General features: G+C 42.1%; 2 protein-coding genes across 2 annotated transcripts; one reads left to right on the top strand and one right to left on the bottom strand.

Annotated features, from left to right (window-relative positions):
• The first annotated feature begins 11980 nt into the window (after positions 1-11980).
• ERMN (ermin) lies at positions 11981-23685 on the top strand. Its single transcript, XM_074967371.1, has 3 exons — positions 11981-12605; positions 12995-13087; positions 21772-23685. Exons 1-3 carry the CDS (start codon positions 12359-12361, stop codon positions 22263-22265), a joined length of 834 nt encoding a protein of 277 aa, XP_074823472.1. The 5' UTR covers positions 11981-12358; the 3' UTR covers positions 22266-23685.
• A 2848-nt stretch (positions 23686-26533) lies between these two features.
• GALNT5 (polypeptide N-acetylgalactosaminyltransferase 5) lies at positions 26534-64831 on the bottom strand. The gene is made up of 10 exons (XM_074967370.1): positions 62963-64831; positions 50705-50871; positions 47728-47847; positions 46181-46316; positions 45673-45792; positions 43920-44037; positions 42356-42679; positions 38184-38264; positions 36888-37049; positions 26534-31981 (listed from the first exon to the last, which is right to left on the bottom strand). Exons 1-10 carry the CDS (start codon positions 64471-64473, stop codon positions 31841-31843), a joined length of 2880 nt encoding a protein of 959 aa, XP_074823471.1. The 5' UTR covers positions 64474-64831; the 3' UTR covers positions 26534-31840.
• Between the last annotated feature and the right edge of the window lie 7258 nt (positions 64832-72089).

Below are 72089 nucleotides of genomic sequence, written 5' to 3'. Positions count from 1 at the left end.
GGAGTGTCATTTACGAGACAAAAGGGGGTAGATAAAATTGTCCCCCAAGACTTGGGTTTGGTTGCTGGAGTAAAAAGTTTAAACAAGCACAGGTAAATGTCTTGTCCTACTGTTCAGCTGTAGTGGCCCTGATCTTACCAGATCTCACTGAGCCTACTTGTTGTCCATATTGCCACCTTTCTTAAATAGCACTAATGACCCCCAGAAGGCTTTGCTCAGAGCCAGCCCTAGACCAAAGGGGGGCCACAGGCAAGGAGTATCTTTGGTGCCCCCCCCATTTGTTAAGATTTTGACTACCTTCTTTTTTATTGCATTTGAAGCCTATTTTATGACTTTGATGTGCGATTTGCATGCACGATTTATCACTGTCATATAAGATGATAAATTTGAATGCTAGGATCTGAAAATCTGTATTTATTCATGTCATATAAAAGCGAACAAAAAATTCATTTCCTTAAGCTTATAGAAACTTTTTAGACTAACTGAAATGAACTAACATCAAACAATTGAACTGTTCACCAACATTGGGTGGACCCAGTATTAAATAGTATTACAGTACGTGACAACCTTAGAATGTTAACCCTGTCCTTTAGTTCCAAGTCTTTAGTCCTTTAGTTTAGTGCCTTTTCTTGCCTTTGCCCTCGCAAACTGAAACAGTGTCAGAGAAATCCAAAGACTGGCCAATGGCATTTTCAAGCGATAAAAAAGCAAGCGATATCACTCTCTAATCAGCCATTGTTCACTGAAATTATGTAATGGATCTGAGCTTTGAAAAGCTGCGCTCACCAGTTGCAACTCCTGAGCAGCAGCATGAGCAGAATCCTTAAAGCTATCCACGTATTAGGAAAAGTGTCCTTCAGCTCTGCATCATAAATCATCAATGGCTATTCACCAGGATGGGCAGGGATGGGGTCCCCACCCTCTGTTTGCTAGAAGCTGGGAATGGGCAACAGGGGATGGATCACTTGGTGAGTACCTGTTCTGTTCATTCCCTCTGGGGCAGCTGGCATTGGCCACTGTCGGAAGACAGGATACTGGGCCAGATGGACCTTTGGTCTGACCCAGAATGGCCATTCTTATGGCAATAAATGTCTCATTGATTGCTATTAATGCATAATAATTATGTTTCAGAGCAATCAGTTATGCCTCAAATGGAGGCTTATGAAGCCCTTTAAGTGGGTACCAGGAACAGCTAATCAGCATGCTCCTAAGTCACTGTGTGCCATTATGGTGGGGAAAGCCAGCCTAACCAGCATCCTAAGAATTACACCAATGTGGAAGAATCCCTGGGTGACACAGGGCTGATGCAGTGGCAATGTGCCACCCTTTCTCTTGACCTTTGGCCTAATGGGCAAAGCTAGAGAAAAGGGCAGGGCATCAGTGCACTATGGCAATCTCTACCTAATGGAGTTGTCCCTTGGGTCCATCAGAAAACCAAAATCCTCCTATCCTGCAAATAGGTTCTGAAGTGTAAAAGAGAAGTAATGGGGGAGAGAATGGAAAAAATATGTGATGCAGCAAAATGATCTGTGCTGAGACCGTTTCATGAGGAAAACCACACTTTAAAGCATGTTGAACAGATGAAAAAGTAGTGTGGTGAACAGGCGGCACTGGAGAAGGAAAGCTTTAAAGTCTGAAACAAAGAAAGAAGGAAAAGGAATAACCAAAATGGAGCAAACAGAGTGAAGAGGGAGTGGAAGATTTTCAAAACTGAGGGGGGATGGAAAGATTGAGGAGAGGATGTTAAACGCAGGCCAGATATCCCCTGAATGGCCATGGCCTCCTGCAGAAACTGAGAGAGACGATGGAATTTCCAGCCCATCATTCCGAAGAAGGCACCCTGAGGTAAGGGAAAGCCTGGGCCTATTGTGACCCAGTGGAGAGACTTAGCCCAGTCTTCATCGCCTGGGACTCTTTGAGCATAAGGGAGCAGGGCTGGTTAAGTTCTCTCTGCCCTGCTGATGCTAGAGCAGGGACATGCTACTTGATATCAGTGAAACTCAGCAGTGGAACTTTGCTTTGAGTTTCTGAGTTCACCCAAACTGAACCTCACAGTAAACCTTCATGGGTGCATACCTGTGTGAACCCCAAATCACCCTTACTTTTGCAATAGATGGCTGCAGAAATGCACTAATATTTCATTTCAAAAGCCTACTGTATATCTGTAGGAATTGTAAAAAAGTTAATAGGAAGAGGCTGGGATAACTTCCTTTGAGTAAATTAAGATGCAGGAACTTTTTCCATTTTAGAGGAAATAATCAGCTTTTCACAGCCGAATTTATTAACTGCTCAGTGCCATGGTGACAGCACATTAGTGACACAGAGTGAGATGTCCCACTTAGAGGAGTTGCAATGAAATATTGATTCTCCTCTACTTTTATTATTGTGATACTCTCCAGAACACACAGTCTGGAGTAATTAAATAAAGCAGCTGAATCCACAGACCTCAAAGGCAATCTGTGATTTCATGTAGAGACAGGCTGGATGAAGGTGAATGTGGACCAGCAATCTAAATGTAATCTTTTCTGCTCTAATATGGCTGGAGATTTATTATGACCATTGAGTTTGAGTGAATTTTCCTCCCTTACACTTCGATGAATTGCATCTTAGTTAAATTATTAAAGATAGGCTAAAAGAAGCTACATCTGTTTCCCACTGTACAAAAGCCAGGGGTCACCCAATGAAATTAATAGACACCAGGTTTAATACAAAAAAGAGGAAGACTTTTTTCACATAACGCTCAGTAACCTGTGGAACTCATTGCCAGGTGATGTTGTGATGGCCAAAAGTATAACTACATTCAAAAAAGAATTTGAGAAGTTCATGGAGGATAGGTCCATCAGTGACTATTAGCCAAGAGGGTCAGGGATGCAACCTCTGACTGTCAGAAGCTAGGATGGGAAGAGGGGGTGGATCACTTCTACTGCCTTATTCTGTACACTCATCTCCCTGAAACTCTGTTACTACCCGCTGTTGGAGACAGGCTACTGGGCTAGATGGACCATTGGCCTGACCCAGTATGGCAGTTCTTATATTTTTACATCGACATCACAGTCTCTCAGAGGGGAAGACTCCAAGCACAGGGTTTCCATAGACAAATATCTTTACACTTGGAAAACTGAGTAGTTTGCAGGGACGTGATATTCAGAAAGTTGCTGTTTTCCGAATGTATGGCCTGATCCAACCCCCATTAAAATTAACAGAAAACTTTCCATTGAACCTATGAGTTGGGTCATTAGGAGACAGGTCTTCTGGGAGCACCAATCTAGATACTGGGGTAAAGGCAGGTATGGTGAGTTTTAGCAACTGAGAGATGGGGTAGGATTCTTGTCTGGTGTTAGTGTCATTGCAGCAATCCCTGTCTCCCCGCTGTAGAAATTCTTCCCAATTCTCTGGCCATTCACTCCCACTGCCAGTTCCCAGCCACACCCTCAGCTTGTGACCAGAAGTTGCAGTCCACTGTCATGGTGGGAAGTGGGGGAAGGAAGGTCAGGGATGGAGCTGGTGAGGCTGTAGATTGGGCACTTCTGATGGGAGGTGGGCAGATACAAGTAGATCTCTTTTGGATTAGTGAGTGAATTGGCAAGGGATGGGCCGTAGGGCAGTTTGGGGGGTTGAGAGAAAATAAGGATTAAACTGGGAGACTGGTGGGTCTCTTGTTGAGGGATGGATGAAGAGCTAAGGATGACTATCTGATGTACACTGTGCATTGTTATTTCTTAATATTTGGGCTTTGTGGAGCCAAGATCAGGGATCACTGAACCAAGACAGGAAAATCCCCTGAACACAAACTGAACCTATGGACGTACAGATAGGGATGATACAACAGATGTCCCTGATTCACTTAAAAAATGGTGCTATTTCTCTTCTCCTCATTTTCCCAGGGTATATTCAGCAAACACAGATGAGGCATGTGTGGTAACATGCAAGATCTTTAAAACCTAGGAAGATTCACTGAAGAGCTGCTTTTAAGAACCTATCACAAAAAACAGAAATTGGGCTGGGGGCGGGGGGAATTAATTGTAATCAGGTATCAAAGAATTAGCCAAAATATCCTTCTGATTAGTTTTAATATCCCTGAAAGGAGTTTGGATTAATACCACTCTAAGGATTGGCTTTATGTTAGTACCTGAAAGAGTATCACTTTCAGATTCCCATAGTGTCCTAGTACCTGACATAGTGTGGGGACTATTTCTGAAGTAAACAAATAGATTCAAAATACACCTATGGTAAAAACTCCCAGTAGAAAATGATGGGTGTAAACAGATTTAAATGTAAACAAAGATCATTCAAACAGGGTTTTCATACAATATTCTAATTTGGGGAAATGTGAATAAGGCAGAATTAATGTTGCCACCAACAGGTGGCACTAGTAAATAGCTAAATGTGCTACAATAGCCTTTTGCAAGAAACACAAAATGGCATCCCTATTGCATGGGACCTTTAAATCCAGGCTGAACTAAATACTAGGGAATGTACTGTAGGGAACGATCCTGCATAAGCTGGAGATGGGAAAGTCTTTTCTATTTCAAATGTCATTGACTGGAAAAGAAATATTTATGAGCAAAGAAAGCAGATTGGTTTAAAGGTGGAGAATGGCTTTCCCATTAAGTCAAATTTCCAGTTTAAGTACTGAGGCAAGCTTACCACAGATCCTGCTAGGTCAGCCAGAGGCCAGCTTCTTTAGGCTCACCTCGATAGATGAAAGGAAAATGAAGAGAGACAAGGTAGGTAAGGTGAGGTAATATTTTTATTGGACTGACTTCTGTTGGTGGATGTACAAGCTTTTGAGCTACACAGAGCTCTTTCAAGAGTTTTGAAAGCTTGTACTGTCCACCAACAGAAGTTGGTTCAATAAAAGATATTCCCTCATCCACCGTGTGTGTCTCATATCCTGGTATCAACATGGCTACAACAACACTGCAAAGGAAAGTGAAGAGCTCTTAGCTTACCGTGGTGTTCACCTTGTACACATACCTTTTTTACCAGTATAACTATGTCGGTTTGAGGTGTGATTTCTTACCAAACTAGTGATACTAGCACTACCCTTAGTGGCTACGGGTTATACCAGTATAAAGGTGCCTTATGCCAGTGTGACTTATTCCCTTTTCCATACAAGCATAAACAATACCAGTATAAGGCACCTTTGCACCAGTATGACTGGTTATCCTCGTGTGTGTGTGTGAGAGAGAGAGAGAGAGAGAGAAGGGGGGCATTGTGCGGCTTTAAGTATCCTGGAAAACTTTGGGATGTAGACAAGCTCTTGGGAACTATCCCTTTAAAGTTCTGAGAGCTTCCTGAATTGTGCTGTGTTCCCTCAGTCTTGGCTGACGTCCATAGGAGCAGAGAGGGATGAGCACCTTGTCAGAATGGGCCCTTAATGCTGAATGTTTTAATTCCAGCTGGAATCGGAGTTTCTCTTTTCAATTAAATGGCCCACCTTGATTATCACTACAAAAGGTTCCTTCCCTTTCCCTCCCCCCGGCCCCGCTCTCCTGCTGGTAATAGCTCACCTTACCTGATCACTCTCCTTACAGTGTGTATGGTAACACCATTGTTTTATATTCTCTGTGTATATAAAATCTCCCCACTGTATTTTCCACTACATGCATCTGATGAAGTGAGCTGTAGCTCATGAAAACTTATGCTCAAATAAATTTGTTAGTCTCTAAGGTGCCACAAGACCTCCTTTTCTCTTTTCAATGGTTCACAAAGAACGACAGTGCAATGCTGAATAGATTTAAGAGGTGCTGCAATAAATGCTTTAGCTGGGAAGGTTAAAATATGATCTTGTCATTGCTTTGTCTGGGAGGACATGAAAGAGGAAGTTGAAGAATTTGTTCTTTGAATGAGAACAGTGTCTTCCTGACACAAATCCAGGATAATAGTGTGGGATAGTATCCTTTTGCTATTAGTCAGAAGGGTGGCAAGTAGCGATGGATGAACTTTCAAATGGTTTTGGAAATTTAGCTAGACAAGCCCCACCAAACTTTGGGTTCTTTCTTTCTTTCTTTCTTTCTTTCTTTCTTTCTTTCTTTCTTTCTTTCTTTCTTTCTTTCTTTCTTTCAACTTGTTTTATAATTAAGGAAATGCATACACTGTATGAATTGTCCATAGTGAACACTCAGATACTCACTTTTTCATTGAACACATAGCAAGGATACAGTTATAAAGCGACTCTGTGATGATGTAGTATTGCATACTGTAAACGTGGCTCTGGACCAAAGACAGAATTATTAATTTCCTCCTGGGTTTTGTATGGCACTTATCACTGTAGAATGTGAGTGCTTCACAAACATCAAAGCATATATCTTCGTCACAACTCTGTGCAGTAAAATGGTGATATTATCCTTATTTTAGAGATGAGGAACAGAGAGATTAAGGAGAAAATTGCCATAAGTAATCCATAATCTTTGGTGCCCAACTGAAGACACCTAAGGCCTAATTTTTCAAAGTACCATGCATTTTTATAGGCACTTTATGTTTAAAGTACACACCTTTGACTTCATTTGCAGTAGTAGTCATTCCTCAGCACTTCTGAAAATCGGGCCCCAAGTGTCTCAAGTTGGGCACTGCTATTTCTTTGCTCTCGATGCATCATTAAGAATATGAAGAAAGTAAAGTTGCATTCCAAATAACCATGCTTACTAACTATATCCAACATTCAAGGCCTAGCTATGGTCACGGTATCCTCTGTTAGGATCTGATGGCTTCTGCAGTGAAAGACAGGGAGGCCCACTAGAGGGCTCCCAAACTATTTGCAGGGATATTATCCAATTCCTATACACTACAGGCACCCAGAGAATGAGGAACACAGTTGTTGGCCACTTGTGAAAATTTTGGTGTAAGGTAATTTCCAAGCATCACATAGGAACTCTGTGGTAGAGGCAGGGACAGAATCCAATTCTCCAGAGTGGCATTCAAATGTCTTAACCACAAGATCATCCTTTCTCTGTCTCATTCCCTGCACACCTTCCAATTTCTGCAACAAACGAGGCAGGGGTCCTACAGACGCCACCCTATTTCACTACACAACCCTGCGTCATTTCGTGAGCTCCACCCATGAGGCAGTGTGCACTGATTGAGGCAGGCGTCCAGAGGAAACAACAATATGTGATCATGTAATTAAACACTGTATGCATGCATGCAAGGGGGCCAAATTAAGGTTGCATGGACAACTTTAATTCTAGCACTTCCTAAGTTTTGAGTGCTCAACTTTGCAACTTAACGTTCTTTTAAAGTAGTTGTAAAATATAATTCCCTATTTTATAAAAAAGCTAACTGAACAAAACAGAAAGTAGAGGGGAAGAAACACACATTTTTCCAGTGAGGTTCACAGTTATTTTCTGACAGCAGAAGAATGTTGAGATTCAGGACTCCTGGGTTCAATTCCAAGTTATGGAGAGAAGTTATGGAGAACTTCCTGTTCATATTTTCCCTCTCACCCATCGCCTGTCTCTGTTCTGCCATTGGCTCCTATTTCCCCTCCACAACTCCTGTTCCTTTCCCACTGTGCCTCTGTCACCCCCCTGCCTATCCTTGGCTCCCTTACCTCCAACCTCTCTACATTTGAGTCAGGCTGCCAGGGTTCCAGCACTCAATGCACTGAGGAGACGATTTCTGTGCTTTCAGTTCTGGTGTCCAGTGACACAGCAGCCTCTGGCATCCACGAGAGGCAATTGCAGGGGAGATCTTGCTAGGCCCCTAAATGTCTTAAGTGGTGCAGGCTCATTCGTTCTATGGGGATGTGCATATACACATGGTTGGCACATGGGAGATGTATGGCGAGGAGGTATGCTCAATGCGGGTGGAATTTTTGGAGAATTGAACTGCCAGCTTCTAATAAATCTTTTCTGAGCATGGGAAAACTGTTAATTTTTTTTTTAGAGACTTATAATTTGGTTAAATTTGGGACAGAAAAAGACACATGCCAGACAATAGGGCGATTCCCATGTCAAATTTCACATCCCTGTTCCAAATCATGGAGTTGCTAAAGTGTCTCAATGAAATGGTTGTAAGCTTTGTTTAACATGGGCAAAACAATATATTTTTCCCAAACTTCATTCTTGGAAAAGGCTGACCTATTTTTGTTGAAACTTACAAAATCAGCCTGGGGCAGACAGCCAGAGTGGGAAAATTTCAGCCCAAACAGCTAAAGTTTGCAAAGATCTGAGCAAGTGAAAAATGGCTGTAAAATGGCAAGTGTTAGGCAACCTTAACTACAGAAGTCACTACCAGCACTGCTGAAAATAATAGTAATAAAAATAATTAATAATAAAAATGTACAGGAAATACTAAGCCACGAGGTTGGATTTCAGTAAGGATAGGAGTTTTGCAGTCAGTTAGAGAAGGAGTAAAAGGGCTTCCTAGAACTTTTAGAAACCTAGAAAAAGGTTTTTGTTTTTGGTTGAAAACTGGGACAAAAGTTTGGGTCAATTCTTGTTGAATCAGATCTGGGTGCTCATTCCTAATATCAAGCCTGTTGCTCTAATAAAAAATGTAGGATACTACAAAGATGCCAGTCGTGTTTCTAATGAAATGGCACACTGTGCTGCTAGGCTGGCCATTATTTCTATCAGACACAAACCTGTAATCCTCTGACCAGTTGTGGCTATTATAGATACCCTGGCGCCCTTGGCAACGGAAGTGATGCTAAATACCATGGTGACTGGCATCCTAGAGATAGATTAGATTAGTGGTTTTTAACCTTTTCCATACCAGGACCTCCCTCCCCAATACTCCCTCCCATTTAGCAATATGGGAAAGGTGATTGTAAACTTCTAACTCCTGTTTGTGACCCCAGGGTGAATACCCATGTTATAACACAGCTCTGGTTAGAAGCATTTGGAGCAAGCCAATACTGGTCAAGCAAGCATTCTGCCGGGGGGGCAGGGGAGAGCCACAGTGAGCCAGGAAAACTCTTCCCTCTTCTCTGAGCTCAAGCACATGATTCAAAACTTTGCCATGTGGAAGCCACTGAACTTTGGTGTGGAAAAGGAGGTGATGATGTCAAGTCCCCATTTCTTCAAATAAAATAGGGAAGAGGTTATGCACTGAGCTTCCCTTTTATAAAGCTTGCAACTTTTACAGCCCCATCAAATATTTTTCTCACTTCCACCAGGATCCTCTTTGCTGCCAACTATTCCCAGCAAATTGAACAAGGTGCCCGGTTGTCTTGAGGTGCAAAAGGCTGGATTCTAGTGACAAGGCCACTGTGTTTCCTATCATAGCTCAGGCATCATCCATACCAATACAGTGATACCAGTGTGACCCAGCTGCAAGAAATGATAGCTGTAGAGCTTTGAAGATATATTTTTTTTCTTGTAGCATGTCCTGTAAGAGAACAGAGAAAGAGGAAGGCCACCTCTATAGTTCCTTTCCAATCATAGTGAACAAATGTTAAAAGGTGGGCAGAAGAAGACATGCCTGTAGTTTCATCCATTAGTACAGAGAAGTACTGCTCTCCTGACAGCATACTTTGAAAACCAAGACATTGGAGATGCTCAGGTAAGCTCCATTTCTGCCTCCAGTTCAGTGGAGTTGCCCCATTAAGAGAAGCACTGGGAACAAGACTGACTGCCAGATAAGAACATGTCACACTTCATTGCCATAAATTAGAGCACTGGTTTAAGGAGGCCATTTGAACAAACATGAATGTTCTTTTTAATTCCAGGGGTACAGCAGCACAGCAGAGTATGATTTTAAAATGACCTATTGCACTCTCAACCCATTTTCAAAGTATCCAATTTCTTTCCTTGCAGCTACCTATGCCCACATAGGCTCAATCCACATTCAAGATTTTATACTGTAGCCATCTCTCATGAAAAGTTAAAACAATTACAAATCATTTACACCAAACTCATTTTTATGATACCACCTGATCTACTGGGATTTCACTGAGCCTCTCCTGCTCCACCAGCCTTGATTCCCTCTTCCTGTTTTGCTGAATTAGGCTCTCTGGCCTCCTGCAGCGCACACACACACAGGAAGGGCCACATCCAGCTGCAGACACAGACTGAAGTCAGCTCTGTGTGAGAGGACTCACCCAGCACTCACGTGCACACCCCTTTTGGGAGATAAACCCAAGATACTACTGTCTTGCACTGTAGAGAAAGATCTGCATAGCGCAAGCTCATAAAAATTCAGCCTCTCCCTCAATGTGGAGAGAGGTGCAGAGCTCCTTGCCCCCTCCCCCCTACAGATATGAATTGCACAAACTGGGTTATGTTATAAACAAGAAATACGTTTATTAACTACAAAAAGTAAATTTCAAGTGATTATAAGGGATAGCAAATAGATCAAAGCAGATTACTTTAGTAAATAAACAAAAACCGCAAACTGAGCTTAACACACTACATAGGTAAGATATAAATTAGCAAATTCTCACCATGAGTGATAAACAGGCTGACAAATTCTTAAGACACAAGTTGCCTTGGCTTTCCCAGGTTTCCATACACAGGCTAAAAATCCTTCTAGCCTGGGACCATCACTTCCCACAATTCAGTCTTTGTTCCTCAGGTGTTTCCAGGTGTGTTGTTGTAGGGAGAGTGAGGTACCCTCCATCATGTCATTTCCTCCCTTTTTTATCTTCTCCCTGCTTGCTGGAAAGCTCTTTTGCTGTGACCTGGGTCAAACAGTTCCTATTGTGTAGAGCTATCTCTGAGAGATTTCTATTGTACACAGTTCCTGGGGTAATCCTTGTGCTTGTGTGCATTTCCTCAGTAAGCCCTTAACATTGTTTGGCCTTTTTACTGTCATACCTGAAATGCTGCTTGTGGTTGTTTTCAACCTCAGGACAGGTTTCAGCAACACATACATAGCCAAACTTCATAACTTCACATACGATGATAGCACATACAATCCAGTGAGCTATTACTGTCTAGCAGAGCAAAACATTTAGAATGACACCTCACAAGGCATACTTTGTATAAGTCATATCCTAATTACATGACAGTGGTGAATATTGGGGTGTCAAGGTGTAACAGTACTGCTATGAAAAGACATTTAAAGTAGAAGATTTCATTCTTACGTAAACTTGGCTTCAGATGCTAGGTTTGTGGAAGAGACTGTGAGGACAAGTTCAGCTATGGGCAAAAATGCCTCTGTCACCCAGGACTGGCCAATTGCTTCCCAGTGAACTACAACAATGAGTTCACTCATTCTTTGTGAGTACTGTACCTTAGAAAAAGTTTCTCAAACTCAGTTAGCTTGTAGGTCACGTTGATAATCAGTGATGTACATATTAGTCTCATGCCACTGCCCCTATTATGTTCCTTTAACATAAGGAATATTATTGTTGCTGGGACTAAAACTTGGATTGGTAAAATGGGGAAATGTTGATATGTTATACTACGAGCCACACTGTTTGTGGAGACTTTATCTTCGTTCTACTGGACATTTTTCCACTGCACATGGTAGCACTTAGAAATATCCTGTCATCTGGAGCTCTCCGCCTCATCGACTCACCTTCTCATTTCAAATCTCATCTCAAAATGTTTCTGTCCCTCTTGCCTGTCCTGCTGCTGTTGTTTTTCATTTTAATTCTCTGGTCTTATTTGGAAGTGCAAAATCTTGAAAGATGCTGAGTGCTTGAAGCTTCCACTGAATTAAATGCCCAGACCTCTCATGGTTTAGCCCTATCTCTGTAAAGCATTTTTGGACACAGTTGGCCTGAGTGATGCTGTACTAAAGAAAGTGGCATTATACTGTATTGTATGCAAAATATGTGCACTTTTTAAACAAGCTAGTTTATTTCTTACCAAATAGAAAATGAAGCCATTGTCTGACCAACAGCATTTCAAGGTTTACCGGAACATAAACCTGGTTGGGAATGTTAAGCTGGTTACACATAACTAATATGAATAAAGGTGGTCACTCACTATGGCTTAAAGATTTAGAACAATTGTTGCTCCTGTTACAAGGCGAACGCACAAAGAGCCATTGTGATAAGAGTACAAAATCTCTGTTTATTACCATGGGGCTGACATGCTGAAAGACCCGCTCTGCATGCCAGCACAAAAGCTTTGTTGCTTCAGATTGTTTGTTTATGTAAATTAAAATGGTGCATTTAATTATGCAACTGGAAGACTCTAAGCAACAAGCAAGGTGCTGATTGGATAGTTTTGTAGAAGGGGACTGCTGGCAAATCCTAGACAAATCCTGACATTGTTACTCTGTTTTCTGCTTTGCTATAACGCCTTCAGAAGAAGAGAAACTTGTTGACTATTCAAGCGGGGGAGGGAGAACAGTGAGAAAGGTAATAAGGTGTATAGCTTATTTTTTCTACAGTGGTTGTAGAATACTGGTACTTCAGTGGAAGTGTACGACCCAAAGGAATTAATTGGACTCTACAGTAATCATGACAGAAGAAGTCCCAATTACATCTAGCATACTTGAGTACAATGGGAATGTACCACCTGAAAAAACTCAGCTGCAGGTCATTGATATTATTGATGAAATAGCAAAATCTGTTGGGACAGTTCCATGTGAAAATGCAGAAACCAGTCCTGAAGCTCCACTTAAAAAGGAAAATCAAGAGGATAACAAGAATTCAGTAGAGGACAACACAATATGTGGTGCTCTCGATGGGGAGAAGCAATGCGAAGGTAAAGTACAATACTGCTTCTTTTCAATTTGTTTGGGAAGAAAACCCAATCCTTTATTTTACATACAGCATAATGAATAATGGAATGTAATTTACATGTTATCAGAAACTCCACACACATGAATAGACATAAACCATGATAAGAGGTGATTCACAATCAGATATAAATTTGAACTAACAAGGAATGGAAACAACGAGAAAGAGAAATTATTAGCTGTCTACAGTATTGCTACAAGCATGGCAGGATGAAGTAAGAGCTCAAGAGATAAGCAGTTTTTAGTTCCCACTTATCATATACAGGTGACAGTATGTAACTATGAAAACTAGTCATCATCATTATTACTTACTCCCGTCATTAGTCACTTTCTCACTGTTTTGTGTCTTCTAAAGAAAAACAAGAGGAAAACAATGCAACTCTAGAGGAGGGATCAGCTGACATCCCTTCCGAGAACACTCGACCTGATGAAGAGAAATCAAGAGAAGGTAATGAGAAATGCTGTCTGATGTGTGGTATTTTGCTGACCATATGAACATAGGGATGGCTTTTGAAGAGAACAGTTGCATGGGTATTTATTTTTCCAAATAACAAGCTAGGAAACTTATCCGAATCCTAATTCTGCAATGGGAAGTAAGTCACACATTATTTATAGCACTGCTGAACCTTAGAAAACATCACTGGTACTGCAAGGTACAACGTGCCTGGATTAGCGTATCTGATTATTAATGTTTAGAGAAGGGATTGCTATAGTTACCTTTCTTTTTCATTTATAAGCCCATCTAACTGTAATATCATTCATGTAGTATCTCCAGCTCTTTCCATACCAGCTTGCATGTGAATAGTAACCACCTCCTCAAATGCAGTATAGATCTATTTAGAAAAATATAGAAATATAACTCTGAAATATTTTTCACAGTTTTATCAATGTTAAAGTCATGTGAGAGAATTACTATATGGAACTTTCAGGGATAGGTGCAGAAAAGCTGTATGTACCAAATATGGTGGCCTCAGAATCTGAGGATAATTACACTGGCTTTGATTAAGGAAAGGAACAATATATAAACATTTATCAGTGTCTACATTATATTTCATAGAAGCTCCATAGGTTTTGAGAAAGGAAATCATGACGGAAGCTTTTCCTTCTTAAGGTGACATCTATATTCCAACTGTGTTGCCTTACAAGCATACAATAAAACCTAGTAAGTAATCTTTCACGGACTCCCCTCTCCCCAGCGCCTACCCACAAGCACTTTATCTCTAAATTGCAGGCAGCTTTTTAGTGCCTAACCAATTTAGCCTAATTAATACTTAGGACCCCACAGGCAAAATGTTGAATAGATCATTTGTTGCAACATCAAAGCGTCATTTAAAATAGAGATGTGCCAAATAGGACAAATAGGAGATACCCATCTAAATGTAGTCTGCCACCTTTGAATGGGAAAATCAAGTATAGAATATGTCTTAAGGGAATATACAAACTACCTGTGATTAATCCAGCTGGCGACTGGATGTCACTGTTGCGCTGTAAAAATACAGCGTAGGAAGAGGGTGAGATAGTTGGAAAACTGGTCTAATGGGCCTGTTTTGCCTCCCTCACTATATAGTTTATTCCCAAGGCTTATTAGAATCCTGGTTCCTGATAAGGGCCTGATCCTTCTCCCATTGACCTCATTGGCAAAACACCAATAGATTTTAATAAGAACAGGATTGGGCCCCATATGAGCCACTGGTAGAATACCTACCCCGGTTGCATTGGCTCTTTTAACAGCTCTTTCTCAAGACAAGGATACTTTCACCACACTGTTAAATTCCTCTTCTTCCCCCATCCACCCATAACAATCCTCTTACCTCATTTCAGTTTCCAGTGTCCTTCTCAGTCATTCCCCCAAGATCCCTAGCTATTTTCCTGGCAGTCATGGAGACCTCCTTTAGGTCTTTCTTCATTCTTCTGGTCGGTCAGTATTCTCTACTTCCATGATCTCTGCACAGCAGGAAATCCAACTCTGATTATTTTTATAATGGAAAGTTTATTTTCCTGTTTGTTTTATTACTTTAGAAATATCAGATTTTGACTTCCTCCTTTTTTGGCTAGAGGGACAATTTTGAGTAAGATCTCTGGAGGACCTGGATGGTGGTGGTATTAATTATTTTTTGTATTACAGTAGTACCTAAAGGTCCCAGCTGTGATAAGGCTTCCCTTAAGCTAGATACTGTATAAATGCATGGTGAGTGACAGCCTGCCCTGAAGAGTCTGCAGTCTAGGTAGACAAGACAGACAAAGGGTGGGAAGAGAAAAAGAGGTACAGAAATGTGAAGTGACTTGCACAAATTCACACATCAGGTCAGCAATGGAGCTGGAAATCAAAAGTAGAATCGAAAGTAGATCTCCTAACTTCCAGTCCAGTTACACTGCCTCCAGTGAGGGTTACCTTCCATGAGGCTGAAACTGAGTTGCAGTTCTCCCATCTCAAGTGAGGGGGCAGGGACATTGAGGTGGAAGGGAACGTGCAAGCTTCAACAACCCATTCCTAATTAGCTGTGAGACCATCTGCTGAGGTGTTAGCTTCCTTTGATATCACCAGTCTAGGTCCTCCAAAAATCTTGCCAAAGTCTCTGGCAAAACAAGGGAAGTGGGGGAGGAAGGGCTTTAATAGTATGAGATCATGAGGTGAGGCCATCTTTCAACACTAAATGGCACAAACACAATGATGATATTCACTTTGCCGTTCCCCTTTATTTCAGATTCTCAGTGGGTACATCTACTACCATCCCACTGAAAGACCTAATGGCAAAGACAGTGCATGAATGATACATTTTCCAGTAGCTCCCAACTCTTTGTCAACACAATTCACCTTTAAAGGGCAATGACGATGGGCAAATCATCAGTCCCCATAACTCCTTTCTGAGCTGATTGTCCCCCTTCACTATGCTGGGGGGGAGGGGTATTCAACACAGAAATAACTTTAAACTAGCCTCTGTTTTATTCTACCTTCCCTCCTCTGAAATTCTTTCAGAAATTCCTGGTTCACTGGTGATATCTCAGAATGTATCATTCTGTGACCTCACTATACTACGGCTTGCACAAATTTTAATGAGATTCCTGGTATTTATGATGCCAGATACTGTTACATCTTTTCCGAACCATAAAGAGGAAGAACAGTGGGTACTATTAAAATATCAGCATTTGGTAATAGACACCACACAGTTACCACATAGCTTCTTATTCTAATTATAAAGGGAAAGTGTGATACTGTATCTCAGATACCACCCTGTGGTAATTGGTAGCAAATGCCCACTTTTTAATTGTGGCCATTGGAGCAAGAAGATTTCAGAGAGGGGGAAAAAAGGCAGTGTTAATTAAAACTTATTTCTTTGCTGAATGCTCTTCAAAGCCAGGTTATTGAGGCTTTCAGCACACAAAAACCAGTGCTTAATTGAGATTTAGTTTTAGCTTTATGTCTCACATTTAATGAATGAATGAAGGGTAGGCTGAATCTTAAGTGAACAGCCCACTGAAACTTGGGACTCATTTTCCTTTCTCTTGAAAATCTTTTATTTCTCCCTTATAGGTGTAAGGATCACAGATTTTAGTAATATCTGTTTTGCATGGGAAAAATAACAAAAACATAAAAATACCATATATTTGGAGCTGAATAAGATGACTTTAAATATCAGGCAAATGTCCCAAAGATGAAATCTATTAGACTGAGGACTATTTTTCTACAGACAGTTCCATTACCTTAGTTCTAGGGACTACTCCTTCTCTGGCAGAATTATATGGTCTAGATGACCTAATATGTCTCCACCTTCTGATTTCTGCTGATTCTTTGAGAGAAAATGCCTCATATTTCAGGGCATACACTGATTTAGAGTGGAGATTAGCGTGGGGCTTCCCCAAATGGCAAAGTATAAAAATCGTGTTTCTTGAAGATTTTATTCCCTTGAAACAAGTGTAGGCAATGTTACAATTGCTGTTAGAAACCAGAGTAGATGAACCAATTGTCTGCACTAAACCAGTGAACATATGACAACTCATCATTTCCTAAGGAGAAATTAGCAAATTGTATATTCACTTATATTAATCCAATTAATTTAAAATTCATTTTAATTCCAAAAGCTATTCCCGGAACTCCCACTTTTCTTGTCTTTTTAGTCTTTTTTTTTCTTCTGTTTTTTAAATTTCTTTTTTTAAGCAAATTACATTTGGAAAAATGCCTGTCTGCTCTCATTGATACCATGAAGAAAACATTGTCTAAGTTGTTTTTAGAACATTATCCTGGAAGGGTCTTACTCTTATGAATGGATGAAGGCTAAAGTGCTGATAACCAGTAGTAGAGTATGTGTTAATGGGGCCAGAGCTACCAAAATTTCCTAGAACCTTAGGATGGACTCCTGCTTGATTCCATACTTCTGGGGTCTCACTGTGCTTTCCTATAGCCTCTCACAGGGTAAGAGAAAGCCTACTTGCTGCAAAGTGCTGCTAAGTCTTTGTGCTGATTAGTGTGCAGCTTGCTGTGCTTGCCCTTAGATGAGGGAATGAAATAAAAACCAGTTGATGCAGCCCAGGGATCTGCAATGTGAGCCGACGCCTGAAGATGTAGGATGCTGTCTCCTCCAGATGGCAAAGCCCCCTTTCAAATTGGGGACCCACAGCTGGCCACAAGGGAAACAGTGTTCACTCCTTTTAAGCTGCATTGTCTGACAGAATCAAGGATTAGAATGCAATGCTGTCTGGTCTGTCAGTAACACGTCCATAACTGAAGAGATAACATATCGTGCATCTACTGAACAATGGTTTGTTATGACTCATGGAATAAAATCTTTGCTGTGCCTCCTTGAGAATGGCAAGAATGATCAAGAACATAACTTTCTGATTCTTTATTGGCTGAAGGTCCCATACCAAAGATTTAAAAGGTATAAACCCTGAGGTGACTCTAACTCATGACTGTGTCATTGTAGACCAACCCACAGGATTAGAGAGTCATAACTCTTTCCCTAAAACTTTCTCCTCCCCCACTTCCCTAAACTGAGCAGAACAGGAATGCAGAGGAGAATCTGGCCCTTAGGGCTGGATTGTTATCTCTTACTCACATTGCCTAAAATCTTTCTCTTCAGTGAGTCTCATTTTTGGGGATACTCGCCATATAGTGTACTCAACACACGTAAGGATATCACAATATGGCCTGTATTGAGGGAGAAATGGTTTTAAAACAAAATCCTATAGGTTTGAATATACAGGACTGAGCATGTGCAGCAGAAAAGTCTGGTGAGCTGTTAGCTGTGCACTTATAAAAATACTGTGGTTTTAAAAAAACACTCACAGCAAAGTTGTTTGGTTACAAGCTCATTTGCTGAAGCAGGAAGAGATTGCAAACTCAATAGGCTTAATAATGTTTGAGCACGATGTTGTTGAGCTTGTAAGTACAGCCAGCCACTTTGTTGTGGGTGAGAGAATTTATAGCACATTTGTAACTCTTGATCCAGGAGTGGAGTGACACACTTTGCAGGAGAAGCTGGTAGAACCTTCTCTCAGTGGAGGCAAACAACTGTGCAAGGAAGTGATGTCACACTGGTTCCATGTTCAACTATCTTGGAAACCCTGTCTGGATTGCTGCATATAATGTCCAGTGGAACAGACTAAGGGGGTTGTTATCTGAACAATGGAGGATGGGAACACAGCAAGCAGGCGTTAGCTGTGTAGTGAAGCTGTTCCTCTTTGGCTAAATAATTTGGAGTGAGGGGACTAGACACTGAGTTTCCCACCTTCTAGGTGAGTGCCCTATGCACCAGGCTATCAAGTCATTCTCACCTGCGTTCTTTGGCCACCTACTCATAAAGTATTTAGCCAAACTGAGCTAGCCTCAACTGGGGAGACTGAGGCTGCCCCCATCAGAATATCCCATAGCCCAGTGACTGAGGAACTCATGTGAGAGGTGACAAATTCCTGTTCAAATCCTGTTCTCCTCATCAGGCAGAGGGGGGACTTGAATCAGAGTTCTTCCACAAGCCAAGTGAGTAACCTTACCTCTGGGCTAAAAGTTATGAGAGAGGTGGTCCTACTTCAGCCATTTTGTGTGGAGTTAGGCAGCGTCTGAGCATGCCTACTGGATCGGGACCTACAGATGAGCTAGGCGGTAGAGCACGTATCTTCCCTCAGTTTGTGAATCACACTGGAGCTTAGGCGTTCAGATGCCTAGACCTAGACAGCAGTGCACATGCCCAGAGACAGAAATTTAGGCACGTAGGGAATTTGTACAGTTGAAATGTAGGTGCTGAGTGAGTATAGGTGCTTACAGGGTTAGGTAGCAGCTGAGCTGGGTTTTTGTGAATACCAGTAGCCCCAAAATCTGGGATTTAGGAGTCTGAACTGACAGTTAGGCACCCAAGTCTTTTTGTGAATCTAGCCCCAAGAGTTTTGGTTAACTATGCTCAAGATAATTGAGGTTGACTTTGGTGCCATCTTAGCTGATGAAGCCTGTAGAGCTTGGCAGCTCAAGTCACAAACCAAATAGCTCTGGAATTATCTTTTCTGTAACAATAAACATGCAAAAAAGCAAAACAACTCCCCACCCCATACCTCCAGTCTAAACAATTCCAGCAATCCTCCCTCTGCCCCATACATGCTATGTTAATGCAATATTAATGGCACAAAATTGCCTCATAAGAGCATGGGCTGCATTAGTTCCTTGCACTGTTGGAAGAATATGGCAGGCCAGCATGCCCATCCTAGAGAGAGGGTAGAAAGGCTCCCTGTGCCTTTTCTCACCCAGCACCCCCATGCAGGAGCCTACCCACCATTTGACCCTAACATTGTGACCGTGTTGACATTAAAAGAGAAACTATGGCCCATGACACCCTTTTCAATTTCCTAACTTTTTGACATTTCCTGACTTTTGAGAGCTTGATTTCAGGACCTTTATATTGCATTAAAACTGATTATTTACATTAGCCATAACAAACCTTGGCAAATCATTCACTATATTTAGATTTGCTTTCACATCATGTCACAAGCCATCACTTTCCAACATCATGAAGGCGCACAAATTGATATTATTTATCACATCTATAACGCTATAGATGTGCATAGCACTTTGCAAAACAAGTAAGGTCGTGATCTGTGCCCTAAAGAATTTACAATTGAAGGGCCCAGTTCTGGCTGTGGTCCCATTCATGTCAATGAGTGATGCCTGGGAGCACTAATACCTCGTAATAAGAATTTGCAGAATCCCGCTCTAAACTGAGACTGGGAGGAGACAATAGGACAGGGAGGGGCTGGGGTTTGAAGTGATTGAAGACAATATGAACACAAGGTTACTTGGGAGAGTACTGCATGCAGTTGGGGGGTTTGAACCATGTGGTTTATTTATTTTAACTAGATAGTCGTATGCAGGTGTGTACATACAAACACCACTCCTTAAAGAAGGAAGTTGTTATGATTTGCATCACGGTACTGAGGCCGCAACCATTATCAGAGCCCCACGGTGCTAGGTGCTGGATAAACACATGATGAGAAAGACAGTGCCTGCACCCAAAAAGTTTCCAGTCTAAACAGACAAAGGATAGGAAGGGAAGCAGTGGCACAGCGACTCACCTAAGAGCACAGAGCAGGTCCAGGAATAGGTTCTAGGTCTCCCTGACTCCCAGGCCCGGGTGCTACCACACTACCTCTCCTTTTCAAGGACAAATGGTGGATGTGTGATAGATGGTGATTGTGTGATTCTTGCCAGCAAGTTAAAGAAGTATGGGCTGGATGAATGGACTATAAGGTGGATAGAAAGCTGGCTAGATTGTCGGGCTCAACGGGTAGTGATCAATGGCTCCATGTCTAGTTGGCAGCCGGTATCAAGTGGAGTGCCCCAAGGGTCAGTCCTCGGGCTGGTTTTGTTCAATATCTTCATAAATGATCTGGAGGATGGTGTGGATTGCACCCTCAGCAAGTTTGCAGATGACACTAAGCTGGGAGGAGAGGTAGATACGCTGGAGGGTAGGGATAGGATACAGAGGGACCTAGACAAATTGGAGGATTGGGCCAAAAGAAACCTGATGAGGTTCAACAAGGACAAGTGCAGAGTCCTGCACTTAGGACGGAAGAATCCAATGCACTGCTACAGACTAGGGACTGAATGGCTCGGCAGCAGTTCTGCAGAAAAGGACCTAGGGGTCACAGTGGACGAGAAGCTGGATATGAGTCAACAGTGTGCCCTTGTTGCCAAGAAGGCCAATGGCATTTTGGGATGTATAAGTAGGGGCATTGCCAGCAGATCGAGGGACGTGATCGTTCCCCTCTATTCGACGCTGATGAGGCCTCATCTGGAGTACTGTGTCCAGTTTTGGGCCCCACACTACAAGAAGGATGTGGAAAAATTGGAAAGAGTCCAGCGGAGGGCAACAAAAATGATTAGGGGACTGGAACACATGACTTATGAGGAGAAGCTGAGGGAACTGGGGATGTTTAGTCTACGAAGAGAAGAATGAGGGGGGATTTGATAGCTGCTTTCAACTACCTGAAAGGGGGTTCCAAAGAGGATGGCTCTAGACTGTTCTCAGTGGTAGCAGATGACAGAACAAGAAGTAATGGTCTCAAGTTGCAGTGGGGGAGATTTAGGTTGGATATAAGGAAAAACTTTTTCACTAGGAGGGTGGTGAAACACTGGAATGCGTTACCTAGGGAGGTGGTAGAATCTCCTTCCTTAGAAGTTTTTAAGGTCAGGCTTGACAAAGCCCTGGCTGGGATGATTTAATTGGGGATCGGTCCTGCTTTGAGCAGGGGGTTGGACTAGATGACCTCCTGAGGTCCCTTCCAACCCTGATATTCTATGATTCTATGGTATAGAGGACGACACTGGTAAAAACCACAAATTGGTACAAATAGTTATTCTAGGTACAAAATCCACCAATGGGCAGGTTGGTATAAACAAAGAAGGTGTGGTGGCATATCTGAGTGTTCATGGTGATAGAAAATCCAGCCTCAAGATGTAGTTAGCTCCTGACGCATAGTCCTGTTCTGGAAAATGGTTGCTCAGTTTATCCTGCACTTTCATGGAGGTGGGGATCTGCATATGTAAGCTATGGAAATCCAGACTAAAATTCAAATGCAACTTTAACATATTGCAGCATAAGAAATCCCCTGTCCCATACTTTATCTGAAACTAATTGGTTTTTGCTACAGGGCCCTGTGAGGAGATTATTCCTGTAAGCACCAAAGAATGTGAAATAACTAGACAGGAAGAAAGGAACACAGAGCAACCTCAGGAAGAAACAGCTACTCATGCTAATGAGGCCGAGGAGTTCCAGACAGCAGGAGCCCAGGAAGAAGCGAGGATGCTTGAATCCAAGGAGCAAAATAAAGCTGATACACAATTAGAAGAAAGAGAGAATGTGGAAGAGGAGGAGGAGGAGGAAGTGCAGTTGATAGAAAGCAAGAAAGAAAATGGTGGGGAGTCTCCTTTAAAGAACCAAGAAAGTAACAGGGAGGAATGCCCTCCTACCAGCCCCAGTTTTAACTTCCAGGCTGAGAAACCTGAGGAGCAGCCAGGCTCAGGGAAAAAAAATGATATCTCCAGACATAGTTATTCTAGATACAATACAATCTCCTATCGCAAGATCAGAAAAGGAAACACCAAACAAAGAATTGATGAATTTGAGTCCATGATGCATTTATAAACTGAGGTGGGGAATTTGCCTCAGCTGAGAGTTCATTTTGTTTTCCAAGATGTATCGCTTCATGTCATATCAAGTCATCATTTTTCCTTTTTGTATGTAATTTCATAATACACGGTGCAAATTTAACCTCTGTATTTCATTTTGAAATCATACAGAAGCATCCATAGGAGAGAAATAAAATCAACAGTTTGCTAAATATAATACAACCTGATTTAAAGTTTATCCATCCCTGTCTCCCCTATCCTTTTTTTGTAACAAGATTCAGGCACTAGAAATTTTTGAGCTAATTGGAAATTCTGTAGCTGCATGCAGCAGAAAATGATCCATGCCACTTGCCATTCTGGTAATTAGTTGGCAGCAGAACAGTTCCAGTAAAACTAGAGAGTGCAGTAACGATAATAAAAGAGAGAACTGTTTGCAACAGCAATGCTCTCTGTTTTGAAAACTGTTTATGTTGGTGTCTTATGGTGCACTAAAGCCGCCTTGTGCTATCACCAGTCTGTTTCCACTTTGTGCTGATGGAATAGAGGGCTAATTGCATAAGCATGTAAATATAGATTAACAGAAGATAAGCACATAATGTTTCATTTAACAAAGCAATAAATCCACAAAGTTTCCTCCTCTGACCCACACCCTTGTAGTGCTCCTTAATATAGATCTTTAATCTGGAATGCACTGGTGTAATTACAAACAGTTACATTCAGCATCTAATACCATTAGTATCATCTGAGGGCACCTCTTAATTTTTGGGTCTGAATGGCTGGCACCATATATAATTCATTTTGTAAATGTTGGCATTTGCTGTGAAAATGTTCATGTTTCAATTAAACTCATTCTTGGGTTGATATATTCTGAATCTTTAGGAAATAGAGAATACTATATTACTTCAGATCTGCACTAAATGGTTTCATTACCGTAATAGATATTTTTGTTTCAGTCCATATATTTTAGTTAATATGATTAAGTTAAATGTAAAATGAATACAAAAAAAGTTAACATAATGTTAAGCTACATGAGAATATCTCTAGTAACTAAAAGCAGCCCCTTTTTGGTAAGTATCTTTTCCCCTTTCCCAAAGCATCACTTTGTAATAAAATTCCTTCCTTAGTAGCCTGTATCAGCTGTAGTCAGAGTGTCACCAGCTACTGTGGGAGGAGATTTAATTGTTTTCAATTCAGAGTTTACATGAATATTATCTCTCTCTCTCTCTTTCAAAAAAAAAAAAAAAAAAGAGAAAAGAGAAAGCATGCTGGCTAAACATGATGTGAATGGTTAATTTATCCAATAGCAGTTGTGCCAACTAATATCCATACAGCCCGTATGTATCTTTTGTGAATCTTCCATCAGTTACTGGTAAATTAGGTAATTGCATAGATACTGTACCATACAAATTGGAGGTCAGCATTTTATACACACACACATATATATATATATATATATATATATATATATATATATATATGGCATATATCACGTGTTTGTGTCTCTCTGTCTACCTGATCAAAACCCACAACACTGAAAATCAGTACTCTTCAAATGCTGCCATTTTGATCCAAGTTTTTCTCACAACATTTCTTATCCGTTTTAAAAATACTCAATATTCTTAAAACGCAGCTTAAATCTCAGATCATAGTGAGATTTTCAAAACCAGGCACATTCGAAGCATCAGCTGTTTTAAGTTGCCTGAGCACATTTCACTATATATGTAAACTCTTGAATAACTACAGTATGCATGAGCTGACATTGTTCTAATGTTTTAAAGAAAAATTCACCTTGGGCTGAGACAAGCTTGGCAAATTTCATCTTAGAAGGAATTTGTTTGGGAAAGTGGTCAGCAACGGAACAAGAGTGAGGGAGGAGGTTAGAAAGGAAGCTGGAACTCAGTGTTAAAGACAGGGGAATCTACCATACCTGCTAGAATAATGGCTCTTTTAATAACTAGTTTTACATTTTCAGCAGCACCAAATATTGTTTTGAATTTTTCTCCTACATAAAAGATAATTATGTATTGGCTATATGTAACAACAACAACAAAAAAAGACAATTCTTCATTGTACAAACAAAACATAGTCCTCATTGTACTATTCAGCCTTGTTTATTTGCTCTTTGTTTTGTGAAAACCCAGTGGTTAGCTCTTATTAAGTTGTATTGCTGTTTTATTAAAAAAATAAAATGAACCAGACTCCATTCCTGGACATTCAAGTGAGAATTACTTTTTTTTTTTTTTTTTTTAAGTATTTCATTGCTGGGCCTGACTTTCAGTGGTGCTGAGCACCTGTAACTTTCATTGACTTCTGAAGTTGTGGTTGAAAAGCATTTCTGAACAATCAGATCCCATCAAGTTCACCATCTGAGAGTTAATTAACTGGCTTATGAAAGATGCTAGATAAACACCCCTGGAGAATGAAGCTGATTATCCACTGAACAGGTACAGCATGGACATAAGCAACGTGAGTTTCCCCACATTGCCCCACCAATGTGTCTCAGTCCTGTCCTGGAGGGACTGTCTCTACTGCTAGGAAGGTAATGCCATCTTCAGGTCCATTCAAACTAGAAACTGCTGTTGAAACAATCGTAAAGGTGACAATTAGAGCTAATTGTGCTGGTGATTTTATGACCTAGATACTTCTTGACCAGAAGCTGGAATGAGATCACCAATTCATTTAATGTGACCACCAAACAGCCATCAAAATAATCATTTTGGGTTGAGGATGAGTGTAGAGGGTGGAAAACACTGGCTGCATTGTGATTTTGATGATCAGTACTCTAATTGCTTGAGCCTTATTTGAAACCAATCACTTAAGGGCCAGCTTTTCAAAGGCATTTAGGAGGCTAAAGATGCAGATAGGCACATAATAGGATTTTCAAAAGCATCCAATGAGGTTAGGTACCTACCTACTGAAGTCAATGGGATTTAGGTGCCTTACCTGCTGAGATGGTTTTGAAAATCCCACTAGACAACTACCTACATCTTTAGAGGCCTAAGTGCCTTTGAAATCCGGCCCCTTGAGCTTAACAATTCCCCACCTTGCCATTCAATCTCCTTGACACTTGCCTTTGAATAAAAGTCATGGAATTTATTCTCTTTCTGTCAAAGGCCAATATGGCTAAAAATATTCTGCACAGAAAAAAATGGACAAATTCACCTCAGAGAAGCAGGCAATTTTCTGCAAGTGTGTGTGTGTGTATGTAAATACACAGGCACACATGTTTCTGGGTGGAATGGAGTGGAATGGGGTGGGGTTAGTTTTTATTACTTGTAGGTCAAATAAGCTTAGTTTTGGGAGGAGTGAGCACATCCAAAGGCTAAGCTGTGACTTTAGGCAGTCTTCAGCAGGCGATGGTATGTGAAATCCACCATCTCAGGAGCAGAACAAAGGGAAGGGAATACTTATTAGGATGGAAGGATCTATGGACCTGATCCTATTCCCACTGAAGCCAATGACAAAACTCCCATTCACTTGAATGGTGCAGGATCAGGCCCCATGATAGATAACCAATTGGCATAGCTCAGACATATCTCAAAGACTTGGTTCCTTTCCACAGTGGAGGTACCCTGTCATGTGATGCTGGCGCACACTTGAGGGTTTTTTTAAGGGTTTTAGAAAAGCTGATACCGATGGATATGTTTTTTAAAATTTAACTATTTCAATGGCAATATTTTAATTTGGATTTCAACATCTCCCTACTGTGTCAGCAACAATTACCAGGAACAACTACTAGATTCAATAGAGAAAGGTCTATTTTCATAAGCTAAACTCAGTGAAATGCAAAATGCAAATAAACAGCATAATTGGTACAAAGTGAATTGGAGATTTAAAAGTGCTTTACATTTTAATAATCTACAGCAGTGATGGGCAACCTGCGGCCCACGGGCCGCATGTGGCCCATCAGGGTAATCTGCTGGCTGGCTGCGAGACAGTGTTTACATTGACCGTCCGCAGGCACGGCCGCCCACAGCTTCCAGTGGTTGTGGTTCGCCATTCCCAGCCAATGGGAGCCGTGGGAACTGGCACGGGCTGTAGGGAACCGCAGCCACTGGGAGCTGCAGGCAGCCGTGCCTGCGGACGGTCAATGTAAACAAACTGTCTTGTGGCCTGCCAGCGGATTACCCTGATGGGGGCTGCAGGTTGACCACCACTGATCTATAGTGTTACCCAACAGTAACCCCGGGAAGGAAACATTCCATGGAATTCAGGAGAGCTAGTGACAGTAACTATAGAGAAACTCCAGAACAGGATATTCATGTACAGTCCTTTATTTCCATGTTTTCTAACTTTTTTTGTATACAAATTAAACCAGGTTTTCAACTTCAGCCTTTTGGATCCAGACTACTTAGATAAATTGACGTGGTGAAGGCCTGTTATCTTACAGCATATATGGACTGTTAAAACTCCCCATAAATCACATTTTATAAAAGACATTTGTTCACATTTTAAAAACATTTACACCTTTCTCATCAACATAGTAATGAACGAAGCTACCATTCTTAAAATTTCTTTTAAATTTGAGATATTTACACTGCATAGTGTTCTTGGGTACATATTTAAAATTCACAAAAGATGCTTTTAGTCAGAAATAGTCTCAATGTTTTGAATAGGTACAAATGGAAACTAAAATAAAAGGGTTATGTTCAGGAAGAGCTGTTATATGTGGAATGATACCTACATAGGACAATTCATCGCTTAAAACATAAAAAGTACCGAGCACCATTTGTAATACAAATTAAACAGTTCAGCTGCAAGTGGACAATGACCAAGGGTCAGATTCTGGCCACTGGTGGATGGCTGATTTGCAGAGCTCACATGCCCAAAGCCGGCCTAAAATTGATTTAAGAGTATTGTGAGGTTGTGAATGACATCACTGGAAAGTGTTAAAATTGTTTATTTTATTTTTGAAAAGATGAGCATGATAATCATCTGTCCGTATCCCAGCCAAGCAAGTCAGAGCCACTCATGGCTACAGAAGAGCTGGTAACATATGGACGCTTGTAGAAGACTTGCCAAAGGGAGTAAGGCTCATTCTAGTAAATGGTCTCACATTTTTCTAATTAGAAGTGATTTTTTTTGCATCTGTGAACTAAGGATGCTGGAGGTGGTAATGGTAATCTGGTCTCTTACATGGGAATGTCAATGGATGAGCAGGGATAAAGGTGTTCTTCATTGTCTCGTGGGCTCTAGAAGGCCCTCTTGGACAAATATAATTGTGAGTGGGTCCATGAAACCAAGAAAAACATATGCAGGCTTCTTTGAATATTTACTGAGTGTGCCAGAAAAATGTTCTCAGACAAGGCTGATTGGTATAATCTGAGTGGTTCTTAATATTGTGTAACAGAACAGCAACAGTCCTATTACCAGTAGTCCCTAGGGACATGCTAGAGACGTTAAGTAAGAGATACCAACACTGAAGTGAACATTTACACAAATCAGGAATAACAGTACAAGTGACAAGACTGGAAATGTGAAGTGACCATGACATATGACCATCTGGTGCATGTTAAGTGACAAATGATTGAATGTCAGCAAGCAGAGTTTAATGAAATTCATGCTCCTGATAAAACATGACTGCACAAACAACATCTGTGTAATTCTTCTGATAGTGACTGCAGGCTAGTTGTATTACGAAAGGGGAAAAAAATCAGGAAGACAGTTAGGATAGAAGCCAACTGTGATAGTCTGTTAGGTAAATCAATATTTTGGCAGGCTTAGCCTGTCAAATACTGTCAGTGTTGCACCTTGATGTGAAAAGTAAAATTATACAGAGGCCCTTTTGAAAAATCAAAGAGAAAAGACGAGTTATTTTGTAACCGCCTGTAAATATTAGAGATGGCGAAGGCTTGGCTGTCATGAACAACAAGATACGAACTGAGTTGACAGCTCAGTCCTATATATGTAGAGAAATGTGCTCATATTTGGATAAGCCAATTTTTCAGCATACAAAGCAATGGCCGAAGAGTGTGAGAACTACATTTCTATTACGGACCATTCACACTTACACGAGTCTTCAGTTTGTCACAAAACATAACAAAAACATGAAAAAGGCATAATAAAAAGCTCGAGAAGAAAGTCCCATGTGCAAAACATTACAATACCCTGGATGTAGATATCATGTTGCAGCTGAATTTGACCCTATCAAAAAAGTAACTAAATGTTCTTTCACTAACTGATGACAGTTATTCCAGTACGATTCCCCTCTTCCCATACAACAGACATAAAAGATCTTTAAAAAAGTTTCACAGTATGAAAAATGTATGAGGATTAATTCATAAGGATATTCAGTATGTTGAGTTTTGTCAACTGCGTGTATTGATTCCAAATAGCTGTAAGAGTGAAGGTGAGTTCTCATTTTTACTGCACTCCATCTAATCCTATCTTCCATGTGAGGTACATGAATAAGTCAAGAACAGGAAGCACTAAATTCTGCAGTCCCTTTTCAGACAAAACTCTTAGTTACTTAAATGGGGTTTTTAATATTATGGGCTAGATTCTGGCTGCAAACAGCCAGTGAAGAATTCCCCTGGTGTAAGGAAACTCTCTGCTGCAATAAAGCTCGCAGAGCTGGCTCCTTTGTCAGCCTCCCACCCATGGCACAGAGGGAGTATTGGGGTGGATAAGGAGGCGAGCAGAGCTCTGCTGCACTAAACAAATCCTCCACTGGTGTAGGGTCCCTTAGGGATCCTAGGTCAGAGATGTAAGCTGAATCATTGCAGACTGGCCAGGATCAGGCCAGATTCAGGGGCTCTAACTTGCTCCCTAACAGCTCCCCCAGTTCCTCTGTGTTGGGAGGAGTCCAGACACAGGGGAGAATCTAGCCCTATATGTCCCACTGACTCAACAACTGTAGCACTTTGATCTAAGAGAGTAAACATGCAAACCCATCTTCCAAATCAACTCTTCATGAGAGAAGAGTCAGCACTTATGTGTCTCAGCTTCTAGGTTCATAGGCTTAAAACTTATCTGGAAAGTCTGAAATGGAACTATGGGATATGTAGTCTTAGGGGACAATTCTGCCTTCAATTCTGAGGGGTGGATCTTCACTCAGATCTTCTACCCTCTCTTCATGCACAGAACAACTCCTGTCCCTGGACGTGTGGAGCTCCTACCTCCTACCTACATGGGAGCCGTCTCCCCCTCCTATGAATATTCTAAATCAAATCTGGAGAGTTCTATACACACAAAAAGGGCAGATCAGAGCAAAGAGCCACCATTATACCCTTTCTCTGACAGAAACTTTTATCAGAGTGTTCCCGTTGGTTGCTTTCCAGTGAAGAGAATGCAAAGCAAAATAACAAATATAAGGCTCAACTGTGCTCTGGCTCTGGGGGAGTGTCCAAGGGACTCAGGAGGGCACAAGTCCACATGTTCAGCTGGGCACAGGGCCTGCAAGGAGCTACTGCTGCTAGTGATATTAGCCAGTCCAAAGGCTCGTGACCCTGCCATGCCTATTGAACTGGTTAACATAGCCGGTGGTCGTTTGAAGGAGGTAATATGTAGTTATAAGAGGATAAGAGGGGAGTTGAAGGACTGCGGATAGGTACTAGTGTAGGCCAGGCAAAGAGATCCAGCAGGAAGGAGTTGGATGAGAGGAGCTCCAGAGCCCTGCTGGGGGTGCTCTATTAGTAAACCAATCCCACACTTTCCAAAAGGTTCAAGCTTGGTTTGTAGAAAGCAAACTTTTAGCCAATTCTTATACAACTGCTTTGCCTGTCAAAGTGTAACATCACAGGCTCTTTATCATTAATCGATATAATACCAAGGCTAGCTCCTGCCCTCCACTATATGGTTGCACTAGGGCATGAGCAGACACAAGGAGTCACTTCCATCCCCTCTCTCTACTAGCAGCAAGGTAGGAACTATTTAGTGCTGAGGGGAGCAGAAGGAGATAGCACCAGCTATTATGCCATCTGAAATGCTGGGCCTTCAAGTGGGCAAAGTCAGTTAGGAGACGTCTTCCTCCTGCAGTCAGCGAGTGCACATGCTGCATTCTGCCCACCCTGAGACATCCTTTTCCTGTGCTTCTACCTGGTACACAGCTGTCACCACCACTCTGCTCCCACCAATGTATGGCTCCTCCAGTGAAGCGCAGGGCGTACCCTATCTAATGGGATGCTAAATTGCCCTATCTTTGCATCACAGATCAGCTACAGTTCAGCCAATAAAATGGATTTCAAAAAATATATCGATGTCTATACTCAACAAACAGGAATGTATTCAGCAAAAGCCTCATCTGCTATTACATACTTTTAACAACTGCCCACATTTTCATTCAGCTGGAAGAGCAGAATGAGATTTCTTAGGTACAAAAACATTCAACGCTTCCATGACAGATTATTTTCTATTCTAAGAAAAATAAAGACTCCATTTTTTCCACAGTGGCATGAGAAAGGAACAGGCAATTAACATAGAATCAGTGTTTCCCAGCTTTTGCCCCCTTGTGTTAAAAGTTTAACATTATTTAAGCTTTTCTGGTTTGCTTTGCATTGAATGCATATACAGTACTATTGCATAACATGTGGCCAACCCAGGAACCTGTAATGCAGGAGCCATGAAATCATGCCCAACAGCGTGTGGCTGCCATCTTGGATTCACTAGTAGTGAGAAGCAAGGTCTGTTTTTTTCAGGTTAAGCAGGCCCTTTCTGAGGATCTTCACCCCATCACCACACCTGTTCCCACACCCTCTGGTTTATTTTCCCTTTTCATGGCTCTGTGCTGTGCTCAGGCACTTCTTTCTGGCAGAGAAGGGCTGAATGGAGAGTCTCTTTAGAGTCTAGTGCATTCATACTGTTCTTGCATTGGCCCAGAGAGTTAGCTGTAGAGCTAGATAAGGCACATCCCACCTACCCACTGAACACTGCTTTGCAGCCTAACCACTCCTTGCCCATCTAGGAAGCAGGAGGTCAAACCAAGGTAGCAAATTCAAGGTGCCTGTGTCAAATACAGCACTTATAGGGCCTTGCCTGCTGCCAGATTAGAAGTGCTTAAAGAGTTATACTTTTTGTGATTAAAGACGGGCTTTTGTCATGGGAAACCAAGCTTCAAAAGTGGCTCCAGGCACCTACCTTTCAGAATCAGTGAATCCAATTTGGTAGGAGCAGGTTCCTGTGATCCTGGGTGGATTTTTAGGTACTGGGTCTAGGGTACTTTCATTTTGTTGGCGTGTGGAGGAATAAATGAGTAAATGTGGATCTTCCAAAGAGCAGCACAACATGCTTCGTGCAGTCACAGGGGTTGAACCCTGGAACTATTTCTGGTAACTTGCATTAATCTCTCTGAAGCTTAAGGTAGGAATGAGGAACTTTAGAAAGTATTTCCATTTACTGAAAAAACTTTCACTCAACCTTCCCCTAGTGCCCCACAGTGAGTGGAAAACATGCCTGTGTGTTTTAAACCATATCAAACCAGATGTGCTGTTGCTTGATATTTTGATCTCTCAATATGGTGATTTAAAATGATGGATTTAAATTACCATTCGGAAATGAACCTCCAATTTTGTAATTGCTGTCACAAATCTCACAGATGTCATTCTTGAATTCACACGATTTGAATTTTCTGTTTCTGTTTTGATCGTGTTCTCTTCAGTCAGCATAATAATTTCCAAACTGCCATTTCTGATAAGGATTTGAGGCGTCACAGGCATTAACCCTCAGGGTTTTGTGAGACTGATCCACTTCCAAACATGTTGGCTGCTGAAGGTGTTCTAAAACCATGTGATCCATCTAAAGAGAAACAGCACATGACAATAGGTAACATGACTCATACAGCAATTGTTATTAGGGTTAGGGAAAAAAACTGGAAAAAGAAAGCTTCAGAAATTATACTCAGTATTCCCCAGTGGAGATTTTTGATCCCCTAGGATGCGCCCATTTTTGCATTTCTGCATTATGTAATGATTCATTCATAGGCTTCAAGGGAATTTTGGGTGGGATCCAAAGTTTACACCTGTTGTTGAACTACAACTATATTATATCTTCTGTGCTTCATGGGATTTTAATTCTTTGGAAATTAACGGATTAGTTCGCTTGCTGTCTGAATGGTAATTATCATGCAAAGGAAATAACTCCAGATGGCATTTGCAATATAGGATAACGTATGGCAGGAGACTTTGGTTTTCATACTGTGGTATTTCGCAACTGATGAAGTAAAAGCACACTTACTATGATGAAAAGTGTGTTAGGTAATTTGTTAATTAAGTCCAAGAGCTGGAATGTTAAATTGGATTACGAAATCGTGAGGAGTTTGAATGATTAAGGGCCTTATTCTGATCCTTTTGCACTTATGTGTGCATTTTTTTAACCTACTTATACATATTGCCAATATGGCAATACTACAAGTATCCTCAGCGGTAGGGACATTTTTACATTATTGCTTTTCTCTGTATAACATTTGATAGTATAATTTGAGTCATGTATCTTGGTGAAATATTAGCAAAATCACCAACAGACTATTTTATTTGAACAAATAATGGGGCTTTGTATGTGTATGACAAATTCATTGAACGTGCCATTGTTCTGATGCGGATTATGACACCTGACGAGTGGTAAGGACTTCACTGTTTCTGTGGCCAGCATTAACCCATTTCCCGCCTCGTTTTCTGGTTTGCAATAGTCAATTGCTGGAGTGACTAGTTTTTAACCCTTGTTATATAGTAACTCAAACTAGTCTCCTTTGTAATCAGCTTCCAAATGATCTTTCAGAAAAACATATGGCAAGCCAGTGAATGTGAACCTAACTAGATTACAATAATGCACCTTTTTCTTGTAGACAGTATGGTGACAAGCACATTAGAAAGTTAGAGCTTAGGTTATATTAGGTGCCATCTCCAAACTGTATCCTTTTCAGGAATGACAATTTTTTTTTTTTTGGCAGAGATAGCATTTGACAGAACCCCACAAAATGCTTCAGTCCTGTTAGGCTCCAAATTTAATCACCTTTATGATTGTCCCGCCCTTTTGGAGAATGTCCCCTGGACTCTAAATGTCTCTGACTTCTAACATTACACTCTATCATCCCTAAACAATTCAAAATAAAACTAACAAGAGCCATTGTTTTGGTAGGGCTTGGACTAGACCGATGTTGTGTTCCGCTGGTTGACTCTGTGCTAAGAGTTAAGTAGCCCTTGTGATGATGTGTCTACCCCCACACAAGACTGAAAGGGATTAAGATGGCCAGGCAGGCCAATTAACTTCACAGACTGCACCTGGAGGGGGAGCCAGGGAGCAGGGAATTGATTGAAAGCAGGCTAAGCTGGGTAGGAACAGGTGGGGCCTATAAAACCAGGAAGCTGGTAATAGACAAAGGCTGATGGGAAAGGCTGTAGCCACTCCCTGAGAAGAGGGAGGAGGTTTGGCGTTAGTACACCCAGAGAAAGGAGAGGAACCGGGAGAGGTAGGAAGGAGGAACAAAGGCTGTGGGAAAGCAGGCCATAGTGACAGGTATAGGGTCCCTGGTCTGGAACCCAGATAGGGTGACCAGATGTTCTGATTTTATAGGAACAGTCCCAGTATTCGGGGCTTTTTCTTATATAGGCTCCTATTACCTCCCACCCCATCCTGATTTTTCACACTTGCTGTCTGGTCACCCTAAACCCAGAGTAATGGGTAGGCCTGGGTTCTCCTACCAACCACTGGGGATATGGCACAGGTCAAGCAGAGGACAGCAGACTGCCTGGGCATCCTGGAAAAACCTGGTTACATTTACCTTGGAAGGGGGAACCATGGAGTTATCTGGCTGGAGGGCTAAGTCACAAAGAGGAATCTGTGATTTGTAGAGTGAAAGGGGTCTGTAGAATGAGAGGACAATGGGAGAGACACTTCCAGAAGAGGGTGCAACACCTGGCTGGAGCTAATCCCCAGGATGGGCCTGGAGGAGTGCCACCAACAGTGAGTAAACCCCATGACAGTCCCCCATTCCCAGAGCAGTGCTGACTCCATTGCGCACACACACAGAAGTAAACCAAAAAAAACCATGTTTGTTTTTACTTAGAGATGGACCCTAACCACAGCCCCAGATTTGAACACTGGGCTTGAGAGGAGAAGATTAAGATTAAATCCCCTTTTGTGTGGACTTCTTCAGACCTGCAGGAGGGGAGAACTAAGGGTGCTCATTAGCTTCATTTACAAGGCTTTTGGTGGAAGATGTTTCCCTCCATTACCCCACATCCCCAGTGTACAATTTACGCTCTAAATTCTGTTTCTGCAAGGAAATGTGCTAGTGACTTATTTTTTATTTAAATGTCTCTAGAGTCCTTTCACTTGCTGTATTAAGCTCAATGGTGCAGAAGGTCCCCAGTGATGTTCCAGATGTAAAAAGTAACAACTTTTGAAATTGAACTTTAATCTAATCTAGAAAGTTTTGGTGTCAAAAACTAAGTCTTATTTCTCTCCATCTTTCTGTTTTTGTGTGTGTGTGTTTTGTGTCTGGCTTTTGCTGCAAAGTGGTTGAAGAGTTAGACATTTTGAACTTTGACTATCTGTTGTTAGGATGTCATAATTCAGGAGCTCCTTGTTCAATTAATTTCAGTTTTTGTGGAAAATTTCTACCTTGCCTCAGAACTAACCTTTCTAATTCTGAGATTAACATTTTGTGGATTTTAGGTGGTGGCCAAATTTGGATTAAAATGGAAACTCAATTGCAACCTTAACAATAAAGCAATTTCCACACTGCTCAGCAAAATAAGAATCACTCAGCCTGTCTCATTCTCAGTTTCTGGGGTTATATTTTATGCTAACACAAAAATATATCCGTTTTAAACCTGTGTTACAAATCCAATTACTATAGTCAATATATAAACTTTTTTCCTCCAAGACTTTTAAAAATAATAGATACAATAAACCTTAAAATTGAGCAAGTAACTTCATCTCACTGTGCCTCAATTTCCCACCTGTAAATAGAGGTACTAATAATACTACTTTTCTTTCACCCTCTCTTGTCTATTTAAATTAAAAGCTCTTCAGGACATAGGCTGGCTCTTATGTGTATGTATAGTGCCTAATGTAAATAGCCTTCATCATGTCTGGGACCCCTACCTGCCACAGTAATACAAATAATGAATAATAGTCACCCTCACTAATATTCAAAACAAAATAAATAAAATAAAATATCCACATTCGGGAGATATTAATAGTAACATGTTGGGTGATGTTTTGTTTTTCTTCATACAGTTACAAGTCCCTAGCCTCTGTTTGTCAGAAGCTGGGAATGGACAACAGGGGATGGATCACTTGATGATTCACCTGTTCTGTTCATTCCCTCTGGGGCACCTGGCATTGGCCACTGTCAGAAGACAGGATACTGGGCTATATGGACCTTTGGTCTGACCCAGTATGGGCGTTCTTGTGTTCTTCAGTGGGCCCAGAAAGGATAATATTTCACTGGGGGGAGTGGAGAGGAGGGGGGAGAAAGGCATTCAAGTCTTTTTGGCTTGTGAGTTTCTATGGCTGTTTTCGAAGGGGGGGGGGACTGACAGTGATAACTTTCAACTGTCTTTCTCCTCACAGGGCTGGTACTATATGCTTCCAGTGTCCAGGGCTTTCCTAAAAACTAATCTGATCTACTTCAGTGAACTAAAGGGTATAGTTCAGGCTTGTCACTAGTTCAGTCCTATGCCGGTACAATCATCTGTGCCCAATTGTGTTGAATTGGGCATTGTGGCTTTGTAAAAGGATACAGAAAGTCATGTTTCATAGCAGGAACCACCAAATGTATCTAGCTTAAGGCTTGAAGTTCAGCCTGGAACAGTTTCTGACCATCAAAAATTGTCACTGTACCTACTGTGCAATCTGGTCTCATAAATGGCTGACAATTTTCTTTTATTTTTACAAAATATCCTTGCTTTTGTAAGGAGTGATTTTTTTTTTTTTTTGGTTTGAGGAAGGTTTTTTGTTGTTTGGCTAAAAAGAAATGAATGGAAGGAGAGTCAATAATGGAATGTCTTATTGAGTATCGATTGGGTAACACAACAGCTACGCTTTTGTTTCCTAAATTGAAGGCTCCTCTAAAAGCATGTCATTTCAGAGGGGAAAAATCATTTCTAATTATTCATGGAATTCTTTAATGCTTAGAGTTATCTACAAGCCTGAATCTTTGACTTTGTTGGACGCAGGGGTAGGAAAAAAGAGAACAAAATGTCATTTGAATGATTTTGTGTGTGTGTGTGCCAGGTTAGTTTCACTATATTACATTTTGCTTGATGCAATGCTAAGGCAGCACATTGCTATACACCACCCTGAAAGGTAAATGGGGCCATGGGAGTGAAATCACACTGGCAGCTGGTTAGCTTTCAGTGTAACCTGGAGGAAAATAATCCTGAGGATTGAAAACAGCATGAGCAGAGTAATGATCAGAGTGCCTGAAATAATTTGAAGTAATGCATGCCTTAGGAAAAAGGTGATTTTTGTCAACCTCTTTTTTCCTCATATATATTGAGAAATTCACAAAGAGACAAACTAAATGTGTGTCTTTGTGTTTCTCTTTTATCTTAATGAATTTGGTATAGTCTCTCACTGCCAAACACATGAAAATCATACAACACTGGCAATAAGTATTGTTTTCCTTTGTTTAGTTTTATTTCAGGTGTAACTATGGTGGTAGTGGAGGGGAAATCATTACAAATGCTCTACTTACCAGTTCTGGCTGAAAGGCCACCAATGATTTATGCAACCATTTCAGGCTATTGTTTCTGTTATCGCAAGGGTACAGGCCCAGTGTTCTCTTTGCATCTACTGGTGCTACACAGAAGTCCCCGTGTTTTATTAGTCTCAGCCAAGTGTAGTTGAACTTCTGGTTCTGTGGAGGAGAAACAATAGCAGACTGATTTCGGTTTGGGTTTTGTGAGCTATTTCCCTTTATTTCTGAATCTTATGCATCTAATCCAACCACATAAATCTAGGCTTTGTATAATTGTTCCAGATATGCCAGATTCTGTTCTATTAGTATGAATCTGGAGCAAATTCACAGAATAAAGTTCCGGTCTAAGGCCTGATCGTGCTCTCAGTGACCAGACTACTTCTGACTTTGATTAGAGAACAGGCTGTCTCAGACTGCTGTAGCGGAGATCAGAACATAGCCCAGTAACTCAAAGCTTTCTAATGTTTGCGTTAACAATGCACCAGTACAGGGATTCTCAAACTATGTTCAGCAAAGCATTTCCTGGTGGCCCACAGAGAGGAAAACTGAGGACGGGGTAGTTGTGAGGGTGGGAGAGGAGAGGATCTCTTTTATACACTGGACTGTAGAAATGAAGAATTGGGGACAACACCAGAACAAATTCTGAAAAGGGGATTTGTCTGCTACAGCCGACACCAGCTTGCAATGGTGGGGCTTCAGGACTGGACCTCTTCGATGGCGTAACAGCGCTCAGTGACAAAAGGCCAACCCTGCCCCCCTTAGGACAGTTACTCTTGATCAGTCCTAGCAGGTGCCCTGATGTCTATATTGGCTAGTAATCAGTGGGGTATTACCCATCAGGAGGCACTTCCTATAAAAGACAGCAGAGGAAAGTAGCCCCGTTCCTGCAGCAACTGCCATGCACCCTCCCTCCCATGCTGGCTTTGTTATTGTGGTAGAGTACACTAGTGGCCTATTGTATTTAAAGTTTTCTCTCCACTATGGGCATGTATGGAATTTTGCATTTGAGTTGCATTTCAGCCGATTGCAGACTTTTTGGTTTTGGGCGTCTCGGAGCTTTCATGAAATGGTGCAGGCTCCATTGCTTAGCTATTGCCTCTACAAATCAAGCCCAGTATTCATTTCTTGTTTTACCAGATGGCATCTTTTGGCAATGTGTCCTGGCAGTAAGGATTACATGAACCTCCAAGATGGACTTCAAGTCATTGAGGTGGCAGGTAGGGAGATTCTTTAGCATAAGCAATAAAACGGACACTATTTGACATCCAGTATACAAACCCAAATGCATCTTACCTTGTTGCTAATGTTACAAGTCTCAAAGGCCAGAGTGGAGTTTTCCACAGTAACACATCTAGCCATGGCTATGTTAACAATCTGGGAACAAAATTAAAAATGGAAATTCAGAAAAGGGAATAACATCAAGTGAGGCACAAAAATGCAAGAGACAGAACACCAAAAAAGAACAATTATAATAATACCTAGCTCTTATGTAGTGCTTTTCATTAGCAGATCTCAAAGAGCTTTGCAAAAGAGGTCAGTATCATTCTTCCCATTTTACAGTTGGGGTAACTGAGGCACAGAGCAGGGAAATGACTTGTCCAAGGTCACCCAATATATTAATATTTAACAGTATTACATTCTGATTAGCATAAAAATAACAAGGAGTTCTGATTAGCATAAGAGTCTGTCTCTACATGAAAGTTAATCTGGAATAAGATAGGGTGTGAATTTAAAGCAGATTAACTATTACTGATTAACTCCATGTGTGGACAAGAGCATCCACACATGGATTTAGCCAGGAATAGCTATTCAGGAATCTTTTAGGGCTTATCTACACAGGGAGTTATTCCAGAAGTAAGTGGTTAGCATTATCTCTTTTACTGGATGCTCCCTATAAGAGAAACATAGAGTAATCTAGGCAAACTAAAGATAATGGACCATATTCTCTGCTGGTGTCAGTGGTGCCCATAATATCTGCTCAAACTCTTTTGTCTGCCAAGAGATGCTTTACATTAGCCTTTTTCTGGAACACGGGAGGCAGCAAGAGTAGGTTTTTGTTAGGCACAGCTAACTTTCCTATTGCTGATTCATATGCTGTAACTGTTATTGAAAAGCGATTTATAAATCCCCTCACATTCCTGCAGCACAGTCTAACCAACCCAAATGAGCAGCAGGTTAGGAGAAAAATCCTCTTAAATGGACTTTATGCATACAATTTGATTGCCTGGCCAATCAAATCAGAGATCAGATAACTGGAGATATCTTGGCCACCCAAAGATAACTCAGAGTTAAAAGCTGCTCTGAGCTACTCATGCAGCTACACTTTAACTAGAAGGTCCAAAACCCTCCTCCCTACCCCCCCCCCCCAAAAAAAACCATAATAGCTGGCAAAAGCCTACCTGCTGTCATCAGACCTCTGACTGGTGATGGATTTAGGACATAAGTGGTGGGATACATTTCTATTCTATTCAGGCTATTATACTGCACCCTTCACTGCTGCATCTGAGCATCTCCCCGCAGGGGATTAAATTACATGACTAATATCTGTCATGAATTCTCTTCTTTTGTTCTCCTTTCCCAAGGGGAAAACTGTTTGTGGATTTTTATATATATTTAATTTTATTATATATAATGTGATAACTCTTCAACCCTCACAGATAGGGTTGGCTGCCCTTGATCCAGTCAGGGAAAGGGTATATTGGTACTTACGGTAATACAGGAGTCAGCAGCAGTTGTGTACATATCGACACTTTGGAAAGAAGGAATTTCAGTTGTAACTTAGCCAAAAGGTTTATGATTATCTTTTTAAACTTTTGCATCAGATTGGGGGAAAAAAGAATGAGTAACAAAACATTGTCTATCAGGGAATAGCTAGTTAGAAAGTGCAGATGCAAATGAGAATTTTTTTTAAGTGTCTAAATATTTTCTCTTTCCAGATGTTCCTTTGTTTTTGTTGTGGTACAGGTGGCCTCACGTCTCTCAGGTGTCTTGTATCTCTTCATTCTGCCTCTTTTTTGCTCTGTTTTCTCTACAATTGTCATTACACCAGGGAGTCATCATCATGATACCTTGTTAGCATGACCTTCTGGAGAAGTTATGGCTTGCACTAAGCTTTTTTGTACTGTTGTTTGAATGACCAGACGAGTGCATTCTAAGGGCATTTATGCGTTCTGAAGTTTATATTAGAACACTGCTTACTGAATTCTGCCAGGTACCAAATGCCCTCAGTTCACACACCAGGAAGTCAATGGAACAATACTGATTTATAACAGATGAGGAGTTGGCCTAACTGAGATATATTTATTGTACTTTAAGATAATCATGGCAATATTTGAAAATTATAGCTGGTTGAGCTAAAAATGTAGCTGCTTTCCTCCCTTTTTAGATTACTGAACCTTTTATGAACTAATCCTGATTTCTGTAAGTAAGTCTGCTGTTCATAAAATATTTTCCAAGTAGCTTTGATGAATATTCTTCATCCTACCGGTAGCTTCTGAATGGTTATTTCAGTAATCAGTACTTGTTGTTTGTGGTGTGCAGCTGCTCATCTAAGCAACAAGGTATTGTTTCTGTCCGATGACTGGATGTTTTTAAACAGGAAAATAACAAATAACCAACTTTTGTAGTTTTCAGGTGAATAGTTATTTGTCTTAAAATATATGAAACTTTTGGAATTTATGAACACAATGCTCAGTGATCATTCATAAATCACATGACTTCACAAATCACAGTAACACAAATTTAGCCCTTTTAATTCACAAAACTATTCCCCAATATTTTTACTATTTGATCAGCTGTATTGGAAAATATGGTTCACATTGCAGCTAAAGTAAAGCAACCTCAGCCCAGCTTCACTGACTCCCTGGGGTAGAAAAATATCTGGGAGTTTATAGCCAGCAGAGCAGCTCTTTAGCACCCCGGCACTGCCCGTGGTCTGGGAGGCATGTCTGAGGTGTGCAGAGTATGGCCATGTCTGCTTCTGGCTGCTGGAATAGCCTAGAAGATAAATCAAAGCTGTAATGGGGGAGGGGCTGAACTGCCCCACAGCCAGCATTAGTGCCAACAGGCGTAACACTACTTATGCTCCTGCCCTTAGCAGGCACCGCACAAGCACAGCTGAGGATCTGACCGATTACTTTCAGGAGTACTACTCTCGTTAAAACTAGAAAGACTTTCAGAAGCTGACAGAACTACATATGGTAACAAAGTGCCTTACTTTTTGACCTGGGATCACTGTCACTTGTTCTTAACATTCAGATTTTTTTAATGAAGTAGCATGTCCATGATGCCTCAGGGGGGACTATTTTATGCCCCTGTATTTTTAGAAATGTTTCCAACAGCCCTGAACTTTGGTGAGGAAATATGGACCAAGATCAAAATCTACATTTTTGCTACACACACACACGTAAACATAAAGAGATGCTGAATATGTGAATTAGCACACTGTAAAAATGAGACTCATATGACATTGAAGTTCACAGGATGGTGTGAATATAACACCAGTGGAAGTTAAAGGGAAGTAAATTCAGAGAATACACACAACCTGATCCTGCTACATTCCTTACACAACCACAACTTCCACTAAAATCAATGGGAATTTGGGGTAGGTAGGGAACGCAGGACTGAACCCAAAATATTTCTGAAAAAGTATTCTGTCCACTATACATTTGTTGCATTTGTAGAAGTACTGGAGACTGGGTTTTAGCTGCACTTTAATATGTGATATGACTATGTTTGGGAGGATACTTCTACTCTTTTTGTTTGAAAATAGAAATGAGGCTGTTTTTATTGTAGAAGAGAAAAAATAGATTTCTAGTGCACTCTAGTGGTGTCAGGCTCTCAGTACAAAACAATCATTGTTCATGTACTATATCGATTCCATGAATAAATTATTGAAGCCCTAAAAATCCTGGAGATCACAGATAATATATCTCTGCGTCTACCATATCCGTCTGTAGCCACAAGATTTCTGAAATATAAACTCCAAAAATGAGGTAAATTGCTCAGATGTTTCACTATTATCTTGACTGCTATGGGGTAATTTATCATGTCAGTTATCACTGAAGAGGCTTGTTAATGTAAAATTTTGTCTTTGGCGGGGGGAAAAGAGAAGTGCAAAAAAGATGGAATCTTCATTCTCAGAAATGTCACCCAATAGAAAATGCAAAGAGAAGCACAGAAATACCAACCAATGGGCCACATCTTCAGATTTGTCGCCTGTCATAGAGCAAAGAGAATTCCTACAACATAATGAAACCACTTTGTCCTAAACCATGATCTCCAGTCAAGGTGAAATTCACCATGGCTGAGGGACACCATATGAGGCCCTCTGCACCCCTAGGAGTCACTGAGCTTGTGTGTCACAGGCCAACCATAGAAAGTAAGTTTAAATGAAGAGTGGCTGGTTAACACAGATATGTAAACATGCATTTGTGGTGTAATTTGCCCTTGTAAAGTTCACATACCAGCCCACTGGCTTTAACAAGAGGAGCTTCCAGGTCTGGGTAGATGTTCTCCAGATACCACTTGAAGTTTTTACACTTAAGCTTCTTCCGCAGTTCTATTTGTTGAGTCAAGTCTCCAACATCCAGGTTTTTCTGGATTAAGTGGTAACCATGTCCATAGAACAATTCTTTGTACTCATCTAACCAGACCTCTGCAACACGCGCCAAATTCCGCTCCACTGTTTTTATCCGGTCTTTAGGGAAGGAGTACGGGTTGTCATTCCTGAAAATATGTCCAACTCTGGAGCATGGGATGATCTCAATTTCTCCTCCACACATCCAGACCTGTCAAACAGAGTTTGATTAGATAAAAATATTGGTAAATGGTACCTTCTGGTATACAATGGATCTGATTTTTGAGAAGTGGCTTCAATTTTTGTAGGCACAATTTTGTGGGTGTAACCTGCACTTGTGTGTCGGTACAAATGAAGAGAGCCCAATGGGAAATGGTCTGTGTTGGGTGCACTGTGGAGCAGTATTACTCTAGGGGGAATCCTCTCAATCGGGTACAATCCCTTCAGAGCTCCCCAGCACACAGGGGGGCCACACCCACTCCACCATCCATTAGGGAGAGGACCAGCGTATGCCTATCTCACCAACTTCTAGGCTGGTGTGGAGGAGGCACGCAGCCAAAGCCCTGCCTCTTCCTGACCCATTTAGAGAGGTTTGCCTAGCAGAGACTGTAGCTGGTGTATCTGGTCCCTGTTCTGGGATGAAAATGAAGGTGTCTTGGGCCTGCTTTGTCTCTGTATAACATCTGAGTATCTCTGCAATTCAAATACTTACATGCCTTAATGATAGTGTTTGCATGAGCAGTTAATTGGTGGTATATGATAAATGCTTCTTGGGCTGATAAACCAGGAATTGAACCAGGGACCTCCCAAGATAAAATTGTGAACTGCTACAGCTTGAGCTGAAGAGCTGGCTGACTGTGACAGCTCCTTTCCTTTGGGGGTCAGCACAGAAGGGGGTCTGTAACACGCTCACCCATGAGTTATAGATGGAATTATTTTCAGGGAAAAAACTGTGGCCACAAAAATGGAGGTCAGGGAGAGGTCTTGTTAAAAATCAAGTCAAATGTAATATTCACACAGATTAACTTGAAAATACTGATAAACAATCCTCCAAGCATTGCTGAGTTGAACAATAATTCTACAGCTGGCTTATATTAGCAAAAAATCATAAATAAATGACGAGCATAGCTTGTGGCCCATGTTCCAGGCCAAAAGAAGTAATTTCCACAATAATCTTTGGAAAGGGGAGGAGAGCCTCGGGTTTCAAAGTTGTTCCCTTTTGCAACACACTGTACTTTTGACACTGGTGAATGCAAGAGTTACTGTTCAATCAAGAGGGTTCAAAGTTCATCTTTAACCACTAGTAGAGGCCCTGATTCAGCAAAGCACTGAAGAATATGAATTGGGGCCTAAATGAGATTCAGAGATAATAGCATTTAAAGGCTACGAGGATTCAAATTGACAGAAAGAAACATTCAGTAACATTATTACTACTTAGGAAAGCAGCATACCTTGAATGAAATCTCCATATTTTCACCTCCCCAAACATCCAGTCCAGGATCATATGTTCCAAGTTCAAAAAAATACTTCTTATCAATAGAAAATAATCCACCTGCCATTACGGGACACCTACGAATGAACCACAGATTTTACATTGGTACTCTGTGGGACAATAAAAATGTACCTGCCACAGCACCCCTACACAGGAATAGCCTGGAAATCATGGACTCCCAGCTGTCCTGTGACAGGTGCTAAGTGTAACACCCTATGTTAATTTTCACTTCCAGAAATGGAAACTAAAAGACACTAGATAGTTAATGAATAGAGAGCAAACAGATCAGTTTGAAGAAATGGAGAGACCCATTGGATATGAAAATAAGCAAAACTACACTGTTTAAAATCTGAAGTTAACCAAGTGGCAGTGAGAGCATCATGTGTGTTACCTTGCTGCAGACGGGCAAGCACGCTAACAAAATGGATACTAATGTTTAAAAAGCATGTGATGGAAAGTAAACATGAGGCAAAGCTTTGGTTAGAAGAAAGTACAGTACACTTTGGCAAAGTGGCTGAACAGAACCTGAAAATTTTAATGAACCACTAAGGTAATTTTCTGATATCAGTTTTGTATGTCTGTCTGTCTGTCCAGGTTGGTGCCAGAGGAACTGAAATATCATCTTGGGTTCAAATTATAGATTAAATTTCTAGAGGGTGTTTTTCCTATTAGAGACTAGAGGCCAACTGCTTTAATCAGTGGTGCAAAGTAGAGTCATGAGATAAGTAGCAAGGTAATACAAAAAGAATGGAGATAAACCGAAAAGGCCACCATACAGATTCTCATCCTGTGTAAACAACATTGTATAGGAGAGACAGTCACTAGAAAGATAGAAGGAATCGGAGACAAAGACCACTTACTCCGTACGGTACCTCCTAAAACAGTCTGGGCTGGATACTCCACATCACCCATTTAGTTCTGAACACAGTGAAGGGGGATGAGGTGTAGCAACCAGTTATGACTCTCTGATCCTGCACTGTCCAGCTCACAAGTCAGAGCTGCTGGGAGCTGATCTAGTCTATTTGCTGGTGTGAGGTCCCTCTGTGTCCTTATGCTAGTGGGGGATTGGGTAGAGTGGAGGTCCATTCTACCATGCCCCTCATCACCTCTTAGTCCACTCTGCTGCAGTCCTGATTCATCGCCTCCCTCCTCCTACACCAAAGGAAAAGTGAGTGGCACAAAGTGGACTTTGCTGGCTGAGGAATCCCACCCCCTAACTTCAAGTGCTGACAACAAACGCAACATGATTTATGGTGGATAGGTGCAAAGTCAGTCCAGTTCTTTTGATCTTAAGTGCACTTAATTGCAAAAGCTTGTGTGGCTTCTGACCTAAAGGGACCATTTGCTGCTGCAGTGTGATTGTTCTAGTACATGACCTTTATCTCTGGCTATGCCAGTGCTGGAATCCCTTGCCTGTTATATTGAAGCCCTTGAGGCCATGCAGTGTCCAGCAAAATATTTACGGCTCCTGGGATTTTGAGCAATGCCTGCTGTGCTCTCTGTGACTCAGATCGCCACACATCAGGTGGCGCAACTTCCTACACAACTTAATTGCACAGATTTTTCTGGATATTGGCCTTTCTGTGCCCATTTATGTAAAAGGGGAACTTTTGGCCCGTAAAAGGGGAACTTTTGGCCCCCAAAAGACTAGCTGTTTGAAGCTCTGATGAAAGAGCATTTCTGCTCACAAAGTGTTAATTTTATACTCTTACCTTATTATATCTGTTTCCTTGATTTTATCTTTCTCAATGACCTCTGGAGGAATCTGCCTCCATCCAAAATTCATTGGCCAGGTAAAAATCCCACGCTGAAAGTTATCCACTGTCATGTAACTAAATACAGAAAAAGAAAGCTATAATATCAAGTTTTTAAGCAGACTCATAATCAAAAGGAATAAGTGAAAATGAAATTGTCTATATAATTAAAGCAAAAATCTCAAAGATTTCTTCATGTAGTTTCTTTGAGCACTAAACATTCATGACCTACCAAACAGTAAATGCAAACTGTGGTAACTGAGGTAGCTGTATGTATTTTAATATTTGTTCGTGTACATTTTTTCTTTATTCTTTGAGTGAAATAATTTGTGAAAAGTAATTAGCAGGTTAAGTAGCTTGTCTTCCCATAATTTAATATTTTTGATACTTGTGATTTGTAAGTGTTTTTTGTGAAAGCTGCTTGTATTATGATCTGGAAATACAATATGGCATACAATGAAATTACCTCATGTCCTTGTCACTGATTACTTCAATAACTGGGCACGCTACTTTCTTTCTATTTAAACGGACTCTTTCCAGAAGTGGTTCCAACCATCCTACATTACATTCCACATGAGAATCTAAGAATGTCAATACATCACCTAGAGGCAGAACCAAGAGGGGATTATTTCATTTCTGAGAATGAAATACGTTCAGTAAAGTCCACATCCAGCAACTACTGCCCCTAACAATAATACTCTACTCCTATGAACCCACCTAGGAAGAGCCCAAGTAGGGGCCCCATTCTGAACACATTTTGACCTCAATTATGATTTCCAGACAAGTTTTGCAAAGAGTGTTTGCCTGTTCACAAAATGCCACGTTCTGGCCAGCCCTGGTACAGGTGCATAAGCAGGTGGGGAATGTGTGCCAGGGAGGTAGCCAGAATTCAAGGGAAGGACGTGGTCCCTACTCTCTCCTAAAACCCTTGTAGATGCCAATCATCTGAGGTGAGTGGTAAGGGACAAAGAGGTGGCTGGAATATGCTCCATCTCTTAACTGGCAGACAGAACTGGTCAGGTGCAGAAAGTGGAGCAAACTCCCCCTGCTGCTTTAGTGAGTGCTTCCCAGAAGCCTCTAGGAGGAATTCTTGCTAAGTGAGGTGCCATTTCTCCTGTGGGTTCCAACTGCAACATGTCCCCTCCACGCTTCCTCCAGAGTGGGTATGAGCACTGGGACAGAATCTTGAACTCAAAGTGCACCTCCTAGTGGAGAAGGCAAAACTAGAATATAAGTCTGGAAAGGGGCAATCTTCCCTAACTCAATGCACAATGTAAGGGGGAAAATGCTTCCTGGGCAAAGTGGAAGAAAAGGTAGGACCATGACCCCAAACACACCTTCCCTTCAAACAGCCTCAGAAAAACATACACCCCTTTCTGCTTACCATCCAAACAAGTTCCCAGCCAACAAAACAATGAAAGCAAGCTTAAGACATACCAGACAAAATTGGCTGTTAGTAGAAAATTCAATATATGACATCATTGGTGCAGGGCAATGCAAACATTTTAATGACAAAATAATATGGGTCTATGAGCATCAAGAACTGAGGCAAGGAAAAGACATATATTCTGCAAAAAGGATGTTAGAATTTCTAAAATACAGAGCCTCACAGTAACTCACTACAGCTGAAAGGAGCCAGCTTCTCAGCTGCTCAGTAAAATTGTTGTTTTACATCACAAATCCTTCTCAAATCCTTTATCTTATTACTGTCTAATTTAAAATCAGCTGGTTACTGAGAGCTGGTAGAGAAAAAAGTCAAATTTATCCTGCAAATGTTGCCTTTATTTTCCAAATATGTGATGGGCTGAGTAGTACAATAAAGCAAGCTGCTCAAATACTGGCAAAATTCTTTGCCAAACAATGACAAAACTTGCCAAATAATATTGAGCTTTCTCTAATATTAGTTCAAGGTGCTATGATATACAGCACAGTAATAAAGGGTACCATTTTTGTAGTATAAATCTCCTATTCAGACAAGCCCAAAATGGCAAATAAGAATAACTCTCCTCTTACCTTTAGCAATCTCTGCCCCTGCTAGTCTGGCTCGTATTAAACCATGTCTTTCTTTGAGGTGAAGGAGCTGAACCTTTGGAAACTGTGACATGTATTTGTCCAAGCTGTCCTTGAGGTATTCTAAACAGGAGAGAAATTAGCAAATTCTTATAAATGATTGGCTTGTCTTTTTAAAGCCATAACAAAGCAGTGAAAAAAGTTCCCTCTCACTAAGTTTTAAACCGTCTATGAAACACACTAGTTTTTTTTCACTTGGAGACATTCCCTTTGACTTAAATGAGCATTGGATTAGGCCCGTTAGCAGCACTGGTTCCTCCCTCCCCAAACTATTTGGAAGCCTCTCTGTATGAATCATGTGTTTGTGCTCTATGGAGGTTTGGAACACTGCCAACTGGAAGGGACAGGGAAAAAATATATGTATGCTATGGATGAGATTTTCGAAAGCTCTCAGCATTAGCCAAACTCTGCTCCTATGCAGGTGAATGCAGGTAAAACTCTCATTAATGTCAATGACAGCAGAATTAGGCTATTGCTACTCAGTTTGAAAATCCCAGCCTGTGTGACGCTGGTCCCCTGCCAACCTCTGGCGTTCCCCATTGAAGCTTATACTTAACATTTCCTTTAGAACTTATAAAACCAGAATTTTCTCCTTTAAAACACCATAATTCCCATTAAAAAACTGGCTCTCAAGTTGGTTTTCATAGAGTGACTGTTTTTTTGCTGTGCTTTGCAAATTTTCTGTTAAATTCCAACAGCTAATATTAATTGCTACAGTTAAACAATCCATCTGGTCTTAAATTGAGTGAGGAATGCAGCATTGCTTGTCATTATTTCTCACGTGGCACTTTATATTTGTTTGACTTTGTTGTGGGAGTGGGTTTTATTGTACAAAATGCTCAGAATAAAATGTGAGAAAGAAAGATGCATGAGTTAGTAGCAATCCCAGGCGTGTGTGGGTTAAATATATTGGGCCAGATCTTTGCCTGAGTAAAGACAGAGTGAAATCTGAGAGAGAGAGAGAGCTTCAGTGAGAGTTTCTACAGTGGAGTTTGACACCTTCTTCTGAAGCATCTAGAGCTGGCCACTGTTGCAGACTAGGTATTGCACTAGATTGACCACTGAACTAATTCACTGTGGCAATTCCTGTTTATATAAGTTTGCCTGAGACAGAGCCGTAGGATTTGGCTCCTGAATTTTACATGTCCTTTTTTGCTTTTCCAAAGGAAACAACTGTTTACATTTCAAAAGCCAACTCAAAATCTTGGCTTGAGTTTTTTAAACTTTGTGGACACACTAGAAGTTCTGCTTTTTCTGCCACTCCTAGAAATACAATACCACATAAAACAGTTCTCATTACTTTACCGCTGCCCGTGACATTTCTATTGCAAGATGCTCCGTATTTTCATTATGCCACTGGCTGGTTAGTCCATACAAAGGAAAGTGCAAAAGTTAAGGGAAGTTTGCTAGAAAATAGTGTACAAATCTATCTATTTGCCAAAAAAATGCACGTCTATAACATTTATCTACTGAATTAAGTCCTTTCCGTCTCATCCTCCTTATGTCAGTTCTCTCTTTTTAGATTTTAAACTCTTTGGGACGGGGATCCTGTCTTTGTTTGTACAGCACCTAGCACAATTGGGCCCTGATCTGGATTTGGTACAGGGCTTGCCATGAGGAGCTAACAATCTAAGAATTATCCCATTGTTCAATTATTCAAAGCTGAACTCTGTTGTGGAGCATTGAGAACCAAAGTATTAAAAAGCAGAGACTCAGTGGCATTGCAATTACTATGATTGTGCATGTAACTTGACTGTACATAAGTGCCTATTTAGATCAGAGGTGGACAAACTATGGCCACCAGCCGGGAAGGCTAGCCGCCAGCCCCTCCCTGCTGTCTCCCCTCCCCTGCAGCCTCAGCTTGCTGCGCCGCCAGTGCTCTGGCCGCTGCTCCTGCCAGGTAGTGTGGCTGGCTCTGGCCGGGCGGCGGGGCTGCGAGCTCCTGCTGCTTTGAGCAGCATGATGCGGGGGGGGGATTAGATAAGGGGCAGGGGGTCCTGGGGTACAGTCAGGGGACAGGGAGCAGGGGGTGGAGGTTCTGGGGGGGGTGATCAGGGGACAGGGGGCGGTTGGATAGGCGCAGGAGTCCCGGGGGGGGGCCTGTCAAGGGGTGGCAGCATGGATAGGGGTCGGGGCAGTCAGGGGACAGGGAGCAGGGGGGTTTGGTAGAGAATGGGATCCCGGGGGGTGGTTAGGGGCGGGGGATCCCAGGAGGGGGTGGTCAGGGGACACTGGATGCGTCAGGGGTTCTGAGGGGGGCAGGGAGGGGACGGATAGGGGGCAGGGGCCAGGCTGTTTGGGGAGGCACAGCCCTCCCTACCCAGCCCTCCATACAGTTTTGCAACCCCGATGTGGCCCTCGGGCCAAAAAGTTTGCCCACCCCTGATTTAGATGCTTTCATACTGCACAATAGCTTAAGAGATGAAGAACAGTACTGTATCTAGCTGAGATTCCAGGGCCACTGAAGTAGGCCAAATATAATTGAATTTGGCCAGGACTCTATGATTATCACTCCAACTGTCATGAAAGTGTTTTAGTATCTTGGGTCGGGGCGCTTATTTTACATCTCCTGTGAAAGATGGAGCCTCAAGCAACACAGTATTTGCAACACTGTGGGGCATTGGTTTCATATTCATTCAGAAGGAAGCATGCCATCTCCTGATTCGTCATATAATCCACTCTACTTCTTCGAAGTCTCTTATCCAAGCAGTACATTGGCCTCATCCTGGCTGGGGGAATCCATTCAAACTATGATTACAGCACAAGGTGGCATAGCTTCATGATTAAAACATGGGGGCAAGTTGAAATTAATGAAGCAATTATATTTCTTCTCCTATACAGAATTTAAATACAGAGAAGCAATTTGCTCTTTAGCCCTGGGACACATTCATTTCCTGAATTTAAAGGAAGCTTCACCTACCTTTTGTGCTGAAGTCATCCACCAGAATAATCTCTTTAATCAGGTGAGGAGGAGATCGATTGAGGACACTGTGAACGGAGCGTAGAAGAGTGGACCACACTTCATCCACAAAACACATGATAACCGTGGTAGTCGGAAGGTCATCGTGCACCAGTTGTTCTGAACACCTAAAATGTCGTCAATACAAATGAACAGCATCCAGCAGGTGATGTTTTTAATGTACACGAGGCCAGAGGATTTAAACTTCTGTAAGTTTTGGTAAAACTTTGAAAGGCTGCTTGTTTTATGTTTAGCTTGGAGATTTATAAGGTGGGTCGGTGGGGTGGATTGAAGTATTCTGAATAATAAAGATATAACACCAATAAGGAAATTCCAGTGATACAAAGATGAGTGTTCAGGTGCATTGAATGATTTTTATAAGATATATATATACACAGCTACTTGTAGTGGGGGCAGTCTCAGCAGAGAGGCCAAGGATATCCCCTCTCTCACTCGCATGCATGCACACTCACTCACAGTCCTACTTCGTACCCACCTACAGAGTGCTATGCCTGTAGTAACACCTCACAGAGGCTGCATCTACTGCAAAGTAGCCACTGTTCAATTATCTCATTTTCACTAACACACATCCTCTAAGGCCCTGATCCCCCAAATAAGCAGATACATAGTTTTGTTCATGGGACTGTTCCTATTGACTGCAATTGACTTCTCTTGTGAGCAAAGTTTCATATGTGCTTACGGGTTTTGCAGGATCAGGGCCTAAGAACAAGAATAATGTACTCATTATTACAGTGTTTGTTCCTAATGTTCTCTATTGCTCATGGTATTCTGTAGCTCATGCTGCCCTGTTTCTGGCATGTTTTTGTCTTATAGCTCAAGCTGCTGGCATGCCTTCATTTCTCTCTTGCTGTGTCTCTCCCCAGAGCACAGTCCCCAGCTGCTCATAAAGAAATGCAGTCTACAGCCTGAACTGGTATCACCACTTTTCTGTTTAAGGAACTGCTGCCTGGTCAGAACAAGCAGGGAGGGCGCAGCGTTCTTGCTGTTTCTCCCGAGCGTCAGTTTCTTGGCACTTGCACAATGCTGTACTGAACTGGAAGCGGAGAAAGACTGAGAGAAATTCTGAGGATTCACAGAGCCTCTGAATTCCTTGTTTCAGAGTAGCAGCCGTGTTAGTCTGTATTTGCAAAAAGAAAAGGAGTACTAGTGGCACCTTAGGGACTAACCAATTTATTTGAGCATTGAGTAGTGATAATCAAGGTGGGCTATTTCCAGCAGTTGACAAGAACGTCTGAGGAATGGTGGGGGGTAGTGATTATCACTACAAAAGGTTCTCCCCCCTCTCCCCTGCTCTCCTGCTGGTAATAGCTCACCTTAAATGATCACTCTCCTTACAGTGTGTATGGTAACACCCATTGTTTCATGTTCTCTGTGTATATAAATCTCCCCACTGTATTTTCCACTGAATGCATCTGATGAAGTGAGCTGTAGCTCACAAAAGCTTATGCTCAAATAAATTTTAGTCTCTAAGGTGCCACAAGTACTCCTTTTCTTTTTTCTGAATTCCTTAATATACCAAACTGCATGTAAATCAGCTGTATAGGAAAAAAAATCCAATGGTACATGTAATGGTACAGGGAAATAATCACTTCCAAAAAGGACTGTTCATAGTACAGTAACAATACACAAAACATGCAGATGCAGAAGAAAACTTACCCAACGTAACTGTTTTGAATGGACCAAAATGAATTAATCTTGAGGGCGCAAGGGGGTGGGATGATATTACAATATACGTAACCTCACATCAATGCAATTAAATCTGTACACACATAACACACACAAAACTGTCTTTGAGGTTCCATTTCTCAAACAATCTCAGAATCTCAAACCATCAAGCATTTGCTGTCTTTTGTCAAAATATGTAGGCCTTTCCTTTTCACCTGAACTTCCTCCCCCGCCAGCTCAGCCTGTGAATGCTGAATGCTCATCAACAGACTCCATCCAGAGGGTCTGAATGTAGCCTACTCGCCTAGCAAACAGGGAAAGATGAAAATCAGCAGATTTGAGGGAGTGATAAAATTTCTCCGATTTCTATGAATTTGTCATCTTATTCCATTACAGTCAAAATGTGATGGCTGGGTCAAGTCTGGGTCTTCAGTGCTTGAACAAAAGGTCGATGAGCAGCTTTTCTCATCTTCCATTTGCAATTCAACTAGTGCTTTGATATGTGCCTTAAGGGGACATTCACTCCCTAAGCTCTGGTATCTTCAAGTGGATCTTGAGGAGTACAGAGTATTTTACTGACAAACTCCTCTTCCCAGAATTATATTATTTTTTGCCTAGAATACCTTAGCATTATTGGGGCTTGCTTGCTCTCTATTGATAAAGTGTAGCCTGACAAAGGTTTGATCTGTTTTCCTCCAGGGTAGGCCTCTTACATGTAGGACGAGCAACTAACCCACCTGCTAATTGAGAATACTACAGGAATAATGCTTTTCTTGGGGAACATAAAATAAAGAGCACCATTTGTTTTTATACTTTCCCTTTAAAAACAAGCAGGCACCAGAGCACTGTATGCCAAAATAATTTTGAAAAGTCATATTTTTTCTTATATTTGGAAATATAAGGCATCAAATTATACTTTTATTGGCTCAGATACGGCTCACATATCTGCATATCTCAGAGAGAAAGTGAAGTGTGGACCATAAAAAAGAAGTATTTGCAGAGCCTATCTGTATCTCGCTAATTGCAAGTGCAGTTTTGATTTCTTTTCTGGCACTGGCTTTACAAAAAATCCAGATCAGCCCCTCTAGCATTCCTTTAAGTATATCTTTCCTCCCCCTTTTTTGCACGAGAATGATTTTGTAATAGACTTACAGGGGGTTCATCTTAGGACACCAGTCATCACTGGATCAGCCAGAAGGAAATATTGATATTTGCTATGTTTTAGTTGGAAACCATCAACACATTGGCCCATGGCAATGACACAGCTTGCTGCAGTGTAGGAGGTTTTGGATTGGAAGTGAGTTCAGGACTCTCAAACTGGAAAACACTTAGTGAATGTACCACAGGAGAGGCATTTATCACAGGGCGAGAAGAGAGAATTTGCAATCCTTCTCTGCTCTTAAAAAACTTTTGTGGGCGCCCCATCATCTCAGGCATTGGCACCCTGACAGCGGGATTGTCTGGCTATGTAGACTCCCTCCTCAGGCCCTACGCTACCAGCACTCCCAGCTACCTTCGAGACACCACTGACTTCCTGAGGAAACTACAATCCATCGGTGATCTTCCTGATAACGCCATCCTGGCCACTATGGATGTAGAAGCGCTCTACACCAACATTCCACACAAAGATGGACTACAAGCCGTCAAGAACACTATCCCTGATAATGTCACGGCTAACCTGGTGGCTGAACTTTGTGACTTTGTCCTTACCCATAACTATTTTACATTTGGGGACAATGTATACCTTCAGATCAGCGGCACTGCTATGGGTACCCGCATGGCCCCACAGTATGCCAACATTTTTATGGCTGATTTAGAACAACGCTTCCTCAGCTCTCGTCCCCTAATGCCCCTACTCTACTTGCGCTATATTGATGACATCTTCATCATCTGGACCCATGGAAAAGAAGCCCTTGAGGAATTCCACCATGATTTCAACAATTTCCATCCCACCATCAACCTCAGCCTGGTCCAGTCCACACAAGAGATCCACTTCCTGGACACTACAGTGCTAATAAACAATGGTCACATAAACACCACCTTATACCGGAAACCTACTGACTGCTATTCCTACCTACATGTCTCCAGCTTTCACCCAGACCACAGCACACGATCCATCGTCTACAGCCAAGCTCTGCGATACAACCGCATTTGCTCCAACCCCTCAGACAGAGACAAACACCTACAAGATCTTTATCAAGCATTCTTACAACTACAATACGCACCTGTGGAAGTGAAGAAACAGATTGATAAAGCCAGAAGAGTTCCGAGAAGTCACCTACTACAGGACAGGCCTAACAAAGAAAATAACAGAACACCACTAGCCGTCACCTTCAGCCCCCAACTAAAACCCCTCCAACGCATTATTAAGGATCTACAACCTATCCTGAAGGATGACCCATCACTCTCACAAATCTTGGGAGACAGGCCAGTTCTTGCCTACAGACACCCCCCCAACCTGAAGCAAATACTCACCAGCAACCACATACCACACAACAGAACCACTAACCCAGGAACCTAACCTTGCAACAAAGCCCGTTGCCAACTGTGCCCACATATCTATTCAGGGGACACCATCACAGGGCCTAATAACATCAGCCACACTATCAGAGGCTCGTTCACCTGCACATCCACCAATGTAATATATGCCATCATGTGCCAGCAATGCCCCTCTGCCATGTACATTGATCAAACTGGACAGTCTCTACGTAAAAGAATAAATGGACACAAATCAGATGTCAAGAATTATAATATTCATAAACCAGTCGGAGAACACTTCAATCTCTCTGGTCACGTGATTACAGACATGAAAGTTGCTATATTACAACAAAAAAACTTCAAATCCAGACTCCAGCGAGAAACTGTTGAATTGGAATTCATTTGCAAATTGGATACAATTAACTTAGGCTTGAATAGAGACTGGGAGTAGATGTGTGATTACACAAAGTAAAACTATTTCCCCATGTTTATTTCCCCCCCCCCCCCCGACGTTCTTGTTAAACCCTGGATTTGTGCTGGAAATGGCCCAACTTGATTATCATACACATTGTAAGGAGAGTGATCACTTTAGATAAGCTATTACCAGCAGGAGAGTGGGGTGGGGGGAGGTATTTTTTCATGCTTTGTGTGTATATAAAAAGATCTTCTACACTTTCCACAGTATGCATCCGATAAAGTGAGCTGTAGCTCACGAAAGCTTATGCTCAAATAAATTAGTTAGTCTCTAAGGTGCCACAAGTACTCCTTTTCTTTTTGCGAATACAGACTAACACGGCTGTTACTCTGAAATGTGACATGTATGATTTTGTTGGTGACCTCAGCGGAGGCAGAAGGTAGACGCTGAGAGTGAAAGCTTTCACTATAAAGAGAGGGATTTAAGGGGCAAAAAAGTAGCCCTACAATGAAGACACAAGCAAGACTCAATGGACTGAGGATGGTGGTAATAGGAGAGTAACATATAAAAAGGAATATTGAATCCATGTTTAAACTACTCAATTTTATTATCACTAGTCCAGATCTCTGGGTCTTCTTCTAACCTCTGAGGGAGCACAAAGCATCTAGAAAGTAGTGGGGGATTCCTCTAGCAAAGATGAATCTGTGGATGATGCAACAGCTCCTAAGGACTTAAAGTAGCCCTTAGGCGCAACCTTAAATTAAGGAATGGCACCAGTGTCTCTTTTTTCTTGCCTCAAGGAAAAGGGATAAGTTCCCTGTGCAGGGACCGCTGGGTCCATTGTTCCTTCTATTGATACACATTTAAAGAAGCTTAATTTTCAAAATTTCCCTCAGCTAGTGTATGCATACATGACAACTAAATGAAAGGAGCCAAATGATGTTGCTTAAAGGTGGGACTTTCAAAAGTGCTCAGCGTTGGCCTGACTCTGCTTTCCTTGAAGTCAGCTCACCATTGACTTAGATAGCAACAGAGAGAAGCCAACTGTGAACACTTTTGAACAACTCACCTTAAATGACATTGTAAATCAACATGGCTCCAAGGTCTGACACCCTAGTAATAAGTCTCTGCATTTCCATGAGGGTGACCTGCGTCTGCTTCCTAGCTCGGGGTAACATTTTCTAAAGTGTCTAAGTGAGTTAGAAGCCTAAGGCCTGGTCTACACTACAGGGTTAGGTCGAATTTAGCCGTGTTAGGTCAATTTAAAAATGACTGCATCCACACAACCAACCCCGTTCCATAAACCTAAAGGGCTCTTAAAATCAACTGCTGTACTCCTCCCCGATGAGGATATAGCGCTAAAATTGACCTTGCTTGATCGAATTTGGGGTAGTGCAGATGCAAATCAACGGTATTGGCCTCCAGGAGCTATCCCAGAGTGCTCCATTGTGACTGCTCTGGACAGCACTTTCAACTCCGATGCACTAGCCAGGTACATAGGAAAAGCCCTGGGAACTTTTGAATTTAATTTCCTGTTTGGTCAGTGTGGCGAACTCAGCAGCACTCAACAGCACAGGTGACGATGCAGTCCCCTCGAATCATAGAGCGTAGAATGTTTCTACGCTCCGCCTATCATCTCTGTCCCTGAGGTTATCGCAGATCAGAAGGCGAAAAAAAAGCACTCGCGATGACATGTTTTCCAAGCTCATGCAGTCCTCCCGCACTGACAGGGCACAGCTTAATGCACGGAGGCATTCAGTGGCAGAGGCCGGAAACGAATTAAGTGAGCGCAACGAGTGGGGGCAGGACGCGATGCTGAGGCTAATGGGGGAGCAAACAGACATGATGAAGTGTCTGTTGCGGGAGCAAATGTACATGATGAAGCATCTGTTGGAGCAGCAGGAAAGCCAACAAGAGCACAGACCCCCGCTGCATCCACTGTATAACTGCCTACCCTCCTCCCCATGTTCCATAGCCTCCTCACCCAAAGAACACGGAGGGAGAGGCCACTCCACTCCAGAGGATGGCCCAAGCAACAGAAGGCTGTCGTTCAAACAGTTTGATTTTTAGTGTGGCTACAATAAGCAATGTGGCCTTGTCCTTCCCTCCTCCCCCACCCCACCCGGGCTACCTTGTCTGTTATCTCATTTTTTTAATTAATAAAGAATGCATGGTTTCAAAACAATAGTTAGTTTATTTCGAAGGGCGCAGGGTGGTTGGCTTACAGGGAATTAAAATCAACAAAGGGGGCGGGTTTGCATCAAGGAGAAACACACACAAGTGTCACACCGAAGCCTGGCCAATCATGAAACTGGTTTTCAAAGCCTCTCTGATGTGCAGCGTGCCTTGCTGTGCTCTTCTAATCGCCCTCGTGTCTGGCTGCTCAAAATCGGACGCTAGGCAATTTGCCTTAACCTTCCACCCTGCCATAAATGTCTTCCCCTTACTCTCACAGATCTTTTTGAGCACACAGCAAGCAGCAATAACAATGGGAATGTTGGTTGCGCTGAGGTCTGACCTAGTCAGCAAACAGCGCCAGTGAGTTTTTAAACGTCCAAAGGCACATTCTACCACCATTCTGCACTTGCTCAGACTATAGTTGAAATGCTCCTTACTACTGTCCAGGCTTCATGAGCCATGGGAACAAGGGGTAGGCTGGGGTAGATGCGACCGTGCAGTGCTGCCGGCTGGGAGAGCAGCCTGAGGCAGAAGCCTCCAGCTCGCATGATATTCCAGGCAGGACTGAATCTCCATGAGACAAAACTTAAAGAAGAGAATGACCTGGAGTCTCTGGCTCCCATTCGGTGCTCTAAGAGGAGAATAGCCATGTCTGTCGAGGCACCCCTGATTGACCTCACTGAGGTCTGCCAGGAGCACCTAGGAGACGTATGACGGCTATCGGTCCTACTGCACTGTTTGCCGCGAAGGCAAGGAGCTGCTGCTGTGTAGCAATGCAGTACTGCGTCTGCCAGCAGCGCCCAGGAGACGTATGGTGACGGTGAGCTGAGCGGGCTCCATGCTCGCCATAGTATGGCGTCTGCACGGGTAACCCAGGAAAAAAGGCGCGAAACGATTGTCTGCCGTTGCTTTCACAGAGGAAGGGAGGGGGGGGGGCCTGATGACATGTACCCAAAACCACCCGTGACAATGTTTTTGCCCCATCAGGCATTGGGAGCTTAACCCAGTATTCCAATGGGCAGCAGAGACTGTGGGAACTGTGGGATAGCTACCCACAGTGCACTGCTCTGTAAGTCGATGCTAGCCACGGTAGTGAGAACACACTCCACCAACTTAATGCGCTTAGCGTGGACATACGCAATCGACTGTATAAAATCGGTTTCTAAAAATTGACTTCTATAAAATCGACCTAATTTCGTTGTGTAGACATACCCTAAGACTCACTGAAAGTCAGTAGGCTCTCGCAGCCTAAGTCACTTGGGCACTTCTGAAAATGTTACCTCAGTTCTCTTGATTCATGAGTTTGAGAGTACAATGGAGTCAGAGCATACAATTCACACTGACAAAAGAGTGTCTAGTGACACCTCCAGATGATTAAAGACTGTTGGTGCCCTAAAATGTCGTCTTTTGCTGCTAGAATGGTGGCTGAGATGCATGACTTTGCTAGCATGTATACCTGGTTGCCAAGATGCAGAGTGGAATGTAGGAAATGATGCTCTTCTACCAAGCGAGGTTGTTTTGGGTTGGGCATGCTCAGGATCAAATCCAGGTTAATGACAAAGCCCACGTAAATAGCTGTGCACAGAGGGACTACAATGGTAGTTAGGGGAAGGGGATTGGAATCCTACCCACCAAGTTCAGAGAAGATGGAGACCAGTTATGCAGTCCTTCCATGACCCCTGTGTACAGTAGCATCCATTGTCTGCTAGCCAACTCCCACAAATGGGTTTTGTCCAGTACTTCATTTGCAAATCCACTGGCCATCCCACTGTGTGTATTCCAGATCTCTCTTTGCATGGATTCTTGGGATCTTTCCCATTCCTGTGCTGGTCCTACTATACTTGGGGCCTCCAGTGTACTTCTGCACCTGGGTGGATTTGGTCCTCAGTGAGTTTTTATTTTTATTGTGTTAAGGGCTAGAAAAACAAAAGTCACTGATGGAACAAGTTCCTAAAGCCTACCTGGTTACTGGGGTTCAGTTCATTAGCTTAGTACTGAGGAATGGCTTAAAAGGGAAGCTGAGGTGTAAATGGGAAAGATTAGGAGATCTCAGAGAAATTTTATCAAACAGATTCTCGAATACATTCATTGCACTGTGAGCTGGTTGAAAACTGGGCATGCAGTATTGCTTCCTTGTCAATGGACAGTGAGCAAAGAATTTGGATTGGTTCTGGCTGATGTGGATTGAAAAAAAGGCATCCACTTAAGTGGTTATGGATTTGTAATTAGCAACTGGCCTATCCCAGTTGGTACACACTTTTGCGCTTGGTTGCATCTTCTTTTTCCACCCAAATTATTATCCCAACATCAGACACCACTGGTTAAAAAGCATTGCAGAGTATGTTGATGGGAAATTTTAACTTAGGAACCACATACTCCATGAGTTAAACACAGAGGAAATCTTTGCTCTCTAGAAATGGAAAAAGCTACCAGCAAAATATTCCAGCCAACTTTCCATGTAGCCAAGTATGGTTTTTGTTATCTTTTCAGATACCATACTAAGCTGTAATATCAGATGGGCAGTTTGCCTAGGTGCTACGTTGCCTACAACACTCCCATGTTTGGCCATGGTGTTTTCTGTGATAACAAGGTAGATGCCCATTTTCTAGCCTTACCGGGAGCTCTGACTCATCACCTAAGTATCTTACAGGTCTATAAAATACCTGTTACATGCACTGATACTACTGGAAGGAGAATATCCTGATTTTGGTCTCTGTGGGTCTTTTGTTTCCTTCAGGTGACACTTCACAATTATTTCAAGACAAAACTTTGTTCTATGAAACATGAGTGTTGCCTCTTTGCTCTTTATGTTTGCCTCATATCACTTGTAGTTTCCCTGCCTTGCTGTGCTTCATAGAATACAGAGTGAAAAACAATCGTAGTTTTTTCCGATGTCTCATCACTTCAAAGGTACGTTAGCATTGTAGCAATTTACCTTTGATCATGGAGCCAACTTCAGAAGTGATGTGTAAAGTGCTGTAAGTAGCACTCGGGAGGAGTAGTGAATCCTGCTATAAATGCATGCAACTGCTACTGAAATCAGTGAGCACATGAAGTTGCAGCAGGCTAGAGCTCAGGGAGTCTAAATGTAATGCAGTTTTACTTCTGGGGGAATTCTGCACCTAAAATTTTACACCAAAAAGTTAAAAATTCTGTGCACAATATTTTAAAATTCTGCAAAATTCTTCATATTTTATTTGTCAAAATAACACAATATAATCATGCCAGTTTCAATTATTTTGGTAATTTATTTCAGAATACCTTTTAGCAAGTATATCTGTAACAATACAGAAAACAAAAAAGATTCAGGAAATGCTTTTTGACAAATAGATTCCTTACGAGGCATATTAATACGGGACTTTGTATTGTAGTTTAAATGAATTATTACTCAGAAACATATTTCCTGCACCCCTCAGAAGCAGTGCAAAGGTTTAGGGGAGTCGGGGTAATGAAGGAGCTGAGGGAGAGGGAAGTAATTGCTGGGAAGGAGCCTGGGAGTGAACCTGGGGTCTTGGGAGTCTTGGGAGTGGGGCAGAGAAGGGGTCTTGGGAGTGGGGCAGAGAAGTATAGCACAGGTTTTTTTGGGGGGAGGGAGGGATTGTTAGGGAGTTGGGGAGCCTCCCTCATGTAGACCCTGGCTGACCCCTACCCTCTCCCAATCAGTCAGGCACATCTGTCCTGTCCCCGTGTATCCCTGCACCCCCATTCAGCCAGGCATATATGCACATGTCCCCATGTGGCCGTGTACCCCACTTCCCTCTGTCCCTATGTATCCCTGTACCCTCACTCAGCCAAGCATAGCTGTCCCTGTCCCCATGTGGCCCTGTATCCCCACACGCATTCATCCCCAGGCTCAATATTGTCACCCAACTAGCTCCTGTGCCCCTGCCCCAGTCCGTCCCCCTGCTAGCCCTTCTGAACCCCAGTATGTGTGACCCCTCCAGCAGCCCTGTGGGCAGGGAATTGTGAGGAAAGCAGCCTTTGCCCCCTCCCTCTCTACAGCGGGCTGCTCCAGCCTATGAGCCAGCAGCCCTCTCTTCTGGTGCTCATCAGCCCCGGTGGGCAGAAGGTATAATTGCAGCTTCCCTTCGCCTCACCGTCAGAATCAATTATTCCTCAGGGGGGAAAAATCTGCAAAGAATGTTAATTCTCCACTTGTGCAGCGGCACAGAATTCCCCCAGGAGAATAAAAGGTAATGTACAATAACCAAGAGATTAGGAGAGAAGGTTGCAGTGAGAAAAGCAGCTAATAGGGAGATGTAAAAAAGTATGCAGCAGATTAAATTCAGTCCCCAACTGTAACTTGCACCTTCTTCCAGGTCCTCTATGTGTACATTACAGTTCACTAAGTCAGAGTCCCTTAGACTCAATTAGACTCTATCAAACCTACTGACCAGCAAAGTAACTTACACATCACCTCTGTATTTGGACCATGGACTTTTGCATCTGGAGCACAAAAATGAAATTTACAGGAGCATCTGCAAATTTCAAGGAAATGTTCGGTTTCACTGCCAACAATTTTAAAAACAAAAATCTACATTTTCGCACTGTGCAGGCATTTTAAACCTGAAATGCACAAACTTCTGTCTTTCAGAACTGCCCTTGGCTATAACCAAGAAAGTGAGCGCCAAGGGGTCCTTCACTAGACTAAGGGTGCCACTCAGTGGTCATTTAGATTAATCCTAGGCAAGGGTGCATTACCTAGTGGATATCTCAAACAATATGTCAAGTAGAGTATGCACACTGCTATTTAATAATCCTACTAGTTTAGCACTTACATATTAGTTTTCATCTTCAAAGCATAGTAGACATATCAGCCAACTAATCCTTACAAGGCACTTGTAATAGCTGAGTATAAAATATTACCTCCATCATATATGTTGGGAAACTGAGGAAATAAAAAGATCAGACAGGGAGGCAATATCAGAACAAGGATGAGCCCTCATGAGCTACCAGTTACCAGTCCTGTGCTTAGACGAATTATGTGACAGAATTCACTTGGGAATCAAACATCCATATGCCACATGTATTTGATTTTGCTTATGATGCCCTTAAATGCTGGATATTACACCAGATAAACTGGGTAAAATGTTCCAATGTGCTCAAGTCCTATTTTTAAAAGTGACTTAAGCAGAGTGAAAAGTTAACAGGATTTATGTTTCTATGTGCCTAAGTCTCTTTTAAAAATAGGATAGAGGCTCCTAACTCCCTTAGGTGCCTCTGAAAATTTTCTCTACAGTGTGATTGGTCCATTAGCTGAAAAATATAGAGATTTTATTGATACTTTTCATGGGGCTAATAGTGCACTGCAGTTTTGAAAGAGCACTTGACTATTTGAAGTTATGGGACGTTTATATAAAAGTTAAAAGCATTCCAGAAAGCACATCATGATCAAATCCTTTTGATCAATACATAGTTCAAACTTGTCTAAGATAATTTATGCAGGGGGAAACAGATCTTACCCAGCAGGCCTTGTATCCTCAATGGCTCGGTCTACAGGGATCAAATCACTCAGATAGACATTGAAGTTTCCTTCCTTCCATCTACTTTTTGCTTCTTCTTGCTTATCATCAGGGACTGCAGCAGGATGCCCAAATTGACCGGGAGCTTTGGGATCTCTTGGGGAAAGTGTTACATCAATTGTTAAGACTTTGTGCATCCCAGTGTCCCTTGTAAAATGGACTGTATAGCTGCTTCGATTTATTTTCCTTAATTGCTCCTTATCAGCTAACCTGACATAAACTTTTGTTAGCTCTGGACCTTCAGTCAAAATTGCTTTCTTAGTTAGACCATTAAGCTCAGCAGTCTTGGTTACAGAGTTCACGTCAGGGGCATCCTCACTTTTGTTGCTAATAACTTGCTGTTCTTTTCTCATTTTCAATCTCATTGTAAAATTTCTTTTAGAATCAGCTACAAGATTCTGGGTTGCTGGGATGTTGATTTTTAACCCCTCTTTACTAATAATGACAAACTGATTTTCAGAGAAAGTTAGTTTCTTTTCATGAGCAGCTTTTGTTTCGTCTTCTTTTGGCAGCTTTCCCAGTCCTGTTAGCTTTGTGGACAATCCCTTTTTCTCAGCACTGTTTGCAGCAGCCAGTTTGCTGACAGGTACATCCAAACTCCTGTTTGCTTTGTGTTCGGTGCCATCTATTGCTTTCACCCCAATCCTGTTTTGCTTTATAGGAATGATTTGCCCAGGAATTGGCAAATCTGGTACTGGGGGTTTGTTCTGAGGTGCCTTGGGATTTGCCTCCGTTTGCAATTCCTGTTTTAATCGAGCCAAAGGGATTTTCTCTGTAATCCCAATTTTTAAATTGCCCTCAATACCCTTTGATGCCTTAGTTACAGGTTGGTTCTCTTTCTGTGCAACTTTGTTTCTTACAGTAGCTGTGCTGTGTGTTAATTTGACTACTGATCTCCCTGTTGCTGTAGCTAATGGGGTCTGCTGAAGCCTTTTGGGAACAGTTTGCTTTGTTCTCAGCAAGTCTGTGGAGTTTACAGCTTTTACATGCTTTTTTCTCTCTTTCTTTTCCATGGGAACAGAGGGATAGGGGCTCAGCAATTTCAGTGAGAATGTCCCAAATGGAACAATCATTTTCTTATAGGCCATGCTTCTCTTTTCTGTTGGTTTTGGTGTTCTTTTTTCATTCTGTTTGTCTATTTCATTTTCAGCCTCTACCATTTTCTCTTCTATATTTCTATATTTCTCCTTACTAAATCTCCCCCTTTCAAAGCCTTTCGGGGGAGGTTTTGGTTCCCTTCTGGAGCCTTCAGGGGTCTTCTCTAGGTTTCGCCAAACTTTGAACCTTTCCCTTTCCCTCCTGATCATCTCATCTTTCAGAACCTTGGTGTTGATCTCACTGAATGAAAGCTTGAGAGCTGCCATGTCAAAGATCAACCAAATGACAGAAGCAACAAATATAAACGCGAGAGCTCTCCCACTACCTCGGAAAAGCTTCCGGATCTTGTTCATCTTTAAAAGTTTGTTTGTCTTCTTTATTGCGCTTGCCCCCCTGGGCCTCTTACCTTAGCGAGCCAGCAGTCCCCGCTCCCTGGAACACGTCTGACTAGTGATCCAGGGGAAACCTCAGATCCTGCTGCCTGTCAGTCTTTGCCTGCGTGGCATTTTACAGCGGAGCATCTGCGTCTCCTCAGCTTTTCATGATTAATCCAGCAGCATTTCATTTAATCTACAGTAAACACAGGCGTTAGGTCACTGAAGAAACGACAAATACAAGTTCCACGTTATATTCCCATTGCTTTTCTTGTTTAACTATTATACATGTTGCCCCAAGAGAAGGGAAAGGTTGCAGATCAGATGTTTTTTCTCTCCACCCAGCTCTCATTCCTCCTGCTGTAACTCAACACCTCCTCACATAAGGAAACTACTTCAGTCCATTACCCAGAAAACTTTTTGTGCAGCTCTTACCTTCCGAGTTCTTCTGCATATTAACCATTTATACAGCAACCTATCCAGAGGCAATACTTTAGTTCCAGTTTCGTAACACTTTCTTAGAGTATTAAAAGTTAACCCTTCATTAATTCTTCTTGTCTAAGGTAATGTTAATACTGCACTGGCTGACCTTAAGTAAATAATAAATTAAAAGGACATTTTATCTCCAGTGTAACTCTAAATCAATGGATAAATATAGCTCAGTGTCTCATTTAGATAATGTAGCAAAAATTCAGCATCTGACCACTGTCTATCTTCATTAGGAATAGATAACAAAAGGATAATAATTAGAAGTACAGCTGCAGTGTTTTAGTGAGTATTTGTATTTCTCCTGCTTCACTACAGAAGGCAGATATACTTGAAGTAAATGGATTAGCTTAAAACTTGGAAACTGCTGTTCATATACTTGAATTGTGGGGTGTAGCAAGCTGCAGGGTGAAGAAAGCTGCTCTATATAGGGTCAAAGGAAGTGAAGGGCAAAAAAAATGGACATACACTTTCAGCAGAATGAGCCAAATTTTCCCTGTCCCTGCACAAACATGCAAATGGGGAAAACAAAGACAAAGGCTCTACAGCTTTCATACCACTGAAAACCCATCACAGTGTGGGGGAAAAGCTAGTGGTCGCTGAGGGGGCTGGGCATGTGTCCACTAACTTCAGACTGGTCAAGGATCCGTAGATCTCAGGACATCTATGCATTGTGCCTTCCTCTCCATGCTGTGTCCAATGCTGTCACTGTACCGCAGCATAGCTCACACCACAGCCAGGCTGCCACTAGCTTCCACCCTAGGACTGTACTCTCCCAGGCCCTTCAGCCAGACTAGGGGTGAGGGTAAAGTAGGAGGTGCAGTGCTGTGGTTTACACCAGCATTAACTTTCCGTTCTGAACAGCATAAATATTGGTGAATTCACTGCCAGGTTCCCAAGGAAGCAAGTCATGCAAAGAAGCTGCTCTGTAGGTCTACTCACCCTGGAGCCTATCCCGTAATATCCCAGGAACTCCCTACTCCACAGCGCTGTCCATTAACACCCGTATAGCACCATAAATGTACATTACACTTTATGGTGCAGAAGATGGATTCACTTCCCCAAAGAGCCTATGATCAAAGGCTCAATTCAGGAAAGCATCCGTGTAGATGAGGAAAAACACTGCTGCACATGCCGCATCAGAATCTAAATTAAAAAGAGAACAAAGGAGGAGATGACAACACCGGGAGAGGCAACTGTTCACCTTTTGTTGCTAGATTTGGCTAGATTTCACATATTTAGCACACATTTGCTCTTCTTTGCAGTACATATTAGAGGAGCGCATTTGGCTGTTTGTTCCTATTTCACAATACCAACATCAGTTACAGGGAGGCAACCTCACTGAAATCAATAGGGCTTAATGAGGTGGACTGAAAGCAGAATTTGTCCCTTGGAGTTCTGCGCCATGACAGGGTCTTGATTTGGTACAGTATAGTTCTCTAAGGAAAAAGCCGAAAGGAGCGGAGGAGCATTTAAAGTTCTTTAACTGTAGACATGGGAACATATGATTTAAAAATGGCTTTTTTAAACTTTTGCATGAACAAGGAATCCTAAATAAACAAGCCCTACCAAATTCACGGTCCATTTTGGTCTATTTCACGGTCATATGATTTAAATAATGGTAAATTCCATGATTTCAGTTATTTAAATCTGAAATGTCAGCGTGTTGTAATTGTAGGGATCCTGACCCAAAGGAGCTGCGGGGGGTGGTGTTCCACGGCGTTATTGTGGGGGGAGGGTTGCACTTACTCCTACCCTTACTTCTGCGCTGCTGCTGGGGGGCCACTGCCTTCAGAGCTGGGCACCTGGGCAACAGCCGCCGCTCTCTGGTTGCCCAGTTCTGAAGGCAGCGCAGAAATAAGGGTGGCAATACTATGACCCACCCCTAAAATAATCTTGCGACCCCTCTGCAACTCCCTTTTGGGTCAGAACCCCCAGTTTGAGAAACACTGGTCTCCCCTGTGAAATCTGTATTGTATCGGGCAAAAGCACACAAAAGACCAGATTTCACAGTCCGTGACATGTTTTTCATGGCTGCGAATTTGGTAGGGCCCTATAAATAACACAGCAAGTGAAGGAAAAAAGCTGAGCAAAAGCACCTGAGCACAAATATATCCACATACTAGAACGCAGATCCCATTGGTGCAACTGCCAAAAAAAAAAAAAAAGGCAGGAGGGACCAATGGATCGAAACACTGGGGGAGGGGAGGGAGCTGGCTTCACAGTTGCACTCACTTCTACTTGTGAATTCTCACATCCTCCACTGATACCATAAAGTATGTGTGTGACTTGGCCTGTGCGTGTATGTGCCTGGTGCTGTGCCCCCACCCCCAGCTCTGTGTCACTCTCCATGTGCTGTGTCCCCTAGTGCTCTATGTCCTGTTCCCCCATGTGCTGTGTCACCCCCCACCCCCCCCACTCGCATGTTCTGGAACCCCGGTCTCCTCCACAGCATTCTGTGTCCTCTCGCTCTGTCTCACTCTGCTACGTCTTCCCCACTCCACTTCGCATCCAGTCTCCCCAGTAGGGTATGTCTGACCCTCTCCCACTAGTAACTTTCTCCCTACCCTGCCATACCTGCTAATATTTGCCCTCCGCCTCCTTCCATGTGCTCCAGGCCTGTGAGGAGGGGATGCGCCTGTTCCAGGTTCCTGCTCCTGCTGCAAGAAACGAGGACGCTGGTCCCGTACCTCTGGTTCCCTCTGCTGGCTGGATGTGGCACTACGTTACCTTTCAGGTGGTAGGAGGAGCTCTAATCTCTGTTCATCATCTGTTAGGGGGCCCGGGGAGGAAGAGAGGGAGCTTGCTTAGCTGCTGCTATGCACAGCACCACTTTTGGGGCCGGAATGGCAATGTCTCCCAGCCAGCAATGGTTCAAACTTGGGGCAAACAAAATATATTGTTGATTCCTTCTGTCTGACAGCTGGGGAGAGAGGGAAATGTCCCCTTTGGCCTCTGAGGTGTTGGCACTTATGATAGACATTCACTAGTGACTAGGGTTACTACCTGGCTGGTATTTGACTGGCCTGGCTGGGTTTTTTTTATGGATTTTCCAGTTGCGAGGAAAATAATTTAATCTTTTTTATGTGGGTCTAAAGATTTGCATTATTATCACAATACACTGGGATATCTACTGTTCAAACTTTCTGTATGCAGCTAAAGATGCTGAAGTGTTCCCACTTCTGCAGTTTAAGTGATAACAGATCAAAACTGTTGAAAATACAGCAGCTGTCTGCCCACCAACACACAAGCACACCGTGTGTGAGAGGGGTTGAGTCATGCGAGAGTGAGGAGATGGGTGATGTTATCCATCTTATCTATCTGTGTTATCTCTCTAGATACTATAAGTGGCTGTTGCGCGAGGGTTACAGAGTTGCCTTGTGGTTGGGGTTATGGCAGGCTTGCTTTCAGGGGGTGCCTTTTTTTTTTTGCATTTTAATCACAGGCACCGACTTTCCAAAGTGCTGGGGGGTGCTCGACCCCTGGCTCTGTCCCAGGCCCCACCCCCACAACCTCCCTTCCCCCAAGGCCCCACTCCCATCCTGCCTCTTCCCACCCCTGCTCCACCCCACCCCATCTCTTCCCACCCAGTTCCACCCCCTTCCCCGAGCACGCTGGTTCCTTGCTCCTCCCCCTCCCTTCCAGCCTCCTGCACGCCGTGAAACAGCCGATTGTGGCGGGCGGTAGGCATGGGTAGGGAGTGGGAGGCACTGATCCATGGGGCCAGCCAGTGGTCAGGAGGCTCTGGGGAAGCTCATAGGGAGGCTGCTGGTGGGTGCTCAGCACCCACCATTTTTTCCGGAGCACCCAAGGAGTCGGCACCTATGATTTCAATCATGATAACCCTACTAATGACTCTAACCAGTCAAGCTAAAAACTCTTAACAGGAGGCCTGACTCCCAGAAACTCTGCAAACTGACTTCTGCCAAGTGCAGGCAGGTGCACCAACAATCTGACAGGAGGGAGAAGGAAATCCTGTAATTATGGCTTTACTGTGTGGTGACCATGTGCCACTGTATTCCTTGCACTTGTTTGCATTTTCAGATTGTTATTAGTCAATCTGTCAATGCCAATCTGAAAATCTTATCAGCCCAACCATTGATTTCAGGAATCATCTCTGATTTCCTTCTTGGTATGATTCGGTTAGTCACCAATATAAAATAAATGATACTGTTTTTACATTCATTAACATGCAGGAGCTAAATGCAAGGAAGGGGTTGCCAGGAATTAGCAGAAAGGGATACACTTTTTTTCTTTTCCCCATTTGCTTTAAGGTGCAAGTCAGTGTTGCAGTAAGTTGAATCATTAATATTTGGTCCCAATATTTTTGTGTAATAGTTGCTATCGGCCATCATATATTAAAAGGTGGTGGATGACCAAGTTGCTCCTATCTTTGGTCATGATGTACTGATTTTTTTTTTTTAAAAAATGGATCTACCAATGGATCTACTCACTGCTACTTGCTTTTCCAGACTTAACTCTGTCCTCCCAATAAGGACCTACAGAGGCTTCAGCTGCTACCTACTACCGTACACTTGTTATACTAGTGGCAGCAGAGGAGTGGTGCAGCTTCTGGATTTGGAGTGGTGTAATCCTTGTGTGCAATCTTGATTTGATCCTGAACAAAGCCTGCTTACTCAGACTTTGAGGGGGAGGGCATATAGACTATGGCCCCTTGACAACAAGCAATGGAGCAACAGAAGGGCTTTCTAGTCCCCTCTAAAGTTCCTCTGTAAAAAGCTAATCATTCAACCTTGCAAAATTCTCATGAAAATTTACCAGCCAACACAAAAAAGCTACTTAACATTTAGGAAGTTAAGGATACAGTTATTAAAGTGAAAGAGTGAAAATCTTGCAGTGGCTAATCTTTGTAGATTCTTCAAATACTGGTATGAACAAATAATTTAAAAGCAATACATTTCTGGAAACCCAACAAGATTCAGTAGCAACAGAGAAGGAAATGAAAAAGAAACACACCACTGTGGGGCCAGCCAAAAACAGTAAAAATGCATGTGGAAAGTAACAGAAACCAGAAAAACCAAGATGGAATCAAATCAATTTCTTTTTGACGGTTAATAATCCCAAATGTCTGTGTTTACCTTTCGAAGACTAGAATGAGCTTCCAAGATGCTGCAGTTCTGATATTTTTTCCAACCCTTTCCTTTTAAAGGGAAAACTTCTCAGATCTGCCTGGCCTAGCTTGATTTCAATGGGACTACCTCATATGGGTAAAGCTGTGCACATTCTTAAGTGTATTCAGGACTGGACCCTATAGTTAAAATGGAAGCAAGGTTAAGAGTACGTATCAGTTATTAAAAGGTATAAAAAACCCATCAAAGATCATTGTAGTTAGCAAAAAACAACCTTTAGAAAGAGGAAGTAATATACAAATATTTTCCACATGGAAATGCACAGTTAAGATCAACCAAACAGACTTAACTCAGTCCTTATAGTGGCACTAGTGCTCATCTTCCATTTTTTGTTTCTTTCACACCTACTTGGTATTATTTTGGAACAGGACTTCAAAAAGATTTCAGAAGTGCATAGATTATGGCTGTGCACATCTTAAATATGGAATATCCGCTGCATACATTGAGTGACCATACTGCCACTTTTCTATTTTCCTTTCATCATTTTTTCATAAGAATGTTTTTAGAAATCCATAGTGCAATTCGGAGAAGGCACTATACTTGTAGAGCTCGCAGCTGGAATATAAAAACTTGTATCACAGACACAGATGAACAAACAGGTTTTTCACACGTGGATAAACTTCCATATGCTCCCCATCCCACTCTTCCCACACATGAGCACACATGCAAATTTGATTTCATTCCAAACCTGGTCTTTTCCCCTCTTCTCCCCCCTCCAAAAAAATTGTTCTGAGTCAAATTTGTGAAAATTCATGATTTTGCTCAAAGGGCTAATATTCGCCATTTCCTCTGTGAAAAAGCTGTCTTCCTACTTACAGAAGTTGGACATCACTGTGGGGTGCAGATATTGCAAAGGTCAGGGGGTGAAAACTGTTTACAAGGTCACATTTTTGTTGGGTGAGTCATATCCACATGATCAGCAACATTCGGACTCAGAAAGTGTGAAATTTGGAGAGGGAGACGGCTCACACGGGCATGTTATTCCTTGGAAGTAAAGTAAAAAGAGAAAACACTGGCAAGAAAAATCACATTTAAGCAGTGAAACTGGCATTAACAGCTGCAGCGCTGTACACTGCTGTTTATTTGCCTTCTCTCAGGGACATGGAAATAAAAACAAAAAGGACATTTCCCCTCAGTGTTGCTGTTATAAATGGAAAAATCCAGCAAGTGAAGGGAGGGCCCTTGGGCACAGGGAGTGTGAGAAACTCTGGCGGGAAAATGTGAGATTGGCTTCTCTGCATCTTGTTTTGCAGATAAATAATATAGACAATCTTATTTTTCAGGACCGTCAATCCACTTCCCTTTTGAGACTTACTCTGATAAGTGCTAAATGATCCCACTAAAATTAATGGGAGTTGCAGGTGCTCAGCACCTTTCTGACTTGGGCACTGCATGAGCTTTACATTAATATTCCAAAGTCATAGGTACTGTGGCCCTGCCACAGTTAAAATTTGGGACAATAACCGAGACATTTGAAAAGTGATACACAACATAAAGATATAAAAAACAAATTATCTCAGAATTACAGTGCAAACTGCAGATCTAGGTCCTGCTTCTGCCATCAGCTCCACTACAGGGGACCCATGCATCTCTGCCAAGCTCCACAAAGCTGGAGGGTACATGCTAGTGGATCTGATTGCACAGTTGGGGCCTTAGATGGTAGCTATGATTTTGCTACTGTTTTGGGACAGAATTGTCTGAAGTGCTGGAGACCCTCAGTTCCCAGCACCTCTCGGGGCATTCAGCACCTGGCAAGACTAGGCCCTTAATTACCTGTAATTTAAGAGGAAATGCTTACCATTGTAATCTAGAACAGTAAGTGTGTTTTCCAATAATCTGACACTTCACCTGCCCATTCCAGTACGGCAATGAATGACTCATTCACTGTGAATGGTGGTATATCCTCTGCATTTTTTTAAACTTTGCCTTCACATTATGTATCATGACAAATGCACTGCT

Source organism: Natator depressus, chromosome 11 (assembly GCF_965152275.1).
Source record: "Natator depressus isolate rNatDep1 chromosome 11, rNatDep2.hap1, whole genome shotgun sequence".
NCBI classification, from domain to species: domain Eukaryota; kingdom Metazoa; phylum Chordata; order Testudines; family Cheloniidae; genus Natator; species Natator depressus.
This window is presented reverse-complemented; position numbering and strand designations above follow the sequence as displayed.

Coding starts and splice junctions, on each gene's coding strand:
- ERMN (XM_074967371.1), top strand. CDS start 12,359: ATGACAGAAGAAGTCCCAATTACATCTAGCATACTTGAGTACAATGGG. Junction 12,606..12,994: donor TGGGGAGAAGCAATGCGAAG/GTAAAGTACAAT, acceptor TGTCTTCTAAAG/AAAAACAAGAGGAAAACAAT. Junction 13,088..21,771: donor TGAAGAGAAATCAAGAGAAG/GTAATGAGAAAT, acceptor TTTTTGCTACAG/GGCCCTGTGAGGAGATTATT.
- GALNT5 (XM_074967370.1), bottom strand. CDS start 64,473: ATGAACAAGATCCGGAAGCTTTTCCGAGGTAGTGGGAGAGCTCTCGCG. Junction 47,848..50,704: donor GGATGACTTCAGCACAAAAG/GTAGGTGAAGCT, acceptor TCTCCTGTTTAG/AATACCTCAAGGACAGCTTG. Junction 38,265..42,355: donor TTGTTAAAGCCAGTGGGCTG/GTATGTGAACTT, acceptor TTTTGTTCCCAG/ATTGTTAACATAGCCATGGC.